The 72,089-nt window shown below is 29.4% G+C and overlaps 6 protein-coding genes and 1 long non-coding RNA gene across 9 annotated transcripts; 4 read left to right on the top strand and 3 right to left on the bottom strand.

The window, feature by feature from the left end:
• Positions 1-19,288: 19,288 nt before the first annotated feature.
• Positions 19,289-21,660, top strand: LOC114183876 (RING-box protein 1a). Of its 2 annotated transcripts, XM_028071038.2 has the most exons (5): positions 19,291-19,480; positions 19,568-19,618; positions 19,706-19,765; positions 21,328-21,399; positions 21,498-21,660. In XM_028071038.2, the coding sequence occupies exons 1-5, from the start codon at positions 19,348-19,350 to the stop codon at positions 21,533-21,535; spliced, it is 354 nt and encodes a 117-aa protein (XP_027926839.1). In that variant the 5' UTR covers positions 19,291-19,347; the 3' UTR covers positions 21,536-21,660. The 2 variants fall into 2 exon arrangements, with proteins under 2 accessions (XP_027926838.1, XP_027926839.1); XM_028071037.2 differs by having other exon boundaries at positions 19,289-19,618.
• A 2,374-nt stretch (positions 21,661-24,034) lies between these two features.
• Positions 24,035-25,201, top strand: LOC114182937 (vascular-related unknown protein 1-like). The gene is made up of 3 exons (XM_028069748.2): positions 24,035-24,481; positions 24,706-24,768; positions 24,871-25,201. Exons 1-3 carry the CDS (start codon positions 24,140-24,142, stop codon positions 25,024-25,026), a joined length of 561 nt encoding a protein of 186 aa, XP_027925549.1. The 5' UTR covers positions 24,035-24,139; the 3' UTR covers positions 25,027-25,201.
• Positions 25,202-41,511: 16,310 nt separating this feature from the next.
• Positions 41,512-42,072, bottom strand: LOC114186246 (late embryogenesis abundant protein At1g64065-like). Its single transcript, XM_028074289.2, has one exon. It carries the CDS (start codon positions 42,070-42,072, stop codon positions 41,512-41,514), a length of 561 nt encoding a protein of 186 aa, XP_027930090.1.
• A 6,601-nt stretch (positions 42,073-48,673) lies between these two features.
• Positions 48,674-52,872, top strand: LOC114184447 (syntaxin-132-like). Its single transcript, XM_028071757.1, has 14 exons — positions 48,674-48,890; positions 49,055-49,263; positions 49,830-49,943; positions 50,190-50,246; positions 50,322-50,370; positions 50,903-50,991; positions 51,092-51,165; positions 51,251-51,293; positions 51,377-51,437; positions 51,570-51,595; positions 51,684-51,761; positions 52,106-52,186; positions 52,278-52,343; positions 52,454-52,872. Exons 2-14 carry the CDS (start codon positions 49,246-49,248, stop codon positions 52,616-52,618), a joined length of 921 nt encoding a protein of 306 aa, XP_027927558.1. The 5' UTR covers positions 48,674-48,890; positions 49,055-49,245; the 3' UTR covers positions 52,619-52,872.
• A 3,000-nt stretch (positions 52,873-55,872) lies between these two features.
• On the bottom strand, positions 55,873-59,450 carry LOC114184448 (uncharacterized). The gene is made up of 2 exons (XR_003604592.2): positions 58,845-59,450; positions 55,873-58,434 (listed from the first exon to the last, which is right to left on the bottom strand). It is a non-coding gene; the product is annotated as an uncharacterized LOC114184448 (long non-coding RNA).
• A 709-nt stretch (positions 59,451-60,159) lies between these two features.
• LOC114184091 (transcription factor CPC-like) lies at positions 60,160-61,518 on the bottom strand. 2 transcript variants are annotated; one of them, XM_028071330.2, is made up of 3 exons: positions 61,306-61,518; positions 60,583-60,679; positions 60,160-60,492 (listed from the first exon to the last, which is right to left on the bottom strand). In XM_028071330.2, the coding sequence occupies exons 1-3, from the start codon at positions 61,352-61,354 to the stop codon at positions 60,402-60,404; spliced, it is 237 nt and encodes a 78-aa protein (XP_027927131.1). In that variant the 5' UTR covers positions 61,355-61,518; the 3' UTR covers positions 60,160-60,401. The 2 variants fall into 2 exon arrangements, with proteins under 2 accessions (XP_027927131.1, XP_085529115.1); XM_085672989.1 differs by having other exon boundaries at positions 60,583-60,655.
• A 7,693-nt stretch (positions 61,519-69,211) lies between these two features.
• APO4 (APO RNA-binding protein (DUF794)) lies at positions 69,212-72,035 on the top strand. The gene is made up of 3 exons (XM_028071122.2): positions 69,212-69,412; positions 69,504-69,753; positions 70,754-72,035. The coding sequence occupies exons 2-3, from the start codon at positions 69,509-69,511 to the stop codon at positions 71,514-71,516; spliced, it is 1,008 nt and encodes a 335-aa protein (XP_027926923.1). The 5' UTR covers positions 69,212-69,412; positions 69,504-69,508; the 3' UTR covers positions 71,517-72,035.
• Positions 72,036-72,089: the final 54 nt, after the last annotated feature.

Below are 72,089 nucleotides of genomic sequence, written 5' to 3'. Positions count from 1 at the left end.
CAAAATATATAAACTTTTAAAATCTTTATATGGACTAAAACTGACACCAAACAATGACATGAAAAACTTGATAATATTTTACTTTATGATGGTTTAATACTAACAATGTTGATAAATGTGTGTAGCCTAAATCTTAAAAAAGTGATTGTGTCATTATATGTTTATATGTTGGTGACATGTTAATTTTTGGAATATAGAATGCTATAATTTCTAAACCAAAACTTATATATTTATAGGGTCTAAATTTGAAATGAAAGACATGAGTGAAATAAATGTGATTTTAGGAGTTAGAGTCATTAGAAATTGAGACATTATATTGCTATCCCAAGAACAATATGTATTTAAACTAATAACAGTCCTTATGATGCCAACTTGAAATTAAAAAAAACATAGAGGAAAATCTTTTTAACCTCAGTATGCCCAAATAATTAAAATTTTGTTGTATTTAATGAGACTTTCTAGACCAAATATTGCTTATACATAAGTAAACTAAGTAGGTACAATAGAATGCACAGAGTCTTGAAATACTTAAGATGTGCAATGAATTATGCCATCGAATGTTATGACTTTCTTGTTATACTAGAAGGTCACAACGATGTTAATTGGATCTTTGATTCAAATGAGATAAAATTCACAAGTGGTTATGTATTCACACATGACATTGATGTGGTTACATATAGATCAACCAAACAAACAATTATTACAAAAGCAAATGAAATTAAAGTTTATTGCTTTTAAAATGGCTAGAAAAGGAGTTTGGGTGATTGAAAAACTACAAAGCAAACACTCATTTAGAAATGAATCCAACTCCACTTGTATTAATACATTATGATTGTTAGTCAATGATAACAACTAAAAATAAAATTAACAATATGATTTTATTGATTACGTTAAGTCAAAACGAAATCTAGTAGATCATTTGACATAACTCCTAGGGAGAAATATGATTTTAGAAACATTAAGGAGAATACGACTCAAGCCACTAAGCAAGTAAGTTAAGAAAACCCAACTTTTGTGATTGGAGATGACATGGATAAGGTTCATCTGGGTAAAAGATAAGTCACTATTAGTTCTACTAGCACTAAAATTGATTTAAAATAAAATTTATCCATTTGTATGGTGTGTGAAGGTTCTAGATACCACATCATTGAGAAGATAAACTTATAGTTAAATTCTATGTGGTATAAGGAATTTTAACTTCTAACAAGTTTTTAATGATTTTCAAATATCTTACCAATGATATATGATTTGCAACATATACTTTATGAAATCACCTATATGAGTGTTGAGTAGACCACTTGCATGAAATTTTGATAAGATTACTAAACCACATATGAATACCAAACACACACATGACTTAGTTAGAACAACATAACGGTAATAATACGTATTGTGATTAATTAACCGTAACACACATTATGAGTTTTTGGTTTAAATAGCTTGCTATACCAACTATACTATATGTTAATTTTCTCAATTTAAGAGTAATTCATATAACTTGTTATATAACTCCAATGCATTACATCTAATACTTAAGATTTTATTCTTTCTTTCTTTCTCTTATTTTTTTGCAATATGTGAGATTATTGTGAATTTTAAGTATTACAAAATACATATTGTCCCATATTGTCCCATGTTGCCTAGATTACACACTCTCTAAGAGATTAATATACCAAGACACTCCCATACTCTTAAAAGTGGGTAGAAAAGGAATATGGCCTCTTGTGTATAGTTGTGGACCTCACTTGGATTTTCGTGCATGATTAGGTTCAAATCTACCAATTTTCCTGCCTAATGAATGTAATAAGAAGATCTAAGTTCTTTTTACCACTTAGTTTATTTATTTATTTTATTTTTGCTTGGCTAACATAAATATCAAAATATATATGAATTTACCAATTTTCTAACCATATGAAGTTGAAACCTTTGTTTATGGGATCCTTAACATCTATTATCATAAATTATTATAATAATGAATTTGAAATCTGATCGAAAATATGTTATTATAATAATAACGTAATAAATTATTTTCATTTTATGTTATCTTTTCTTAAACTTTTTTTTCATAAGTGTGTTTAGATATGTAAAAGGGAAGACCTTCTTCAACACTCGATTTGTTAAATCCACAATCATATATATTGATTTGACTTTTACTTAGTATGTATATGAAATTTTAGAGTAATTGACCAAAAGTGTATAATGAAACTTTTGCGAGAAAACTTTCTATAATGATTATATTAAGAACCTACATAATGTTTGTGAGAACAATTTCTAAAATAATTATACAACATATAACTCAATAGTTTAGTTATTCAATAACCAATCGAAACTTTTTGTCTTATATGAATCTACATAAGATAATATATTCTCCAAAATAGTATAAAAATTATTAATATGAACTATGTCTCGAAAAAATAATTTTAATTTAATTTAATCCTATAAAACTGTTTTAAAAACATAGTTTATAACTTATACACACACTTTTTTTATTCATAATTTAAATCATATTTATACATATTCCACCGTATCAATTTCTGTTTGCTTTACAAAAATTGATTTAAAAAATTAAAATAATGGGTATACAGTCATAATTAATTTGAGTCTCTCTTTATTGCGTATCTTTTCCTTTGAACATAAAGAAAAGGTTTCAACACTCCAAGACAATAATACAAGGAAAAGATACTCCTGTGTTATTATTATCTTGTAACACACGGAGCAATACAAAGATGTGGGTGACAATATTAAAAATTTCGCCAAACAGTTTTAATATCCCTTTCTTTTTTCACGTCTTAATATTTTGTAGAAATATATATATAAATATATTAGTTTGCAGCAGTGACTGTCAGCATATCCTAAACAATTTGAAGAGAGTGAAAATGATCAGAACTCAGCTATAATGAAGTTGTAGCAAATTTTATATGTAAAACCTCGAGTTTTATCAACACTCCACCACATCAATCTGCACACATTCAATGTAAATGACCAACCAACATTCACCTTTTATAAACACTATTTTCTCTTTGCCTTATAAACACTACATTAACATACCTTTATTTTATTTTATATATATACACACTAATGTAGACTTTTTAAAGACTGAAAAATGAGATTTTTAAAGACAGTTTCAAAATCGTTGTTGGACTAGTTGTCATTAAAAGTGCATAGAAATGACGACAGGTTCCAAAACCATCGTCATATTGGTAACATGACCACAACAGTTTGAAACATCGTCATTGAAATGCGTCCTAGAACAGAAAGTGTCACACAAAAGACGACGATCCATGCCCAAACCGTCGTTATAAAGCGATGAGATACTCATCAACCAAAACCACAATGGTTTATACACGGACTATTGTGAAAAAAGAGTATATAACGACGATTTTGACCATAACCTTCGTTATATGTAGGTGTTTTTTTTTTAAAAAAATCAGGTTGGTTATATGGGTTTATCCAAACCTATAATCAAAATACATTCAAACAAAATTCAAAACACTTCAGAAATATCCAGAGACAGTTCCAAATATTAAATGATTCCTAAAATTAGTATAAACTAATTCTAACTCTCACTAACTCTAGCTTTCACTAACTCTAACTCTCACTAACTCTAGATAGAAAGTATTTTGCTTACGCTTGTTGAACATAAGCTAGTGTTCTTGATTCTATTTGATTTGGGTAATTGAATTTCTGCAAAAGTATAGGAGAACTTAATATAGTAGTACATATGTAAATTATTTGAAGTTAAAATTAGTACATGAAAATTAACATATTGCTTTATCCTAACCACTTTTCATAATTGTCTTGCACAATTATTGTCATTAATTGCATGACATAATAGTCACACTCAAAGCTTCCAATGTGTTTATTACACTGAACTCATAATAAAACTATTTAAATATATAAATCAAATGATAATACTAAAAGTAAATAAATAAATATATAACATATAATAATACATACGAATAATAAGTGTCATGGTCAAATATTCTTTATTTTATTATTTTTACTAAACTTAATTATTATTTTTTAATTTATTTATTAACTATATATATAATATAATATATAGTTATAATTGTAACTTTAATATTTATATATGAAAAATAATGTACAATTTAAGGTATTACCATACTGAAATCATTGTAGTATAAATTTAGAATGTTACACTGTTTGAGAATGTGACATGTCAATACATAACAAATATTTTGATATTTCCTCTTCGATATATATATATATATATATATATATATATATATATATATAACCATAAAAGGAAATCTTAATAACTAACTAAATATAAGAACGAATCCAACACATAAGATGTGATATAAAATATATTTTTCAAATTAGTTTTTTTTCACAAACTTGCATAAATAGACTTTATAGTGCTATCTTCTTTTTCACTCGTGACTTGTTTTCTTTTCTTATAACAGGAATTCACAATTTTTTGTCTTTTTGTCTTCTTAATCTTTCCCTCCCAAGACAATAATGCAAAGAATTATGTTCATACTGTAGTGGATTATGTTCATACTATAGTGGATCATGTTGTCTTTCAACTCCTCCAAATATATATATTCCAATCCATACACAATGTAAAGGTTGTGTTTGAACTCAAAGATCAAGTCAAAATCTTAAGCAACCTGAGTTCATACTCTAGTGGATTATGTTGTAAAAAGGTGATGTCATGATCATTTATCTATATTGTATTAGTATGCGTTTTCATGTTTTTTTTTTTATCAGCAAAGAATAAAATTAAATTAGCAGAACACTTGAGGAGTGCTCTAACCCTTATACAAAAAACCTGTATGATTTGATGCATTAACTTAGCATCATAACATCACCAGCCACAACCCAATCAAAACACTTGGTTACAGTCTATATAAGCATTATGATCCACAACCAAAAGGACCATAAGCGAGCATCTATATCAGATCACCTAACATAATATATACCAAACGCTAACAAAAACCAAATCTTCTTTTTGATGCAGAATAATATTGCAGATTGTATATAACGCTGAAAGCATGAGCTTTGGATTCCCTGGCCAAAAAATATATGCGGAAGTTTAGCCTTGATGGAAGTCTTGCTAGTGTCCTAGTCTGCCTGTTTTCATCCTCTCACACAGCATCCACCGGCTTTCCTTCAAGTTGTTCTATGGCTTCCTCCATCTTGTTTACTTATTTGCCTTTTTACTTTAGTTTATGTAGTCTTCCTTCTATCCTTCACTTAAGAATCCTGGCTCTCTTAAACACATAACCTTCATCTGTTTACCTGAAGCACTTAAACACACAACAATTATCATATCAAAGAGATTTTAAGCAAGTATAAGGGGATAGACACCAATCACTATATGAGAATTTTACAGATGAAAATTTGTGTTTCATCCATACCCATGCATTTACCTGTGCGAGACCAAATATCTCAATAGGGTCTACTTTATATTGCTTGAAAATAACCCCATTCCTTTGTTTCCAGATTTCTCCTATGATTGCTAACCACATTCCTTTCCAAACAAGATTTTGCTGCCTATTAAGGTTAACAATGTTGAAATGTTGAAAGTTGTTCCTTACCATAATATGAGATACAGTGCTTAAGCCTAGCCACTTATAACACATATTCCACACTTTTTGGGATTCTTTACATGAGATAAATAGGTGCTCTATAGTCTCTTCACATTCTAAACAAAACTCACAAAGACTATGTTGTAAGTAAGTCCCCCTCGCTAATAATTTAGTCTTTGTTGGAAGCTTGTCCAAAAACAGTCTCCAACCAAGTACTTGTACCTTCGGCGGAACTCTCATTTTCCACAAAATTTCAAACACTCTATTCTCTCCCCCATCATGGGTTCCTTGCAGTCTATTATAAGCAGACCTAACTGTGTATATACCTTCCCCTTCTTCCTTCCATTTCCACATATCTGGATTCCCTTTAGTAGGGCTTCGGTTGATGAGTATTTGAAGGAATTGTTCCTCCAACACTGTCTCCCATAATAGTCTCTGTCTCCTCCAAGTTAGATCCCAAATCCATTCGTTCTCTTCCCAATGTCCTACCTCTTGTAGTGATTTTCCTTTACATTCTGATATAGAGTACAGTCTAGGGAACTTATGACAAAGTGATTCTTCCCCTATCCATTTATCTTCCCAAAGTTTGACCTTTTTTCCTTCACCAATCACCCACTCTATGCAGTTGTCAAACCAACGCCCACTCTCAGTATTTCCACACACTTTGTGGATGTCTTTCCACCACTTTGAAGCTGCCCTAGAGGTATTAGCTTCATTGAGTACCCTCCATGAACCATACTTTGAATCCAAGATCTGTTTCCATACTCCATGATCTTCCACTCCCAATCTCCACTTCCATTTGGCTAAGAGCGCTGTGTTAAAGTTCCCAATATCTCTAATGCCTAAACCCCCCATCTCCTTTGGCTTACAAATATTTTCCCAACTTACCCATGCTATTTTCCTAGCTTCAGATCCCCAACCCCAGAGAAAATTTCTTTGTATTTTGATGAGTTCCTTTTCAACACTCTTCGGCATTTTAAAGAAAGACATATAGTATAACAGGAGAGCAGAAATTACCGATTTTATGAGGCACACCCGTCCAGCTACGGAGATTAGTTTTCCTTTCCAACTAGAAAGCCTATCTCTAACTTTATTTATCACTGGTTGCCAAAATTGACTCCTCCTTGGGTTTCCACCAATTGGCATTCCAAGATACATGAATGGGATTTTCATATGTTTACAATTTAAAATATTGGAGAATTGTTTAAGTAATGTTACCTCCAAGCCCACTCCTCCAATTTTAGTTTTGAAGAAATTAACTCTAAGTCCTGAGGCCAATTCAAAACTTCTCAATATAGATTTTATGACCCAAGCATTTTGAATCTTTGCTTCACACATAAAAAGGGTGTCATCTGCAAATTGTAGTAGTCCCACGTTAATAGCCTTAGATCCCACATGTACTCCATAATACAATTTTTTCTTTACAGCTTGTCTGACCATCCCTGCTAGACCCTCTGCTACTATAAGGAAAAGGAAAGGTGCCATAGGATCTCCCTGTCTAAGCCCCTTTTTAGGACAGAACTCCTTAGTAGGGCTCCCATTAACCAAAATGGACACTGTCGATGATTCCAAACATTCTTTTATCCATCCAATCCACCTAGCACAAAACCCCAGTCTAACCATCATATAGTATAGAAACTCCCAACTCACTGAGTCGTAGGCTTTTTCATAATCCACTTTGATTATTGCCAGCCTCTTGTTCTTAGCTCTATATTCTTCCACCACCTCATTGGCTACCAAAATGCTATCTAGTAGTCCTCTTCCTTTAATAAAAGCTGATTGAGAGTAATCTATTATCTTGGGTAATACACTCTTTAGCCTATTTGCAAGGATCTTAGATATAATCTTATACACACAACCAACTAAAGATATAGGTCTATAATCCTCCATACCTAGCGGGTTTCGTTTTTTTGGAACAAGTGCTATGAAAGAAGCGTTACACCCTTTTGGAATTTTCCCTTCAATCTGGAACCATCTTATCGCTTGACAAACATCCGTCTTTATTGTGGCCCAATTATGTTTTATGAATGAGAAATTGAAACCATCCGGGCCTGGGCTTTTATTTCCTTCACATTCATTTATGGCTTCCTCTATTTCATTGTCGCTTACATCCTTTGTTAAATGCCTATTGTCATTCTCTGAAAGGTTTGGGAATTCAAAATTGTGTAAATTAAGGCTCAAGCTCTTGGGTTCAGAAAAACGTTTTTCAAAGATTTTTCTTACCTCCTCTCTTACCTTAGCTGGATCCTCACACCACACTCCATCCATATCCACTCCTTTTAACTCATTCATGCTTCTTTGCCATCTAATCTTAGAGTGGAAATATTTAGAGTTTATATCCCCTTGTTCAAGCCATTTAACCTTTGCCTTTTGATTTAACAGAGAGCTTTCCTTCTGTAGGAGTAATTTTAACTCACTTAGAAGGTGCATTCGTCTTGATCTATCACCTTCATCTAAATTACTTTCATCATCCTTCTGATCTAGCTTCCCTATTTCCGAACTGAGGCTTTGTATCTTTTGTCCTATTATTCCAAATACCTCTTTGTTCCAGGCCTTTAAATCATGTTTAAGCTTTTTTAGCTTTTCTTTTAGAGTTGTCATTGGATTTCCTATCCCAAAATAAGACTCCCACGACTGTTTGACCGTGTTCTTAAAGGATGGATCCGAAAGCCATATATTTAAAGATTTGAATGGCTTAGGTCCCCAATCCATTGTAACCGATTTAAGCAAAAGTGCACAGTGATCAGATACTTGTCTACCTTTGATATATTGTTTACTGTCAGGCCAATACTCTAACCACTCTGGGGAAATCAGTATTTTATCTATTCTACTCTTCGCCATACCGTTATCCCTATACCATGTATATTTTCCTCCAATTAGCGGGACGTCTAGCAAGTCTGCCGTTTCTATAAAATTATTAAACCCTTCCACTTCTCTCATTGCAGTACTACCTCTATAATTTTGTCCTCTTCTTTCACTGGTTTGTCTTACCGCATTAAAGTCACCCAACACACACCATTGTTTACATTCTTCCCCCATCTTTATATTTACTAATTCCTCCCACAAGCTTACTTTTTCATTGAATTCACAAGAGGAATATACATTAAATATGGCTACGGGAATTGGATTGACATTATTACTGCTGTAGAAATGTCCTATCACCCCTATGTACCTATCCCGTACTATTTGCTTTACGCATTTGAATTTTTCCTTATGCCACATTGTTAGAATGCCCCCTGAATTTCCCATTGCTTGTTTGCTCACCCATTCTACGTTGTTATGTCCCCACATATTATAACAGTTGGATTGTTTCAGAGCTTGTATCTTTGTTTCTTGAATACATATCATATCTACTTCCTCATTTCTTAAAAGTCCTTTTAAGTACTTCCACTTGTAACCCCCTCCTAAACCTCTAATATTAATACTAATTATTTTCATGTGACACCTTACATACCCCAACACTCATCTTCCCCTGTTTTCTATCTCTACGTTCTAAAATTTCTAGTTCCTTTATTATTCCTTCCTCATCACCTGAAAATGTAACACCTAGTGCTTTTGCTATATCCCACACTCTAGCACCGTCCGAGCCTCCCGAAACATTATTATTTTGCCAAAATAGTCTATTACAATTAATAATGTTATCATCAGATAAAGAACTGCATATAGAGTGAATTACTGACCTAAGAAGCTTCCTTTTCTCTATCTTCCCACCTCCTTTCATTTTGTTTTTCAATGAACTTTGCTTCTTCTTGCTGGACTCGCCGATACAAAATTGGCGTCAGGCCAGGAATTCCTCTGGGTCCATATTAGTTTCATTAACCAAAATCATGTGATTGTTGGACTTTCTTACCTCACATTCTTGCTGCTGTGACGCAATTACGGGATCCGTGCAAGGAATAGCTTCGTTTGTGTAGTCCAGACCTTCTCTAATTTGGTCGCCACTGTTGTCCACCTTACTCGAGAGTTTCATGTGGTCTTCAGCCCCTTTGCTACCTTGCTCCCGTTGTGATGAGCGTGTCCTGCACAATAAAGAATTTCGCTCCAGCCCTAATTGTTTTTGGTTGCATTCCTTGGTCGCATAAGGAAACATTCTTTTTGTGAGCACCGCATTAGAGAAGTCTAGTATTGTATTTACTGGGCCCGCTGCCATTTGATTATCAACTTGGTTATCTGTTGACAAATTCTGCGCGCACCCCCCTTGTTGGGCTCTTTTTTCGTTAGGCCCACCTTTCAAGCTGCATTCATCATTCATTAATTGCTTGCAGAGTGGGCTGTCTTTGGTATTACTGTCATCGTGAGTTGTTTCTGACTTCCCATTCTTTGCACTATTTTGGCATTCTACACCTGTTACTGATTGTGCACCTACTAGGTTAGATTCAGGCACTGCATTAATTGTTTGCAATCCCCAACGGTCAAAAAATGAGTCGTTGCCATCACCATCAAGCTTCTCCGATGATTCATGGATTTTCCGATCACCATAGACTACCGGCGTTTGCACTGTGCGCTCCTCATTCTCCAATTCATTTCCATTTCTCAACAGGATTTCATTTTCACTCCATTCAGATACTGAACTGGATATGTTCATCCCTTCACATAAAGAATTGCTTTCTGAGGAGGAATTACACTCATTTACACAACAACAAGATGGTCGTGATTCTACAGTAGATTCTACTTCCAGAGCCAAATTGTAAACTTTCCCATTTATCTTCATTCTTTTCTCTGCCCAGACATTGCAGCCAATCGAAACTTTAACAAGTAGTCTTGCATATTCTAAACATTCCCAAGATATAGTTTTCTCATCCACGGTTATCAAGGTCCCTAGTGTAGCCACTACTTTGCCAAAGCATTGTTGTGACCATAGATTAAGTGGTAGACCCCTGCATTTTACCCAGACAATCTTATGTTGTAATATTTGTGCAGAGTTCCATTGAGAGATTGATTCAAAATTTAATTCCCACCATTCCTTGTTTTCTTCGATAAGCTGCTCTAAATGTGTTCCATCCTTGCCCTGAATTTCATGTTTATTTTATTGATTATAGTTTCTTTTTGACTGTAATCTTATTTCTGCAATCGATTTTTCAAATGTGTAAATTATAATGAAATAACCATTTAAAGAAATAATAATAATAAGTAACTAATAATATGAATAAAATAATAATAAATAATAATAATAATAATAATAATAATAATAATAATCTTTTTCTTAATTCAAAACCCCATTTTCCACTTTCTTCTCTTTTTTTTTTCATTTTTGTCCTTTTCAATTCCTCCAAATATATTCCAATCCAAACACAATGTAAAGGTTGTGTTTGAACTTCAAAGATCAAGTCAAAACCTTAAGCAAATTGAGTTCATACTCTTTAAATTTTAAAATGAACAATAAATGAGATATGCAGATTAACCATAATAATGTTATTTTAACACATTTAAAGTTGAAACAATAATACCTTGTGAGAACAAAAAAAATTGTTGAAGATCTCACATTAATTAGATATAAAATGAATCTATAATATATAAGTGTGTACAAATCTTAAATTACAATTTAATTTTGTAAAGTTAGATTAGATTTAAAGTTCACTTTTTAAGATGAAATATAAGAATCATAAAAAATATATCGGTATGAAATTTGTTATTTGTTGAATCAATAATATCGTTCGTTACTTATTAATATTTAGACTCATTCTTGATGTTGGATATCTCACCTTATAAACTGATTTTATTAAATTGAATCAATAATTCATAAAGTGAACATTTTTCCATCCTTTAACCCTTACCCTTAACTTTGGAACTTGTTTAAATATATTAAAAGTCTCTTTATTATGTTTTTCACTTAATTCATTAAGATACATTTTAAAAATAAAAACACGATAGAACGAACTACAAGCTCTTAAACGAATGATCTATCATGTAATGCTATTTATATATGATGTTATATGATGTTGTCTTAATTGACTTAAAATGAAAATATTACACACATAATTTTTAAATGGTCAAACAAACAAGCTCTAAAATAGTAGTCCAAGTTTTGTAAAAGAAAAATATATTATCAAAGTAACATCGTTATGACTATAACCTAAAAGAAAATCAATTATGCCAATGGCAGTCTTAGTAGAAGTCACTCTAGGTCCTACATATTAGACAAAGTCTATTTTGTGTCATTTTACACAAATCTGTATGTCAAACAGAGGTGAATGTATTATTATTTTGTTGGGGAGACAAGAATATGTTCTTATCAACCTATTTTTTAGGTCTTCTTGATATACATGATTTGTATATAGTTTGAAAAATTCTAGGTCTTCTTGATATCAACATGTTATGTAAACAGGAAAAGAAAATACTCATTAGTCAGACTTAATTAACTAAGTGAATTAAACTTCCACCAATAATCAAGATGAACTAAGTTTTTTTTTTTTTTTCCTTTTTCATCTACCTAATCCCCAAACAGTAGAAACTAATTTATTATCATAGTTGTTTGAAATATTGGACACAAAAAAAAAAAATAAATCATCAGAGCAGAATCAATTGAGTCATTTATTTGAACAACACGATTGTTCGGCCTTTAAATTGTGCATTTGATTTTACGCTATTGAAAGAACTAAATTATATTGGGTAAATTTTATTATGAACTTATTTTTAAAACGTAGAATCAAGAACAACTCAATTTTAACTAAAACTAATTTTGTAATTAAAACCAAAATGTAAATTCCATTTTACTAATATGTCCACTTTGAATCACTATTGATGATTTGTTGAAAACACCGCAAAAAAAAGAAACGATATTCCGCAATAGAGATGTTAAAAAAATTTGTATCCGCAGGTATCTGCGAATAAAATCCACAACGGATAGAAAATAGATATTGTAAATAGATATCTGTAGGTAACGGGTACGAGTATTTTTAATACTCGCATTTTAACGGGACGGGTACGAGTATCATATTATCCTGCATATCTGTACCTGCTATACTCTAATTTAAATTATAAAAAAAACATGATCAAAATATTAACATATTGATTTTGAACGAATTATTTTTTTATCAATTAATTTAAAAAAAAAAATCATTTCTTTATAAACTGTCATTTAACAATATTTACTATTTAAATAGCTTATTTGGACTTTGTTTAAAATTTATGAATGATGAATGTTATGTATTATATTTTATTTAAATTTACGATTAAAATATATTGTTAAATATTGTATCAGACATATGTCTAATTTAAATAGAATTTATGTGGATATTTCCACAAGAACATCTATATATCAAATATTATATCAAACATCTGTCTAATTTAAATGGAATTAAATAAAATTATTACAGTCAATAAAGTGTTTTCTTAAATTTTTGAACTACTCGGTATTACCGGAGAGAAACAATATCAATGAGACCTGAACCTAATCACATAAGACACTGACACCACTCTCAACCCAAAACCTTAAGGCAATGAGTTTATGGGCATTGATCCTTATATAGTGTTCTACTTTCTCATTTATGGTCAATGTGGGACTTAGACTCACATTTGGATTCCTAACAACTTTGTCATTCTAATTGTTGGATTATAAAATTATGCACGAAAAACTTGATTAAATATCCATTTAAGCAGTTGGATTAGTCAAAAAATTATATAAATTAATTGAAGTATGGAAGTTATTAAATTTTCCTATTTCATAAAGTTGCTTGATATCATATATGTTCCAATATTCAGTAATGTGAAGATTGTTGTTTTGGCAGAATAAGAAAGTAATGTTCACACCTACACATTAATAAAGTTTGAGAAAATGAAAAGGAGAAGAATACCCTAAGAAAAAGACTTTTTGTTATTACCTTTGCACAAGGTATACGTATAGAAAGCGAAGGTAGGGATATCTATAGCTACACATTTAAAGAACATATAAATACATATGTGGTAATATTTAAAACCACAAGTCTCTGTCTCGTCATCATCAACCAATTCTTATTATTTATTGCACTTCCAATTAATTATTCACTTTATTATGGGTCCCTGTGATCAATAATTCCCCATATAGCTTTGTTTATTACTTTATTTAATTAGAGAATGATTTTATGATCCCCAAGAACTTAATTAAATATTCTTCTGCTCCATCAACATGTATTTACTATCCTCGTGATATCTCCTTCAGCTCTCTTCAATTAATGTACAATGGTCTCTTTCTTTCCAGCTCCATTAACAAAATCCAAAATTTGGTGTGTCAAAGCTTAATTCTTTATACTTTCTCTGATTTGTTCGATCTTACACGAACATTTTCGAGGGTTATGTTATGAACTAAATTTAGTAGAAATTGTGAAGGTTGGTCCAAATCTTGATATAGTCATGTAGAAAGGTACACTTATATTATAATTGGTGAGACGAATTCTTGGTCGGATCCATCTTCTGTTGGCGTATTCCTTAGGGTTTCATTTTCAAACTTTCGACCTGTCTCATTCTTTTTCGGGACAGTTGGGCGTTTCAATTATTATTTTTTTTTCTAGGGCTTTGTTTTTTAGTATATTGACATAATTAAGGTATATATTTATTATGTTATTTGAGATTTTAGTTTTTGTTTATGATTTTTTTTGTGTGAAAGTTTTGTAAAAGGTGTAGAAATGTTGTAGGGCATATCCATGTATGTTAGGGATGGATGTGCATGTAGGTGTTGTAGCTGTCATGGTCCTGGTTGCAAGGGCAAGTGGCTCCCAAACCCATATTTGTCATCATTGACTTCAAAAAGAGAACAAGTAAAAGTGTGGAAGAAAGGGTCGTCCCCACCGATTAGGTCAAACCAAGAACCCTAAAAAACACTTTTTTGATTTGAATCTAAATGAAGGATTTGGCTTGTACCAGTTACAAATTTTGAATTTCTATTGAAAAATGATGAACCTTTATTAGTATCAATTATTATTCTAATAAGATGATTACTTTTTACAGAAAATACATGTAAAGATGGTTTTGATATGTCAAAAAACTAATAGTTTATACTAAATATGATGTAACATACTAAAAATGAAAAAATAAATAAATAAAGGAAAACAAGTGAACTCTTTCTACTATTTCAGGAGGAAGGTCATTCTTAAAATGAAAAATAAATAATTATCATATTTTATTTTTAATATAATAAAAATACTACAGTCTGTTATAAAAGCTTTAATTTTGTTTAAATTTTTTAAATTTAATGTAATTAAATATATATTTGATTTTTAATTTTATTAAAAAAATAATGTTAATAAATAATTAATCTTGAAAGAACCATTAAGTATTTTAATTTTTTTTTTAAAATAGTTATAATTGCATATTAATATTAATTTTGAAGAGTCTTTAGTTATATTAATTATTAAGGACATTTAAACGAAACTAAAACAATTCAAATTTTTATAATAAGATTGTCATTTTTTTATTGAATAAAAAATGAAATATACCAGAACTAAATATTTATAAAAAAAAAATAATCACTCCTCTTGACATTTTTAAACTATATTCATTTTTTTTTATCTTTACAATGATATCTTATAAGTGTGATATTTTTAACACTAAAACTATAAAAAAAATTAGTAAATAGAAACAAATTTTAGATATAAAACATAATTAGTTATTATATTTATTAAGCTAGATATTATCTTATGAATTAAAAATTATTAATATCTAAACTAGTTTATAAAATATTGGTGTCTAACATTATAAATTAATTTAGAATTCAATTATAAACTTTTTATATATAATAAAAAATATTTTAGATAATAATCATTTTAATTTATAAAATAGTTTATAATTTAATTAATATAATATTTTTTGTCTCTAAAATTATTGAAAATTAACGAAATAACCTTATTAAAAAGAGAAAAAGAAAATGTGTGTAATTTAAAAAAGAAAATTGAGATCTGACCCTATTTTGAGAAAATCCAATAAAGTGTAAGTGTAGTTTACTTTCTAAATAAGGTTGAGTCTCTGAGAATGACTTAGTCAGCCAAAGACTTAAAATACGTCGCCATGGTAGTTCACCGGCGTAATTGAAGGCTTCTGGTTGCCATTAAATATAACTACCCATCTCAACATATGCAAACAGACCTCAATCTTCATTTCTTCTTCTACACTCTCACTCTCTCACCTTATAATTACTTTTTCAATTCTTTCTTTTCTATCCGCTAAATATCCACCCGATTTGATTAAGACGATTCCAGATTATTTATTGGTATTTTGATGTTGTATTTTGCTGAGCATTTAAAATATACTGTATTAGTATTTTAAATATTTTTTTAATAAATTTTAAAACATTAAAATTAGTGATAATCAGTGTATTATAAAGACACAGCAGAAGAATAACACAAAAAGATTCGATTTAGATACAATGAAACTTATTGCTTATAAATAGTTATTAATTATAACCACTTCAGGAGGAACAATTTCAACATGTTCTGTTCCATATCAACAAGAAAAAAAAAAAACTTAGAGATCTAGGGAACTCATAGCAACGTGACATAACTCCTCCTACATATGTTCATGTTTCCTTAAATTCGTTGTACACTGTTACGGCTTGTTTTTAATTAAATAATGGTTTATAGGAAATTATTATTTAATACTCTAATTTTAATTTCAAATTAGAAAAATGTCTTTAATTTTTTTTTTTTTGGCTTTTAACACGACTTTATACGTAAGGAATGACAGTACTAAAGAATGGAATTAAGGAAAGCTACTTTAATGTAACTAGGAAACTTTGCATTCTTCAACAAAAAAAAATCGTAATAAATATATATGTATATTAATTGTTAACGATATTTAATGTTGTATACATGTACACACTTCTTTTAATACTATTATTATTGAAATAGGTATCGTTGGTAGAAGGTAGATTATGAATTTAATTTTTCTTTCTTGTGTTTTCAAATTTGCAGGATGTTGCTTATCTGATCTTTAAAGAGATTCAATTTAGGAATGGATTTTGTTTCCCTACAATAAATGAACTTGGTATGTATAAAAAAAGTGCAATATATATGTATATATATATATATATATATATATATATATATATATATATATATATATATATATATATATATATATATATATATATATATATATATATATATATATATATATATATATATATATATATATACACTTGGGGTTCTGCATGTAAGCTTGGTGTTTTATATAAAATGTGATGAATTAAAATTATTCACACCTTTCTTTTTAATTGTCAGCCAGTAAATACACTCTAAATAAAAGAAAACGTAACGAGTAAGAATTTTATTTTTATTGTTTAAATGATGGTTTTAGACAAATAAATATATATTAAAACTTTAAGTTAATTAAATACAATAATTTAAATTATTTCATGATATTCTTAAAAAAAAGTCATGATATCTCTTAATTTATTTTTTATATTCCTTTTATCTTTCTTTTTTATTTCTTAAAATCATTTTTTTCCTTTTTTTTTAAGTAGATATTCCTAATTAGGAGATGGTTGAATCTAGAAAATTTCTATCTAGTCTTAGATTTGACAGATATCGTTTTTTTTAATAGTCCTGCGAAAACATCAATGAGTTTCACATATTTCTAATTCTATTTTGTAAGTATCATAGAATTTCTCAATAGGAATTGACTATTCAAATTGGTTCTTGACTGATATTTTGCTTTATTGATTTTCTGAGATTATTTTCTTTTATGATTTGAAAGTCCAGTTTGCTAAATTTGGTGAAAACAAAAATTCTTAAATCTCTATTTTTTGTCTAGTTTGTTTAATTTGATTTTTATTATGTTTAAGTATTCAATCATGTCAAAATTTTGTTAATTTTATTCAATTTAGTCATTTTTACTGACATCGCCTAAATAGTTAATCATAGAGTGTATAACATGATCCATAAGGGGATGACAACGGGTTGGATTGGACATGAATAGTGTCGACTCGCAACTTGACCTGCAAGAAAAAAAATTCACTCCCTACCCGTCTGTTCACTTGCTAGATACCCGTTTAAAAAATATCCATAGATTTTTTTGAAACCCATGGATATCCGTGGATACCCGCATATCCTTAAATATTTAAAAAATATATATTTTATAAGTTTTTTAAATAAAAATATAAAATATAATATAAATTCAATTAAGTTTTAAATTTAAGCTAATAAAAATAGTTTTAATTTTAATTAAATTTAACTTAATAAAATATAAATTAAATTTTAATTTTAAATTTTTGTATGTAATGGGTATCCGCGAGTATGGGTAATATGATATTTACACTTAATCCATTTATAAGCGGGTATTAAAATATTCACTACTTGCTACCCACGGGTACAATCTATCCGCCACGAATTTTATTCATGGATACTCGCTGACGTGGGTATTTTTGTCACCTACATCATAAAAAACCCCATTCACCTCCACAATTTCAATTTTTGTTTTACTCCTTAGTTTTAACAGTTTTGAGATTCTGCATTTAGGGTAGAGGAAAAGAAATTGGGAAAAAATGTAGAAATATCCAAAAGAACAAGAAATGTACAGATTTTGCTTAAGTGGAAGCAGCATTAACACCAAATGAAGGAGGTGAAGTGTCATATAATAGTAATGGGTCACACGGAATATTCTATCATTAACTATTTAGATCGTGTGAGAAAAATGAGTAAATTAAACAAATTTAATAAAAATTGGGACATGATTGATATTTAAAAAAAATAGGACAAAATTAAATAAATTAGACAAAATAGAATTCAAATTAATATTTAAGCAAAAAATAATAATAGTTTATTCACTGAGACAAGTACTATCTTGTTTGTCCACTATTAAAGATACTGATAAATCAAATACTATAGGAGAAAATTCTTAAAAAATATGAAATGCCAATCAATAATGTTTTATTTAATTATTTACTTCAGAATATGAAAATTTAACTTTTTTTATCACTTTAGAAAATTCACATCAACTTTTTCATTAGAAGTTTAAAATTAATTTTAACAATTTCTACAAAAACAAATATTATTGTATGCTTTTGAGTAGTCCTTATAAATATTCCTAATACAAAATAATACATATATATACACCGTAAGAAATACTAGAATTATCAATGATATTTATAGACTAATTTAGCTCCATTTGTAATATTGTATTGCCGACGAATTATTTTAGTTGTGTTTCTAATGGAAACATCTATCAGTTATTTACTAAGAGATTTCAGATTCTATAGATAAATATTACCAATTGAAGAATATTTTTTTCAATTATAAGTAATTATTTAAATTTAAAGGATATTAATTAGGATACTAAAATTAAAAAAAATTATATAAATAAAAAAGTTAATAACCAAATCTATATTTTTGCTAATAATAATAAAAATTATTATTATTATTATTGAACACATATATGTTACTAATATATGTATTTAAACTTTTTTATGATAAAAAAATATAATAAAATTATATTTCTAAAAATAAATACAAATAATTTTATAATTTTGTTATATATAATTTTTATTGATTTATACGTAGTATTTTTATTATAAATAATTATTTTAATTTAAAAAATAATTAAATTTTTAAAAAAATGTCAGAACTAATACAAGAATTATTTTAATTTAAAAAACAAATACTTATTAAAGTATAAAATTAAAAAATAAATATGTACACAAAATAAAGTGAATTTATAATATAAATATATTATACATTATAATCTAAAAATAAATGGTTTAAGATAATTGCACAAGCACAAAGGCCCAAAAAAGTAAAGCCCAATCCAGTCTACAGATAAAAAATAGAAAATATCGGAAACATGGAGTCCGGGGCAAGTTTTGTTCCTAAGTTTGAAACGTTGAAGAATGGCGACTCTGGATTCCGACGTGACGATGGTTCCGGCCGGCGAACCCTCCAGCAGCGCCGGTCCTTCGTCTAGCAAGAAGCCCAAGCGATTCGAGATCAAGAAGTGGAATGCCGTTGCTCTATGGGCTTGGGGTGCGTCTCTCAACCCTCTTCTAAACCCTAGCTTTAATTTCCTTCATCTCATTTTCTTTTTCTTCTTTTTCCTTTCTGTTGTTGCAGATATCGTTGTGGACAATTGTGCTATCTGCAGGAACCATATCATGGATCTCTGTAAGCGTGTTAATTCAATTTATCATTGTGAATTAACCTTTTTATGAGAAATTGCCTAATTCGTTTTGGTTTTGGATGCTTGTTTAGGTATTGAGTGCCAGGCCAACCAGGCTAGCGCCACTAGCGAGGAATGCACTGTAGCTTGGGGTACGCTCTTCTGGCTGGTCTTTTTCCATCTAATTAATTGGTTGTTTTGTTTTGGAATCTGTTTTTTAAATCTTTTCTTGAATCTTTACTGTCTCGTTGTATTCCTATATTTGTTAAGGATGTTATCGTCTGAAATCAATAAACGTGATATGAGTTATCTGAAATCAATAACTGCTGGTTGTTCCTTCAGCTAGTTTAAGGTTGGAACTTACAGTTATTAGACCTGATTGTTAGCTTCTTACTCGGTAGCTCGTCATCACTTTTTATTTTTTTTGTTCCACCTTTAAACCAATGCACTGTCAGTTCCTTAAGCTTGTGAAATTGTTTGATTAGGCATCATTCTTCTTTATTATAAAAATGTTCCCCCACCCTGCTTTTCCGCATGTAAACTTGAGTTTTTCACTCAAGTGATCCATTCAAATTGTCTATTCAATAGTAAAGCTCGTTAGGAAATGAGTTGAACACTTTTCCAAGGGAAAATCATCCTCTGTGTTCATGATTTCATATATATATATATATATATATATATATGTAGGTGATCGTAGTGCAAGTAGTGTTGAAATTTTGATTCCTGTATCCCACATGAATGCAATCCAAAAGCTCAGTTGTAAATTTTTTTTTTTTGGAGAAAATCAAGCAATGAACAGCCTATAGAAACGGTTACTCTTTATCAACTGCAGTTGCAATGGAGATTTTAACAATGATTCGTATGTTTGTTTGTTTTTTATTTGTTTGGTCCTTATTATTAAGGTTTGCATACTTGATGACTATACTGACTTCTAGATTCTAGACCATATTGAGATTGTAGGCTTGTTTAGTTCATCTTAAAGTTTACAGTTTAATGAGATAAGATTTTATTTCAAATACTTTTAGACCTAAAAACTAATTTTACTTTCATCACGATTCACATATGACTATGGTTTGAAGTTTGATGACTTTCAACTTTCTTCGGGCCAATTTTCACTGAAGCAAATGCTAGATCGTTTTTGTTGAAGGACACTAGGTCATGATTTATTGAAGTCTAGCTCTGTAGTCTGTTAACTGTGGCTCTAGGTAGAACCAATTAGTGGTGTAAAATACTTTAGCATAATATCTATATCTGATACTGAAACCTGTGTTACAAGCTTGCATTTGTTTTGGCACATTGGTAGGTAACAGTGTAAGAACGAAAATGCAGAGGTTTTTTTTAGGAAGGGAGGTCTTCATTCCATTCAATATATATTAAATACTGTATTTATTTGAAGCAGAGGTTTCAAATACTGACTATACTTTTAGTTATTTATTTATATATAAATATATTCCATTCAATATATATTGTCAGACCATTAATCTTTAGAATATTATCACATTTGTATATTGTATTGGATACTTGTACCCGTTCCCCGGCACAGATCAGTGGCACAGATCAGCGTAGGGAAAAAAGTCCATATTAAAAGTCCATATTAGGCAGTAGTGCGTAGGTTATATCTCTAGTTGTGTAAGCCTATCTACTTGTTACGTTTTGGCTTGGCAAAAGCAGGATTACTGAAATTGTTACTTGCTCTGGGTGATATCTTGTACAGGAGTTTGTAACCATGCTTTTCACTTCCATTGCATAAGCCGATGGCTCAAGACCCGTCAAGTATGTCCGCTAGGTATGTGGGACAAGTTCCTTTTCCACCCTTTTCTCTGTTTGGATTGAATGAATTATTAGTGATCTTCTCATTTGCTTGGTGTTTCTTTGGTGCTATAGATAATAGCGAGTGGGAGTTTCAGAAATATGGTCACTAGAACTTGGATGCCGCTGAGATACCTTCAACTGGGGACGTTTGATTGTATCAGTTTCTATCAAATATTTATACGTTATTGTCATTGGAGTTTTACTATCTTTCAAAAGAGTCCCTTCTAAAGTTTAATCATGTCGTTACTCTCCAGTTCCACGGTTAATCACATCATTCAAACCTACTAATGTGGTAAATCCGGTAGCGTAAACCACAAAAAAAAAAAAAAAAAAAAAATCCGTCTGCGTTACTCAATTGTATATGCACTGTTATGTCACCTACTGTACTGCCTATTTTCACAAATATGATGTACAAAAAAATCTTTTTTAACGTTAAGTATCATGTATTCTACTGAAGTAGAACCTTCTATCGCAGTTTGTACTATTTTAAATAGATACGAAGAATTATGAAAATCTGATATTAATCGGAATTTCATTTAGAGGAGAAAGTGATCTATCTTGTTGTAGTGTAGCATAATTGGAAATGGCAAGTAGGAAGAGCAAGGCCTAGTTAAAATACCTAATATCAGCATTGTTTGATATATACATATATATATATATATATATATAGGTCAATGGGTTGGGTTAATGGTTGAACAGATACGTTTTCAAAGTCTATAATTCACTGATGACTGAATTGGTGTATTTGTTTCTAAAATAATTATAGTAAAGAAGGAAATTTAGTATGTAATACAATAAATTATGAAAGTAATTTTTTAACTACATTTTCCGTGATAAGGATAGAAATAAAAAAAAAAAAAAGTGTAAAGAAGTGTATGGGTTGAGATAAAAAAATTGGATGTAATGAGGAAAACAATGAAAGTTATTACATAAAATGTATTGTAAAAACAACATTATTGTTTCCTAACTGTCATAATCAGAATCCATTTCCTTTTGTCAAATGATTTGACAACTAGATAATAAAGTACGAAAACGGGGTATGACTAAACTGGGTTATTAAGAATTATCATTTTTCATTAATATAGCAAAAACTAAACCGCTTTTCATAGTTAGCCCTTACTACATAGCTCTGTAAACAAAGTTGCGAATTCAACCAGGGGAACCCATATGGTCCCGGTTTTCAATGTTTTCACATTGGACTTTTATTCTACACGGGTGTGGAAGAACTAAATGAGATTGGAGAAAATCAACCCCAACAATTGTTGGCAATGGCAAGCCTACGTAAAACTACCACTCACACATTGCAAATTTCAATAACAACCATAAATGTGACTGGAAAAAGGTTAAGTAGGGGCAAATTGTTCTGACCAAAATATTTCACCTTCGTTTGACCATGGCTAGCTGGATTCACTGTAGTTCGGAACTTCCTTTAAAACAAAAAATAAAATAAAAGCCTTGGCTATTTTGCAATTTATATTTCTTATTTTCACAATATACAGAATCAATTTGAATGAACGAATCACTCTATTTGTCATTGATCGATCAGAATAAGTCGAATTACTCTATTGTGTTATTAAGTGAAATTTGCAGGATAAATGACAACAACTTTTATCATAGATATCATTGAAGCAAAAACTCAAATTTTAGTTAAAAAATAGTAGAGAAGAAAAGTATCTGAGATGTTGCACCTAAAAGGTTTTGTGTAGTTCACACAATGTTTTCAAAGTTATGAGTAATATTAGAGGTGAGTGAGTTAGCAGGGCCAGCTGGGAAAAAAAACCTAAAAATTAAAAGTATAGTGCAGTTAAGGAGAGATTGAGGCCAATTTTGTCTCCCTCAATAAATGTTTTGGGTTGAAAGAAGAGTGTGATAACGAAAATAATGGCCTCCAATTCAGAAACCAAATCTCCTTCCAACCACAAAGGTCAACGCCATTCTCGGTCTTCAATTCGTTGCACGTTCTCTTCTTCTCTCCATTACCAACGCCTCATTCTAATCATTCTTTTCTCCCTTCCCTTTCTCTCTCTCTTTTCTAACACTATTTTTTCTTCTTCTTATACTCTCTCATAACACACAGTAAATATAATTTCAAACTCTCATAATTTTTTTAACTCATAAAAATCATAGATTTTCTAATAAAAAAAGTATGACCAACAAACATTTCAGATTGACTCGTCTGAGTAAAAAAACTAAGTAGCCGTTTATCTAATTGACAACGAACATGGACACCTTAACCAAATAAACAGTTTTCTGACATTTTTTTTTTGTCATCACTTCTTTTTTATATTTCCATGGTATCATATTTGAAAACTCTTTGATGTAGACATAGAGTGGTCCTCAGTGATATAACACGTCTATTAATTCTCCATATTACATAAGCAATTGTTATTTTATTCTAGATCTCACTCCAATTAAAAATAAGATATAAGTTAGTCATAAAATTATATCAGAATTATTAACATTTTATCTATGTTTTCTAAGTTAAAATAAATTTATAGCATAAAACTTAAAACACCTAGATAGTATTAGTAACGTTGAATGTTAAAAAATGATGACTTATATCATTGCCCCCTATATTTGTCTCACTCTGCTGGTTGTGTACACTGACATGTATCTAATCACAGAACATTATTCTAAGCTCAATGTTATAAATCCCTCCAGAGAAGAAGTCTCTCACAATCTGAAAACAACACTCTCTCTCTCTCTCTCTCTTGATGGAGAATTCTCTGAATCCTTCTACGGGAAAAGCAGTGTCTGGAAGTGGCAATGAAGAAAGCGGGTGGACTTCTTACTTTGAAGATTTTTCTAAGGGCATGGATGAACAAAGTTACTGTTCCAGCTTGGGTGGTTCCTCTTTGGTCTCAGATGCAGCTTCTTCTGCTGCATGGAAACTCTCACATCACAATCACCTTCTGTCATATCCTTCTGTTAGAGTTAGGGACTCATCTAACAATAATGTCTCTAAGAAACTTCGTTTCAAGAAGACAAGAACCCAACAGATATCAGATGATGATCCTTTGGAAGACACTGCTAGCTCCCCTGTCAATAGTCCCAAGGTACACCATGTGCAACATCATATCATCTCTTCTTTTTCTCATATACAAAAAACATAACATTTCATCTTTTTTTCTTTTCTTCTGAAAGTCCCCCTTAACTAAAGATAAAGTCATGCAATTTATATTTATATATCAGATGCAAACTTTATCTTACAGGTTAGTTTTACGGTTTTGAATTAAACTTAAAGATGAAATTTTTTGTAACTTTCCATCTTTTACGACAGGTAGGGGACTTGAAGATTTCGTGCAAGATTGATGATGATCAACTTGACGGTTCTACTTCTAGGGTAACCCTGCTAAATTTATGGTGTTTGTGATCAGAATGGAAGAAATAGTAACTCTTTAAGTACTTGTCTAACCAAGTTATGATGATGATGATGATTGTGTAGGGTAAGGGTTTTCATTCAGAGCATTATACAAACCTGCTGCAGACTGATGAGTGTGACATGAATTTTAACGAAAACAACGTTGAGTGCACCGCAGACTTGAAGAAAAGGGGTCTATGTCTTGTTCCTTGGTCGATGTTGGTTAATTATTATGGGTGAATGCTACTTCTGTCTACTTTGTGTTCTTCTATGTAGCTTGACTTCTCAGGTCACGTTGCTGTAAACATAACATGATCAGTGACAGAAAATCCCTGTATTATACCAATCATTGTTAACATGATCATAACCTGAGACCATAATTTATGTTTTGTTCGTTAATGTTTGGGACATTCTCCGTGGGAAGTAAATATATCTATGTTCTCAATAGTTACAAGTAACAGTAAGAGAAAGGTAATATAAGCTGTCTAAACAAGTGAAACCGTTTTGGTCAAAATTTATATATATAATGAACGAATAGTATTAAATATGGTTAAATTTCAACTACAATATATTTTTAAATTAAAACTAGATTAAATTTTAATTCAGTATTTTAATTATGTATTATTTTATTACCCATTGCAAAATCAAAGATTAAGAGTTACTGTTAATTAATTGAACGATGAGACTTAATATTGATGGGTGGACCAAATTTTCAAATGGTTTGAAAACTAAGTATGATAGGTGATAAATGAAAACTTGAATAGAGCCCTTGTGTAGAACATTGAAAAACGAAGATTCGTGGGTAGCAGTACTGCATTTAATATTAAACATAAAATAATAGTGATATATGCTTTTGATTTTAAATATAATATGTACTAGACATTATGTATTAGTGGACAATAGTTTACAAAGTAGTACTGCAAAACATGGAAGAAAAAACTGTCATCATGTCACAATGCATTGATCTAAATCTTTTCATATACTGATAATAAAGTTATGATATCTCATTATCTTAAATGAAGCGTGTAGAAGAAACCTAATCATTTAGGCAAAAACACCAATTCAATACACTTTTATTAAAATTATTTATCTGACTATTTTTTTTTTATAATTACTTTAATAACTAAGACATGTTTGGAACAATTTAATAAAGAAAAGGATTGTGATTTTAAATATTTCCTTTTTATGGCAAAGTCGTAGCAAAATTCTAATAATTTTGTTTTTTAATTTATTTAATAGTAGTGCTTAGAAATATAATTTTAATTTTTTTCTAATAATTAGAGTGAAAATTCATGCTTATAAATATAATTAGAGTGAAAGTAAGTGTTGTCTGTTAAAAAAAGATTAGTTTGTGCAATTATATACTTTCAAATATTTTTAAACTGAAAATGTGACTCTAAAAATAAATGGATCATTATTAAAAAGAGAAAAAGTGAAATAGTTAAAAGAATAGTTTCTACAGCCAAAACCCTTCACAAGTACTTTCTTTAATTAACAATTATAATTACACTCAGTTTTACATTCTTAATTCTAAATAATCATTGCCAGTTTTGTCCAAACGTGAAAGACAATTCTTGGCGATTGTAACCAACCACAGATTTCATTTAAAAGCTGCTAAATTCTATTATTCAATTGGATAACTTCAGATGGAAATTCAATAACCTAGCATAAATTTAAATCTTAAATAATTAATAGATTAATGAATTTTTTATAAGTACTTAACTTTTTTCATTTATATTATATTCAATTTAAATTTTAAACATATATACTTAAATTCCTATCCATACTCTTATTAAAATGGAGTTGAAAACACTATGATGATGTCGAGCATATGATCTAGCAGAGATCAGACAAAGACACTTTAACCAAAGAAAACTTTAGTCATAATTAAGATAAAATTACTTTGACTAGGGACAAGTTAAAAATATTAAATTTAAAGTCGAATTTTGTGAGAATAATGATTTCTGAATGTTGAAACACATATATTCTATGAATATATATGTTGTCTGCAGATTCCATGTGGAACATTAGTCCCCTTTTGAGACTGGTATATATGATTTATTATAATTGACAATTAATATATGAATATACTAATTATGACTATATATAGTACTTTATTGTTTAGTAATATATATGATACCTACTCTAGCAGAAAGAAAATCAGAACACTGAACCAACCACGAAAAAGAAACATTCGCAGGCTTCCTTGTACCCTGTCAAGTGTTTGATTTCTGATAGAATGCATAAAAAAAAATCGAAAGGGAAAAAAATTAGATTTATAGATTTAAAAAAAGTTAGTTTGGTTTCATGCCTCCAACTGGCCCTTCATTTAATAAGAATATTCTGAAAACGGCTGCAGCAAATGCTCCTCCATGTGCTACCTCTACCATTTAGAACAGGTCAGCACTGATGAAGAACACCAAACACTTCTTTAAAACTTTTGCATACAAATACTCCACATTCATAATGTTATCTTTCACCCTCTTTAGATTTAATTAGAGGTTCTTTTTATAATACATTTGATAGACTATAACGATTAGATCCACCGTATTTGATCACTTAGTGAATCAACTTAATTCGGCTCACTTATTAGCGAGTCAAAAAAAATTCAAATCTGAACCAACCCACCACGAATTGGTGGATTAAATGGGTTGGCTCATGGGCTCACTTAATTAAAAACATATATATTTTTTTAACATTTTTTTTCAATCAAAACTAAACTATAATGATAATTAAAATCTAAATAAATTTTAATACAATCCAAATACAAACTAAAATTACAAAAATGTCAAATTATCTATGTGTTGGCTAAAAGAACAACCTGACCTAAATGCAAAGTCGAACTTAACAAAAAAACACTTACGTAACCCTTTATTTGCGAGTTGGTGAGCCAACCCGACTCACCACGGGTTCAACCCGGGTGAGCTGGGTTCTAAGTGAGACGGGTCAAAAATCAATCCGTATTGAAATTTATAAAAAAATTTCAACCCAACCCGGCCGGAACCTGCGGTAGACGGAGTTGACTCGCGGATTCCAACCCATTTTGACAGTTCTAATAACAATGAAAATTATTTTTATGTAAAATTAAAATCCGTTTTTATCCTAAATTTTGATATATTTTGATTTCAAAATTTAAAAAAGTAATAGATTCAATCCTTTTAATTCAACTTAAACGTGTCAAATCCATTTTATAATAATATATGAGTTGTTCATATTATTTTGATATGTTATGATTCAAATAACTTAATTTAAACGGATTACATGTATTTATTTTTATTGATCGAAAATAAAAATGTATTAAAATTTATGATACGACGAATATTAATTTTACTTTCAAAAAATCGAAAACATATTTAACATGAATATTTATAAATGAGTATAAATAGGAATAAATCAAAGTTATCCTTAGATTAATTTGATTATTTCGTAAAAGTAATTAAGATTCTCTCCTGTCAAAAGTAGCTATAATGTGCCTCTAATGTACTGGTTCTCATTTTGTCAGCATCAAGTTATGGTTGAAATCTTCGAAATGAATCAATGTGCACAATGGTGAAGCTCCGATTAATGCATGCTTTGTATATAAGCTTTGGCTGTCGACATCACAAAGCAATAATAGAAATGGGAGAAACTGTTGACAACAATCTCTGTCTCCTTGCATGCCATGGCAATATCAAAGTTTGCACATCGGTTCGATTGGACCGATACATAAAGTAAAAGAGAAATGAAATGCAGTTTTATCAAATAGAGCATAAGAATTTTTGTGGATAAACATATAATAATGAAGTAAAATCTCCATTGAATTTTGCAGTTGTTTCTATCTTTGTTAAAATCATATTTTTATTATCAATTTTCGTATTTAATATTATTTGTTTTGAAGCATGATATACTTTTTATTGTTTTGATTTTAAAAGGTGGAGATTAAAAGAGAAATGTATATTTAAAACGCTTTTAACTTCTGTTAGGAGTAATCACAGCATCCAATTGATATTGTATGTTTCGTAACTTGAAACTTCTATTGTAGTTTTATTTTTAAAAAATATCTCAAAAAAAAATATTTAAACTCTTCTTAATCTTAATTCCTTAATGATATAAAGTTATTGAATATTCTGAATGTTCTGAACTCAAATTCATCAAGTAACATCGTTAGAATCAATTATCGCATTCAAAGTATTGTCCGTTTTGAAATTTGAAGTTTCATCATGGTTTTTTGCTTAAAATGTGTCTTAGAGTATGAAGAAGGAATGATTACTTAAATTGTCATTACTTGAAACTCCTATGTGATGTTAGACTATTGAGTATATTAGAACAAGACCCCAGTTGAGATCTAACGGAGTTTTTGTATCCACAAATGGTGTCAATGTTCTGATCCTAAATCCGTAAAGTGATATTGTTAGGATCAATTACCACATATGAGATATTATTTACTTTGTAGGCTGAAGTTTTGTCACAATTTTACCTTTAAAAATATCTCAAATGATTAAAGAAAAAATAAATATTTAAATCGTCTTTAATTTTGACTCTTAAAAAATATTAAACTATTGAGTATACTATAACCTTGAGAAAGCAAGCATTAATACATATTTTTTAAAGTTTAGTCGATATTATAATCAGAAAATAACTATTATTTAACAACATGATAATTCAAATAACATACAATCTTGACTCAATAATCTTTTATCACTGAACAATTGATACACCCTGCTATATTTTGTTCTTTTTCAAAATCATGTTTTAGCATCTAAAAATTCAAGTAAAATACATATAGATTCACTTTTACTTGTATTAGTTAACGCAGTGTGAGGGCTAGTTTGAAAAGTTAATTATTTAATCTCCACAAAAACCGGTTTACATCACTAATTTGGTAAGCAGTCAAATACTTAACTGCCACTAATGATGTGATTAATGTGATGGTGGTAGATCAAACGTCGAATCCAAAGCTCGAAAAGCTGACAAATTTGAACTTCACCTTTGATAAGAGGTGTACATTAATTCTACAAAAATCCATCAATCCCATCATTCTCCAACATTAATCTCTTCACTGCAGCGACATCACAATTCAGAATGCTTTTTTTGTTTCAATGTATCTATACAACCTGACACACTTTCATGATGTCAGGTTCAATGATTTTGACTGTGTTTCAATCACTGTACCTAATAAATTACCAAGTTAAATATAGAAACAGAATTCGAAGCATGAAAGATATCATATCATGTTCTTTTCATTTCTCAGATATCTAGTTATATTGTACATGCATTCCACAATTGAATATGGTATTAATATAGAAGTTGTTTCAATTTACTATGTCAGTTCGTACCCTATGACTCAATGAATGCATGCTTATTTTTAGGGTTCTTTAGGTCACTATGTATACGTAGGGTAACTAGGTCAAAATAATTCTGTTTGAATTGCACTTCCTGTCATATTATTAGTACTGCATGCTTTGTATGAGTTTCATTACATTTTTTTATAATTACAATCATGCTAGTATAATACAATTAGTTTTGGTTATAGCTAATCTTCTAATTATATCACTGTAGTATATTTTTGTTTTTAAAAAAGGTTTACACATAAGCTAATTTTAGTGATTTTGAACCTTTTTAGTTTTATGTTTAAGTCCAACAGACTTCATCTTTAGGCTATGCGGAACTTTCAAATTACTATTTTCTATGTAGTTTGTTAGATTGAATTTTTTAATATCATTTTAGAAAAAAAAAATTATGTCATACTATATTTTGGTTTCATCCCATAAACCTTATACTTGTATGTTTTTATTAACAAATAAAGAAAAAAGATAAAATGTATTTTAAAGGTTTTACGATTTTGCGGAAAATTGTTTGAAAAAATATATATATAATGTCTAACTAAAAAAAACTGTATATGTTAAAATGGTATTTTTAATTAAAAGTTCTTCTTCCTGTTCAAAGTAATGGATCACATTTACTCTCTTTTTTTTCTTCCCTTAAACAATGCCAAACAGTGAAATGGATCTGTGTGTGAATTCTTTTATTGTTGTCTTGAGTGTTAAGGAAGTTCGATAAGAAAAGGAAAGAACAATATTCTCAGGCATGAAATATATTAACAAAAAATAAAAATACTTAGCTCAGATATCAGATGATTCCGAATTGTTCTAAAATTCTTGGTACTGAAGTTTGACTTCTCTCTTAGAATTAACCAAATTAACACAAAACTATAAAATAGAACATATCACTGCTAACCTTTTGCAAAGTTTCGTTCTAAAAACATTATTCAAAAAGAAGATACATAACATAAATTTATATATTTTTTAAAATCATAAGTTTTATCCAGAAACTAGTCTTGTTGGCAGTACTCATGAACTGTTACTGATTTATCGAGTTTTTAAGAACATAGTAATTAATAGAGAACAGATTCTCCTCTTATAATCCTACAGCAACATCATCCCTAAAGTCATTGCCAAATGCAAGCAACCACCAACTCTTTTTTTTCATCAACAATAACTAATATATGTAAATAAAAGATTGAAACTTCAGAGATGTCTCAACTCATGTACGATACCAAAAAGAGATGAGAAAATTAACCTATAATACTAAATTTACTTTTAAACATACAAACCCTCAAACAACACCCAAACTTCACATAGGATAAAACACAAATGAGATGTATTTTATTATCTCTATAGACCCAAAATATTACAAAAAATATATGTATATAATTCTACCATAGGGTTATCTCCTACCAAGATAGATCTAACAATCTATATATAACATAAATTAAATTTGCAAAAAAACTGAGATTCAACACATTCACGTAAATCAATCTTTCCACAAGAATCAACAAGAAATAATTTCTTTTACAGATTAGCTTGTTTCTAATAATTCCAAAGCATAACTATCTCCTTTGTAATAAGTTTGCATAAAAATCTTAACAACAAAACAACACATAACATAAGTGATGACAATAAGGGATTAGAGTAAAAGATACTAATATTATAGCATAAAAAATTCTTATTTTTATCTTATTTTTGAACTAATGTACTACAAATTGAATACATAATTTTGGACAACCATCAACTTTAACTTTCCATTAAAGTTGAAATGTGATTTAAGCATTCCACTTACTCTTATGTTTTTTTTTTCTTATGTTCTTTTATTATAAATATATCAAAGGTTTTTAATGTGTAATGTTGTTGAAACTCCAATGTAGGTTAAAGACAGAATCAATTTATAATATATGTAAGTAAAAATCTTATTTTATAAATTGATTTTGTAGAATTAAGATAGGTTTAAAATTCAATTCCTAATACATATTCAGAAAGACATCGTATATATGTAAATTTTGGTGTATGGTTATCCATGCACATAGAAGGCCAAACCAATAAAAAGTGAATGAAGTGCAGATTTTGGATAGCCGAAAAAAGAAACATATATTGAGTTTTGAAATCATGGTCCCCCACCAAGTAACTGAACATTAATTAGCATGAATCATGTTCCAGCTTCTCACACTTAACCTAGTCACATTCTCTTGTGTGAATGAAATTTTGTATTGCTTGCTGATGTGTGCTGCATTGACTTTTGTAGGAACATGTTTCTCCTGTGCCCCCGCCACAAGAATTAAAGGTCCCAGTGAAACCAAGCAACTTGGTACAAAATCACAACTTTTTATGTTTCTTACGTTCAACTTTCTCCACCATGCAAATTTTTTAAGAATTAATATATGCCAAATGCTACTCTTGCCATAATTTTATGAGCACGGACTATATAGTAGATTTACACAAATCTTATCTAATTTCCATTGACATAAAAAACGGACATATTTTGTTATTTGACGGGGTTAAGAATTTTAGTGTGAATCTAAATCTCACATTTATTAGAAATAAGAAAGTGGAACGCATAAAGATTTATAAACCTATTGTCTTAAGATTTTAGGTTGAAAGTGATATCAATGTCTTATGTAGTTAGACTTGGATCTTACCGGTGTTGTATCTGTACTAAAACTCACTTTGTGTAAACCTAACATATGATAATGTAGTTTTACTAAATAGCATGTACTGATACCTGCATGTTACAAGCAACCATAAATTGGACTGTCTCTTTTAACACTATAGTTCGTAGAAGAAAAGTCTAGAAGGAAGAATAATGATTGTAAAATTATTAGGCAACAGAAAAAATAAAATAAAATAATAAACAAGATTCACCAATTTAACAATCTTTCTAAACTCGAAGAAAGATAAAGATAAGGCTTATAACTTAAGCAGACGTCATTAAAAAACTGTTTTAGTTTATCGGAGAATATAAAGTGTTCTCTAATTAATTAGTTTATCGAGAATATAAAATAATAACTAATTTAGATGTTAGTTTGTTTGATAACAAATTACATAATGTCATTGATTGATTTAGAGTTTAACTATCACACCAATTACAATGTTTTATTTGTAATAGAAATTATTTTAAAGATTAATAATTTTTAATTTATAAATTAGTATTTAAATAAGTTACTATAATTATTAATTATTTTTTGTCCTAAAATTAGTTGTTATTTAATTTTTTTTTACAGTGAATTAAAGAAAAAAGTGAAAAGATTATTTGATTTGAATGTAATATAAAATTATATTTTACATGCATCTTTCTGTGTAAAAGTTAATTAAGTATCTATCATATACTTGATTATATACAAATTTACGACGAATGAAGTCTAATCAATTAATTGTGAATGTCATTTAATTTATCACACTAACATTATCATTGATTATGTTTAAATAATAACAATTTCAATAATGAAATCAATTATAATGTTCAAAATCTAATATAGAATTACTTTACTAAAGTAAAAACAAAAAGGGTCAATAGAACTCACAAAAGGGCTCCTAGTGATGACATAAACTACTGTAACAGAGAATAGAACTCGGAAAAGTATGAGAGATCGAAGAAACATGAAAACTAGTGTGTTCTGTCTTCCCCACCTCTGAAGCAGAAAAATAAGCTTATCCTTTTGTCTGAAATGCGAAGAGAAGTCCAACTTTTTTATTGATTTTTTTAGTATTGTTCTCTATTAAGTATTAAAAGTACATTTGGTATTATTTTCTATTAAACATTAAAATACACGATAATATATTAGAAAGACACGTCAGATAAATAGTAAAAGAAAATCCAAATTCTGTGTACAATGGTTTGTTTAGAGGATAAAGAATGTTATTTGATGTATGTTTATTGGTGGTGACATTGTGTGTGATTGTATATGAAAATGGGCGGCAAGTAACAACCTCTGCACAAACTGAACAACTTTTTAGGAATAATATCCATTCTCACTTATAACGTATCTTTCTGGACGGCAAAAGGGGAGCTTAAGCTTCGGGATTTGGACCACATGTTCTCCTTTTTCTTCCTCTGTGTATGCCTCAACCTAACTCTAATATTTTAATTCATCTTACTTTCTAACTCTGGTTGGTACTTCAAGACAAAGTAGGGAAGGTTCCATGAATTAATATGTGACTGTGCCTTAGCCTACCCATGTGGAGCATAGTTAAATACTCCATGTTTCTGCACACACAATATTGTAGCTTATGATAAATTAGTGTCTCTGATGCATGACAAGTGTCAAAGGTCTCCTAATTAATATATAGCCTTCAAATTCTAATGAAACCAAGAAATCTATTGTCTTAAGGTTTTAGCTTAAAAGTGGTGTCAATGTCTTTGGGTTTAGGTTTCATTAAAGTTGTATCTTTTCAGTGAAACCTCTCTGTAAACCTAACAAGTGGCATCACCGGTGGTTAAAATCGGCTCAGACGAGTGCAATATAATCCTAATATCGAAAGTCTTCCTGGCAAGGATTCCAGGTAAGCGTGGTTGGGAATGCTTCCGCTGGAAGAGTGTACCAATATTGTTGAAGGGACTCACTCTTAAGGGGAAGATTGTTAGGAATCCAAGTGTGGTCTAAATCTCACCCTTAAGGTTTTGGGTTGAGAGTGGTATCAATATCTTATGTGTTTGAGCTCAGGTCTCATTAAAATTGTATTTCTCCATTAAAACTTCCTCCGTAAACCTAACAAAAAGTTGTTAAACTTGTTGCACTTGTTTTAAATTTGTTGCACTTGTTACCGTATATATAATATATATATATAAGTGGACGTAGAAAGTAAAAAAGAAAAATCGGACCAAATATACATCACAACTAATATATAACTTTTTGTTCATTTTTATCTTTGCAAATTCATTTAAAATCTCTTATAACGTTTTATTTTTCATTTAAAGTATTCCTTTTACTTAAATTATTATTCTCAATTTTCTCACTTTTGCTACGGCTCATACACTTTGATCCAATTTCATGAAATTGTCACTTCAAGGTTTAATATTTCATATCCTATTAATATTTTTTTTTTCACAATCTTCTATATAGATTTTTTTCTGATGAAAATGAGATGGGTCAAAGATATTTATACGGGAAAATTTCCTCCTTCAATTGAAAGAAGGGGCTTTCTTCCTCACCCCACGTTTTTCTACCAGCACTCCCAAAGTTTCCTGCAATGCCAAATATATCCCTACCAAATAAATATATAAAATGTTAAATTAATTATTCAGTAACGCTGAAGCTGTTATATATTTACAGATCGTGCACCTCCAAGTCATTCTCACAAACACCTTCAACCGCGTTTACTATTTATTTTTAGGTTTAATTATGCCTTTAGTTCCTATTTTGGAGTCAAAATCTCAACATGATACCCAAATTTTTAAAAGTCTCAAAATGGTCCCCTTTTTTGTTGAAACGTCTCACATTTGCCCTTCCCGTTAAGTTAAGGTTGACGCCGTCAGAGGGAGTGCCACGTGTCAGTTCCTCGATTTTTTGAATTTTTTTATTAATTTTTTTTTTGAATTTTTTTTTATTTTTAATTTTTTTATTAATTTTTAAAAAAAAATCAAAAAAATTGCCACGTGTCAGTATTACGCCACGTGTCATTTTGTTAGTCTCAATTTTATCCCTTTATTTTAATTTGTCTCAATTTAGTCCCAATTTTTGTAAAAATGAGCAATTTTGTCCCCCTTCAAATTGAAACAAAAATTAATTTTATATAAATGTTATACAAATATTTTTATTAAATTTGATATTTGTATTCAAATTGATATTTTTATTATATATTTTTAACATAGCTAAGTTTAGTTAAAATTATGTTTCACATTCAACTTTACTTAAAATTGTTTTAAAATTTTAAATTTATATGTGTTTTATTGTAACATGAACTAGGTAATTTATGAAATTTTTTTCTATTAACATTATTTTCTATTAACAACTTTTAAACCATTTTAAATAAAGTTCAATGTAAAATATTAATTAAATGAACTTAATTTGGTTAAAAATATTTACTTGAAATATCAATTTTGATGGAAATATTTGTGTACATTTATACAGAAATTAAAATTGATTTCAATTTGGAGAGGGACAAAATTGTTAATTTTTACAAAAATTGTGACTAAATTGAGACAAATTAAAATAAAGGGACCAAATTGAGACTAAGAAAATGACACGTGGTGTAATACTGACACGTGTCACTGTCACTGTCACGTGGCACGATGACAGTTTGACACGTGCAATTTTTTCAATATTTTTATAAAAATTCAAAAAATAAAAAAAAATAAAAAATAATTCAAAAAAAAAAATTAATAAAAAAATTTAAAAAATCGAGGAACTGACATGTGGCACTCCCTCTAACGGCGTCAACGTTGACTTAACGACAAGGACAAACGTAAGACGTTTCAATAAAAAAGGGGACCATTTTGAGACTTTTAAAAATTTAGGTATCATTTTGAGATTTTGACTCCAAAATAGGAACTAAAGGCATAATTAAACCTTATTTTTATTATATTTAGCATGTACCAAATTTCAAAACTCAGTTAGCAAAAGTATTGACCGCATTTTGAAAAAAAGAAGGAAAAAATGTTTTATTAAGCACCATATTTCGAAATTCAGTTTAGTAATTCAACAAATTTAGGAAAGCATTAACTTTTGAAATTTGATCTAGGAAATCATCGGATTTCGTAATCATATTCAGAAAAACACCAAATTTTGAAATCATGATAAGGATTCTATCGAATTTTGAAACCCAATCAACAACAAAAATCTATACCAAATTTTGAAATCCAATGAAAATAAAAAATGAAATTCGTAAGGTTTCTTCCAGCACCACACCAGATTTGTTAAAATTCTTAAGATTAAACGCTTAATATTAGACCAAAAGCTATCAAGGCACAATTCTTATTTAAGAATGTAAGAGTCTAAACACCATGATTCAATTATGACCCGACTCACTTGATCTCTGTTATCGTTGCATAAGGTTTGGAACAATTATGGTGTATGATATTCATTAGATTCCTCAATGTTAATGAAAGGAGAAAAACCGCCTTAAAAATAATAAAGTCGAGAGTAATAAAGTCGAGAGTGACGCTAGGTAATATAAAATATGATCTTATGTTCAAAGGTAAAAGTATCTATTATTGAAATTAGATAAATATTTTTTCGGGTTTTGAAATTAAGTTAAATATTCTTTTGAATTTTAAAATATGGTTAAATATTCTTTCAAATTTCGAAATCCGGTTAAATATTCTTCAAAATGCGATTAAATATTCTCTTAGCTTTCGAAATTTGTTGAAATGTTTTTTTGACTTTTAAAATTTGGTTAAATATTTTTTTGGATTTCAAAATCTAATATTGGTTTTTTTTTTCTTAACTGAATTTTGAAATTTGATAGCCCTGTGAACTGAATGTCAAAATCCTATGCTTTCCTAAATTAGGTTTTGAAATCTAGTTTAACCTTCCAAATCTTGTGCTTTTTTCCTGAGAGATCTCACCTCCTATTACGAATTTCCAAAATCCGTTTATGTTATCGACCAAAACTAATAATTTAAATCCTCGAACTTCAAAGTCTTCAAATTCGGTTCATCCGTAAATTATTCACAAATCAGTAAGCTATAACATAAAAGAGTGAGCAGAGGAAAATGATTGTGATATTGGGATGCGTGAAGGAGAAATTTGTAAGGTAAATAGAGAGTGAGTCTTTTGCGGCACCACCGGATAAATAAGACGGTGAGTTTTGCTCAAAGGGAAGAAATAAGGAAAGAGAGGCTACTAGAGTAAATGTGAAAGGGAGGGTAGGGAATAATAAAGAGAGAGATTGTAATTATGTTTGTACCTACTCGATCAAAATCAAAGAAAATGTTATTATTGGGATTTAGAAAAGTTTGGGGTATAGGAAGAAAACTTGGAGGTGCAAGAAGAAACCACCTTGAAAGAAATGTCTACTAAATGGATTTTCAAAGTGCCATTGTGTATTCGGCCTTGGATATGTTAAATTTAAAATTCTAATTTCAAACTAATATGAATTTATTATATTCAATTTTGATTAAATTTGGATATGTCTCATATTGTTTTATTTTAAATTTTTTATATCTAAATTTAAAAAAGATTAAATTAGTCTTTTGGTTCTTCTATTTGTCATGAAATTTCAGATTGGTCCTCAAATTTTTCGTTGTCTCAATTTGGTCCTCATTTTCTTAAAAATGACTCAAGTTGGTCTTCACCATTAACTTTGACCAGACGGTGTTAAGTCAACGCCACATGTCAATTTTTTGTTTTTTTGATTTTTTTTAATATTTTTTTTAATATATTTTTTTTTGACACTTGTCACTTCATAATTGTGTCACATGTACTCAATTTGGTCTCTATATTTGTTTTTAGTTTCAATTTAGTCCCATTTTTTTGTAAAAATGAAGCAATGTTGTTCTCCTTAGATTGAGACTCAATTTAATCTTTGTATACAGGTTATGATGATATTCTTAATAAAATTGACGTTTTTATTAAATATTTGTAGAAATATTTTTAAATAAATTTTTTATTATAGTTAAATAAAGTTAAACCTCAAACTTAATTTCAAAAATTAACAATTTTGTCATCATATATAAAGGCATCAAATGTATCATATTATACAAACTTAGTAAAAATTAAAAATTAAATAACTTGTCACACATAAGTTTAGGAACTAAATTTCAAGTTCAAAACAAAATCAAAGTCTAATGTTTTTTCTAGAATTTAAAGTTAATTTAAAATGTTTATAGAAATATTTAATAAAAACATTAATTTTAGTAAGAATATTACCATAAAATTTATAAAAAAGTAAATTTAGTGTCAATTTAAGGAAGGACAATATTGCTTCATTTTTACAAAAATTGGGACTAAATTGAAACTAAAAACAAATATGGGGACCAAATTGAGTCACTTTAACACGTGGCACAACTGTGAAGTGACACGTGTCAAAAATAAAAAATATTAAAAAAAATATTTAAAAAAAACAAAAATTGACACGTAGCGTTGACTTTAACATCGTCTGGTTAAAGTTAATGGTGAGGACCAAATTGAGTCATTTTAAGAAAATGAGGACCAAATTGAGACAACGAAAAATTTGAGGACCAAACTGAAATTTCATGATAAATAGAAGAACTAAAAATTAATTTAACCTTTAAAAAATGAATAGATATATAGTCCTTTTAGTTTTTTTTTTTTTAAATATTAGACGATGTTTCAGACATACATTCAAATTGTAATATATCAAATAGTATATACAGCCCCATCAACCTGAAATATCATTTGATATATAAAAAAATGGTTAAAATACCTTTTTAGTCATAATTTTCGTCAATTTTTTTCTAATAAGTCATAATTTTATTTTTGTGCTCAAATAATTTTCGTCAATTTTGTTGAATTTGGTTCTTTTTTAGTAATACTGTTTAAATCATTAACCGCAAGGAATAGTGACTGCCACGTGTAACTTTATGATTTTTTTATTTTTTTAAAATTTTTTTAAAATGTACACGTGTCAACCCGTCAAAGTCAATATTTATATTCGATTTGGTCCCTATATTTGTTATTTTTATTTAATTTAGTCATAGTTTTGGTTAACATTGACCAATTTTGTCCCTGTCAAAGATGAAAGATGAGACCAAATTTAATTTTTATATAAAAGTTTTAGTGATGTGAATTTTAATATATTATATAAAACATTTAATAAAAAATGTGAATTTTAATATAAAAATTAAATTTGGTTGGAGAGGGACAAAATTGGTTGATATTAAAAAACATTAGGACTAAATTAAACAAAACTAGAGAATATAGGAACAAAATTGAATATAAAACATTGACTCTGACACGTGACATGTTGTTGGGTTGACACATGGACATTTTAAAAAAAATAAAAAAAAATTATTTGTTGACACAGGGTCGGGCCGCCACTGTTCATGACCGTTAATGATTTAAACGGTATTAGAGAAAAAAAGGACCAAATTAAACAAAATTAACAAAAATTAGGACCTATTTAAGCACCAAAATAAGATTAGGATTGATGTGACAAAATTTGACATAAATCAAGACCAAAAAAGTATTTTAACCTAAGAAAATTTAACATATTTAACAAAAATGAATGTTGTTTCTTGAATTTTCACTATAAAAAAATTATTAAATAACAACCAATTTTGATGACAACAAACAATTGGTAACTATAATAATTAATTTAGATACCAACTTATAAACTTAAAACTTTTAATATCTAATATAATCTCTATTTCAAATAAAAAGTTATAATTTATTTGTAAATTAGATTCTAAATTAATTACTAATTAGATACCAGAATTTTAACTATTAAAAAAATTATTTTAACTATTAAAAGAATTAATGTCTAAAATGTTAATTAATACATGTGTAAAAACTAATATCTTCTACGCTACCAGATTCCCAACGGTAACATTGCTTTTGATTAGAATTTCATCATTTTCTTTCAAAACTTTAAAAAGCCTTAAAAAAAGCGGAAAAATAATAAATGAGTTCACTTAACGACAATTACAGTAACTCAGCTATTAATTCCACATATTTAATGACATTAAATATGATATAAACATTAATTATTAAATGCAAAACTGATCTGTAATATTAATTCAGTACATATTAACTTTAACTTTAAATATAGTTAATCATATCTCTTTAAATACAAAACGAAACTTAAAGCATTATTCTTTATATTTTTCCTATTAGATTTAGGGTGTGATCGGTAATACCAATAAGTTAGATAATAACTTATTTGGTTAGATTATAAATTAATTTGACAATACAAAAGTATTTATTGAAAACAGTTTATTTAAAAGTTTTTATAAGTTTTAAGTTCCTTTAGCTTATTTTTAATTTGTAATTTGTTTAATTTTCTTATCTAAGTACTAGAAAAAACATCACAGGCAAAACTCTAAAAAAACAATTGGTTTGTAGGAGAGTTTGAAAGATCGTGAATTCATTCACCTATTAATATTTGAGAATTACAAGATTGATTTAATAAATTTAAAAAGAAATATAAAAGAGACCGTAAATTTTAACTCTTACATTAAGATAATATTAATTATGTGTTTGGTTTCAGGTTTGGAAGCTAAATCCAAATTTATTTTGTAGTCACTTGACAATTTTTTTTTCAATTTTGTTAAGTCCCAAAGGTGGGTTGCTCTCAAAGCAAAACTATCAAAATTTTCAGTTGAAAATTTTCGGTTTAAAGAAATTTTCTGTTTCTTTCGACCAAACTTAATTTTTTTAATTATAATCCAAACACATACTAATAAGTTATATTTGCGGATTAAAAAAAAAGAAAAAGGCAAAACCTCAATTACAAATGAATTGAACAGAGAAAAAAAGGGTAATAGTTATGCAAAAAACCCCTTGACTACAAGCAATCAAAGCTTAATTTTGGCACTGCATTTGCTATCAACATTCCTAGAGGTTAAGTCAATGGAGAAATCACAAGTGCTATAAACAGTGGCTTTCAACTTCAAAATCTTGAGCATTTCAACTTTCCCAGGCAATGCAGCTGTTGATGTGAAATTCAACGATCCACTTAGAACATCTGCCCAAAATCTGGTATCAGTGACCACCTTCTGTAGCATCAAATTGGCCCAAGCGTCCACTACGATCTGTTCACGTGCTGGCACAAACTCTCCCTGTATCGGAACTTCACCCACAATGCCACCATGGAAATTCACATAACCCATGGCTTCGGGGTATTCAAAGCTTCCAAAGTTTGGATTCACCATAGTGATCACCATTGGCAGACTCACATTTGCAGTCAAATTGGTCAAAAGAGACAAGTTGAAGTGTTCAAGACCAACAGGTTGGACCATGATGTTTGGATCCTTGGGTTTGAAAACTGTTAAAAATAAGGTTACCATCCCAACTGAAACAATGACGAGTAAAAACAGAAACAAGACCAAGCAAATCTTGAGACCTTTGTTACTCATGCTTTCTGATTCAATTCTGAAAAGTTTGTGATTGTGTGTGGTGGGTGAGTGGGTCACTGTTTTATAGATATATGGTTTTGTTTTGATTCAGGGATTCTAAAATTGATTTTTTTTTTCTTGATTCAATTGATACTTATCGAAACAAATTTTGGGTCAAAACCGTTTGCACTTGATTCCTTATTTCAGAAACCCAACACATAAACAAATAAAATATTCTTTGTTACATGATCAGTTTTTTGTTCCTTACTACGTACGTTTTGCAGGACCAGTACAAAATGAAGCATAATACAAAAATGCATTTATTTGACTATTAATGCAATACACAAATGGTGGCGGAAACAATAAGAAAAATCCACAACTGAAAAAAAGAAAAGAGCGTTAACTTTAGCACAACAAGTGTAAAGACATTCATTTTTTTTTAAATTTTAAAGATAAATATAAATAATTTTGTAAATTTAATTATAAATATTTTATTTATTTACTTTGTAGATATTTTATTTTACTAAAAGTACTTTAAAAAAATTAAAAGAGTGAAATTGTTAAATTTAATAAAACAATTACTTAAAAAGTAAAACAGTTATTTTAGTTTAAAAAATATTATTTATTAAAAAGTAAAATTAAAAATAGAATTGTGAACACCAAGATTGAATATCTTTTCATGTATTGATTTATAGGTGTAGAATTGTAAATTTATATTTAATTATTTAATTTATTAATTTTTTTCGGATATGAATTATTTAAGTTATAGATTTATATTAAATCATTATAGAAAACTCGTATTTTAATTTTAAATAAATAAAATAAATATATTGATCTTAAAGAAAATGTTACGTGTTTTTAATAATAATTATTAGTATAAACGATAATTTTATATAATTAACTAATAAATTTAAACAAAAATATCAAACTAAAAATAAAATTTAAAACATGCTTAGAATCTATAAATAATAAAATATTACTTTCGACTTACATAAAATAATTATAAAATGTTAAATATATTTTTAATTCTTAAATTTTGACCTGTTGTTAAATATTATATTTATTGTAGTTTGATTTTTCAATTAAAGAAAAAAATTAAATAAATATATATTTTTCTTTAACATTTTTTTTTTAACATAACAAATGTATTTAATGCTAACATTTAATATAAAAGATTATATTCATAATGTGCGTATAATAAAAGGAATCAATCTTGACCAATTTTTTTCCCGTTTTTTTTTATTTGTAGGCAAATTTGTCTCCTTTATTATAAAAATATCAAAATTTTTAAAAATTATAAAATAAGCAAATCATGCGATCCCACACATTTTTAAATTAAGAAAACATGTTACACGTTTTTAAATCAAAGTCGGACTGGGGTTAGATAATTTCAAGCTGAAATCGTGGGAGTTAACGTTTTCTATTGTAATCAATTACGATTTTTTCGTAAATGATTACGACTTTGATTACAAAGAGTGTACAAATTCAAAAAGACAACATGTGGGGTTCCACATTTCCTCTATTAGAAAACGGATGGGGTCATGACGTTTTCTTAATCATAAAACATGTGGGGGTGTGACATTTTCTACTATTTCTACTTGCACCCCATTTTTCCTTCAAAAGTGAACCATCAACTTCTATTGGTCAAGCTATATAGGTCCTAATCTTATACAATACCCTCAACCAAGTGTAAGGCTGTCCGACAACCATCCACTTCAAGAATCCATAACGAAATGGATCAACCAAATCCGAATAAACCCAAAAAATGTTCTTACTGTCATATTGAAGGTCATTATAGGGGTCGATATTCATATCGACAATGAATTGGGTTGCTTTGTGATTTTGAGTAATATTTATTGTAATTCATTGTCGAAATGGACTTGACTCTATGATGACCTCCAGTACGACAATAAAAATATTTTTTGGGTTTATCCGGATTTGGTTGATCCATTTCGTTATGGATCCTTGTAGTGGATGGTTGTCCAAAAGCCTTACGCCTGGTTTGAGAGTCTGGTATAAGATTAAAACCTATATAGCTTGACCAATAGTGCACATGTGTCATTCACGTACCACAAATGAAGTTGGTGGATGACTTTTTGAAGGGAAAATGGAGGTGCAACTAGAAATAGTAAAAAATGTCGCACCCCCACACATTTTTTGATTAAGAAAACGTCATGACCCCACCTATTTTCAAATAGAGAAAATGTTACCCCACATATTATCCTTTTTGAATTTGTACACCCTTTAATCAAAGTCATAATCGATTACAAACATTTCGTAATAAATTACAATAAAAATCGTTAACCCCCGACTTCAACTTGAAATCGTCTACCCCCAATTTGCCTACAAGTGAAAAAGAAAAAAAAACAACATTTCCACATATCTCCATTCAAAGACCCACTCCTCATCCTCTCCAACCTCCATCTTCATCACACACAAGAGTGTTTCCACTTTTGGTTCTCTCACATTATTCAAATCCCCAAATTTGATTCCCAAACCCTAAACCCATGCCCCCAAGCACCATATTATTATTTATAAAATTATAATTTACAAGAAAATGTTCAATAAATATATTTTTAATACTTTTTGCTACAAAGTTATATTAGCAAGAAAAAAATTATATAATTAACATATACATAAATAAATTTGCAGATAATTATGAAATCTGTTTTTTCAAATAATTTTACACAAAAAATATTTCATGTAGAAAAAAAATACTATAAAATCTATAAATATTTCATGATAAATACATTTATATGTAAAAAGAAATGCATTTCATACTATTTTTTAAAGAAAAATGTGCATGAATTTATTGTTGAAACAATTTTATAAAAAATTTATAGGTAATGAACATTTTTCTAGTGATGAGTAAAACTTGGGTAAAAACTGTTTGAAAAAAAATAATGGTATTAGGGAGCAATTTAGGCAAATACAATTTGTTATAAGAGGGCAAATACATTGTGAAATAAATATGGCTATAAAGATGTAGCTGGCATCTGAATATAAATTTATAAATGTTATTACTGGAATTTAGTTGGTTTGGTTTGAGGTGGACTGATTTTTGAGTAAGAGGAGAAGTTCACGGACTTCGAAACTCAAGTCAGTAAAAAATATTTGAATATAAAATGAGTATTGAGTTAAAATACATTTTGTGATTAAGGATATGTATAGACTTTTGTGGGTTGATTAGTAACAAATAAGATAAATTCAGATATAACAACATATTTAATATATATATATAATAATAATAATAATAATAATAATAATAATAACTGTAATCAGTTTATTATATCTCAATTTTGTTTATATTATAATAAATAAGGTTAAATATGTTTTTGGTCTCTTAACTTTCAGTGAAAATTGGAATTAGTCCCTCTCCAAAACCTTGACCTAATTTAGTCCTCCAACTTTACCAATGTTTGACTTAGTCCTTTTAACAAAATTTTGTTAAGTTTAATTGATGTTTTAAACGTGTTTCAAGACAGTTTCTTAGCTAACATTGAAGCAGAAATATGTCAAGCGGAATAAACAGTCAAATGCTCTCATGAAACACGTTTAAACCGTTAAATAAATTTTAAAAAATTGGTTAAAATGACTAAATCCAAACATTTCTAAAGTTAGAGGACTAAATTAAGGTATTAATTCCAATTTTCACTGAAAGTGAAGGGACGAAAAACATATTTAATCATAATAAATATCATCTTTCTTTGATTATATGGGTGTTAATATTTCATATAGATCTCACACTTGGATATTGTACTTATTACGTCGTTTTAGGCCTCATAATAATAATATTTTTTGGGTCGCAGTTAGGTACAAAAGCCCATTGAGCTCGAAAGTTAATAACTGTTACAGGTGGACCAAGATATTAAATGAACAAGTTTAAATGTTGTTTTTAGCTCCTTATACTCAGTTTTATAAGATACTCTTAGCTCTTGGACAAATTGTGTGTTGCTTTTAGCTCATTGTTGGGTTGTACTCAGACACTTATAGCGTCATGCTTTTAGACGCTTAGTTTATACTCGATTTTTTTTGGTAAGTTCAAAATTGAACACTCGTAAGTCCATGGTTGAACACTCGTGTGGTACTTGTAGTGTTTTCCAAGTGGGTCCATGGTTGGACACTCATAAGATACTTGTAGTGTTTTTCCAAGTGGGTCCATGGTCAAACACTCATAAGATAATTGGAGTATTTTCCATGTAGGTCCATAGTTGTACACTCATGCTCAAATTTTCCAAGTAGTCACATATTTTGATGCCTATGTTTGGATTTATCGAGAAGTCACATATTTAGACACTAGGCTCGAGTTTACCGAGTAGTCGCATATTCGGACACTGGGATCGAATTTATTGAGTAGTCGCAAGTTCAGATGTCAGGCTCTGATTTACCAAGTAGTCACAAGTTCGAACGTTGGGCTCAAATTTACCGAGTAATCACATATTTAGATACTAGGCTAAGATATTCCAAGTAGTCATATTTTTGAACATTATTCATGTACTTATGAAACATAAAGTGTATATGGTGTCTCGTTAAAACCTTGCACAACAAAATAATGTTTCTATGGGGTAGTCAAAAGAACGAGCAACAACACGGTTGGAGGACAAAACAAGCAGCCCGAAACTACAAACAAAACCGCAACAAAGAACGAAGTTCAAAACCACGAATAAAACAACGAACACGAATATAAATTGCCTAACTTATTCTTAGGAAATCATATCAAAATAAGCGAGGAGACAAATTAATTTTTGATTAACACAAATCAATCAATGAATTGCCTAGCTTATTCTTAAGAAATCATATCAAAACATTTAAAGAGACAAATTAGTTCTTGATCAACAACTCATTTGTATTAAGGTGCTTCTTCATCCTCGTGTGATTCAAATGAGGGGTTCAGCCTTGTGAATTTTAAGGGATGTGTTTCTCATTTCTTACTTCAAGAGATGTGCTTTCTTTTTTATATTGTTCTTACTCATATTTATAATTTCAGTTTATTTTAGAGTTTAGTTAATAGACCAAACATATAATATTTTAATATAAAACAATATACAATTTTATTTTTCCTTACCCTCTTTGACTAAGTGTTGTTATCCTAAAGAAGAAGATTTTATTGTAATTTTGATTTTAAAATAGAATTTTTTAAAGTATAAATTTTGTTAAGAAACCGATTCATCCCTTGATTTTTGTCTGACGTAAATACCCGTTGTGTTATTCTAACCAAAATTAATCATCCATAAATATGATAAATATTTTACAAGAAAAAATGTATATTAAACATTATTATCAAACTTCTGATTTAGAGATGAATAATTAAATATTTAATTGCATCTTCTTTTGGGGGGAAAATGCACTTGACAAATGCTAAAATATATGTGTCTAAGAATGGTATCATGTGCCAAACCTTTGAATAAAGGTACTCACAAGTCAAAAGTCATGGAATCTCAAGCATACAATGGAGACAAGTTTTCATTTTTTGTTTTAAAAATTTTGTTGATTTCTAGCTGGATACAAACTCAACAAAGAGAAAAAAGTGATGTTCATTCCGCATTCATTGCAGAGGTTTCAGGTTGTCCAAAAGCCAAACCATAATCAATAAGTCAATTTTCACATATCATTGGTCACTCTCTTTCTTCCTCCTTTAACTTCATCATATGCCTAATATATAAAAGATTATTTTTCTTAAAGTTACCTTATCAATGAACAAAAACAAGAAAGCATTTTGCATAAAAGTTGTTCTTCAAAATTACAAGGACGAGATACTTTTAATGTCAACAATTTCATGAATGCTTGTTAATTTTTAATTTTTCACAAAAGTTATATTTTAGTTTCTAGTATGAAATGATAATATAAATAAAATGGTTAAATGTGTACAAATCGACATGACAAAACACGAATATCACGAGGTATTAATATTTTCTTTTTATATTTTCTATTAATTATGCATTATTTTAGTATAAATTTAGAATAATTATTACGGTCAATAAATTTCAAACATGACAATATAGTCAAATGATATTGTAAAAAGTATGTTTACTTTTTTGTAGTTAAAAGTTTGAGTAAATTGAGTCTTTAGATAAGTCTCGAAAATTAAAAGATATTTAGAGATATTTATTGACAGAATTCTTATACCAATGAACTTGGTTTGATACGGAATATTTTATATTTTATAATTAACTTTATTAATAACTGAAATTTGTGGAAGGAAAAATAACTTTCTATTTACAGATTTTGAAATAAAAATACTTGTTTAAAGATTGAGACCTTCCATCAACATCTACTTTCGTTTTAAAATGAATTTTGAAAGGGAATTATATCATTAGTAAGTTTTATTTATATTCTAAAAGATATTAAAATTGTAAAGATCATCAATTTTATAATTTAATAATAAATTAAAAAGTAAAAAATAGACTATACGAATACGGAAATGGAAGCATTTATTGTTTTTAAAGAAATTGTTTGAAACATATAAGAAAACAAACAACGAAACAATCTAGTATTTTAGTTGTGGGCCCAGTTCACAATGTCACTGAAGGGTAAATATGTAAGTTCAGCGACTATTTTTTTTTATTTGTAAAAGTACAGGGGTAGATCGATAATTCCCAAATTAGAAATTGTAACCCCTCAAACCGCAATTCTTCCACCACCAACCAGGGCGGCACCGACGACCTCAACAGTGGCAAAAAAAACCGCACCTCACTCAAATGCCTCCACCGGCGACGGGAAACCTCCACACCTCCACCAGCGACTCCAACAGTGGCAAAAGAAACCTTCACTTTTCTCTTGGATTTAGGAATTCTAGATTTCCTTATAGCGGCTTCTAAATCCGCTTCCTACACTTCACTGTAAGTTCCATCCCCATTGTCACTTTCAGTTTTGAAATTCCGATCTGATCTCACTTTTTTTTCTTTACCCTTTTTGTCCTGTTGTGATTTATGCCTTTACCGTTTTTGCCCTTTCGTGGTTTCTTCCTTTACCGTTTTTGCCCTTTCACATTTTGCCACCTCAGGGTTGTCAAGGGGAGAGTCAAAATAACATCTCCCAAAACAAAAAACAAAATGCATTGTGAGAGAGTTCGTGGGTTGCCCTGCCTTGCTTCGCTGTCGTTTCGCCGGCCAAAGACACAACAATTATTGCCGTTTCACTGTCTGCTTTGGACATCTCTTTCTTCTCTCTGACAGATTGATTTGACAATTCACGATGAACGACCTTCTCACTGTAAGTTGATATCTGTAATTCCCTCTTTCGATTTCAAATTTCGATTTTGATAACTGGGTCTTGTAGTTCTGTTGCTAAACTTATTGTTTTTCTGTTCTAATTTTCTGCCATCACAGTGTCAGATTCATACTCTGTTTCATTTCATTTTATTTTATCTTTTTTTCTTTTTTTAAAACGACATTAAGGGGTGCCCAAATTTTTGCCTGGATTCTAGTGGGATACGAATAGGAATCAACGTGTTCTGACATTGTAAGCCGTACAATTCAGTTCATCGCTGAACCACTACATGGCTAGTGGAAAATTTCCGAAAGGCGGTGTCTTAATTTAACTCAGATCATAGTTAATCCCCAATTAGATTGCAGGTGGCTATTTTTTTTGTGGCATAATTTTTGGTTTTGGATTTATTCTGATAGTGATTCTGGTGTTTTTGTTTTGTTACTGTTAATTCATTAATAGGAAATGGGTTATGTTTAGTACAATGTTGTTGTGTTATAAGATCAAAATCTAAGGATAGTTTTCTTTTTCTTTTTACTATTGTCATTATTATTTGACATTCTTTCTTGCAGGATTCATTTGTTGGTGAAGCTAGTAATGGCCAGCCTTCTAGAGAAAGTGACGTTGAAATGGGACAGGTTCCGAGAAGCAACTCTGATATGGGAATGGAAGCCTTTAATAAGCAGGTACACAATGTATACGCTTTTTAAAATTTTAGAGCATTTGACTATTTAAGATAGCAATTTATTACCTGAGATGTTGTAGGGTTTTTTGTTGTTCGGATATTATTTTAGAATAGGCTGGGAGTCGAACGATATTGTTGTCCAAGGGGATAATAGAACTTTTTCCATAATCAACTTTTTGTTTATGCAGTTTGTTCAACAGTGCAGTTAATATCCTACATGTACTGATATTCTTTGTTTCGATATTAGATCCATGAGGCTGATAAACAGATCGATAAGCTGGCGGTGCTACTTCAAAAGCTAAAGGTATCCATTATCTTCATCGTTTGTTACTTTCCAGCAGCAAGATCTCATTTATAAGCTAAGAGTACTTTTTTCCAGGAAGCTAATGAGGAATCGAAAGCTGTTACAAAAGCATCTGCCATGAAAGGTGTGTTACAATGCAATGTTATTTTTATGGTTACATCAAGTGCAATGTTTTTTGTTTTTAATTGAAATCATCCATCTTGAATTAAGTTGTAAGATTTTCTGGTATTGGTGCTGACAATTAACTTGGGTGTGTCAGGCACTTATAGCCAGACACATGACAGTTTTTTTTTTTTTTTTCTTAATACTGCATTTGTTGCTAATATTAAAATTTGATGCTCTTTAGAACAATGAATAAAATCTGTTACCAAAACATGTGTCATTAAGCGGGTGTTACGATGGAATGATATACTTTAGTTGAACCATCCATTTTGAATTTCGTTGTAAGGATTTTTTGTATTGGAGCTGAAATTATATTAATTTGGGTTTGTCAGGCTGCTATAGCCAGACAGACACATGGTAAATTGTCTTTTCCGCAACAATGGCAAGTTACATAAATATTTATGCTTCAAATTTAATTTTTTTGATATACTTTTGGAATTTACAATATATGCGAACAAAACTTAATAGTGTTAAACCTATAACATTACTTTCAGGTATCAAGAAAAGGATGGAGAAGGATATTGATGAAGTTGGAAAGATTGCTCATGGTGTCAAAACAAAGATTGAGGCTATAAACAGAGATGTATTGAGCTATTGGCTGAATATAGTTTTATTGGATGTTAATTTATTGTAAAATTTCAGACAAGTATGAAAATTATTTGATCATGAATTGTTTTGTGCAGAACCTATCTAATAGACAAAAGCCTGGCTGTGAGAAGGGAACAGGTATTGACAGAGCAAGAATGAATATGACAAAGTAAGTTGGTTGTACAAGTCTTTATCATTGTACTTGATAAAAGGACCCAGAAAACTGAATTATTTACTTTTCCTTGAAACCATAGTGCCTTGGCTAAAAAATTCAAGGATCTCATGACAGAGTTCCAGGTATGTTTAGTTTTGAACACCTAACAGCAGAAGCTGTTTTTCCATTTTCTTGTCTGTCTTCTCATCAATGTGTTGTGTTTTAGACTCTTAGACAAAGAATACAAGATGAATATCGTGAGGTTGTGGAGAGAAGAGTTATAACAGGTTTGAACTCTTCATCCCAGTGGTACACTATGGCAGTACCATTGTTTTTTATTATTATTTTAAACTTATATATTATAAAGTGTTTAATTGTGTTCACTTTGTGACACTGTGATTACTTGATTTGATTTACAGTTACTGGGACTAGGCCAGATGATGAGGTGAGCTTAACTCATGAGTTTGTGATTTGAGATGAGATATTCACTGCATATAAATTTTGTTGTAATTGGACATCATTGACTGTGATAGACAATAGATCACCTGATAGAAACTGGAAACAGTGAGCAAATCTTCCAGAGAGCAATCCTAGAAGCAGGCCGAGGACAGGTACTTGGTTTGTGATTTTAACTAGAGTTTATCTTTTCCTCTCGAAAAGTTCAACATATTATGTTATTTTTTCTGTCTTCCTCTTTTTGTTCAGTACATGGAAAAAAAGGCTTAGTGGAAAATTAATTCACGATTGAATTGATACATATTATTCTATTTACACTAACTTTATTTAGTAAAGTGAGGTTTCACATTTTTATCTCATGGCCAAAGATGATAATTTTTTTTTCAGGGGATTGGGGGAGAGCGTAGTCAAACAAATTGTTTCATTTTGGAAACTTGTAGTTATGATTTCACTTCACTTGTTTGGAGAATTAAAACATAAGAAAACTTGGATTTTGCAGGTAGTAAACACAGTAGAAGAAATTCAGGAGAGACATGATGCTGTGAAAGAGATTGAGAAAAAACTTCTTGATTTACACCAGGTTTGCTTACACGAAGATCTCAGTCTTAAATATTTAATCTAGCTGTAATAATATAGCATAGCATGTCTAACTCTATTTTACCATTTCGCAGATTTACCTTGACATGGCAGTCTTAGTTGATGCACAAGGAGAAATTCTAGATAACATTGAAAGTCAGGTTTGTTCACTCTGCGCCTATCACACCCTTAATGTTGTGTTTGTATGCATGTGTATGTGGAATACAGGGCATATTTAGTTTGATTTTGCGTTAATGAGAGGCTTGTTCAGGTCAACAACGCAGTCGATCATGTCCAGAGAGGGACAAGTGCACTTCAAAATGCTAAGAAACTCCAGAAGAACTCACGAAAATGGATGTGCATTGCCATCATTATACTGTTGATAATAGTAGCTATCATAGTTGTGGGTGTTCTCAAACCTTGGAAGAGTAGCTAGAGGGCTCGAGTGTGTGGCCCTGTGTACCTTTTGTCTATAACATATGCATTTGTGTCAAAGGGACATCTTAGAGCGGGATTTTTAAGCCTTCTTATTTTGTATGATCGAGATGCTTGTTTTGTGTGGTGTGACTGATTTCTGAATACATTCATTGTCGTGTCTCACGATATAAATTCATATTCTTTGTAGCCCTCAAAGGTTTATCAGGGTGTTGTGTTTCCTTGTATTATTCTATAAAGCTGTTTTTTCTGTCATTGTCTAGTTGCAATCTTGCATTGATATTCTTTATTGATAGAAAGCACATCCGTAGAGAACATTCTTTAGTTCTTCATAGTTCTCATTTTTGTCAGCTGGTTTAAGATAGTGCTCCTCGGTAGTTTACCAAAAATACAAGGTTGTCCTAACAATTTTATTAGCGTACGTAATAACCTTGTATAAACGTGAGAGAGTAATGAAGAGTTCCATTTTATCTTGGACCATGTGATTTCGTTGGCTAGGACTGAGTCAAGGTGCACATAAATTGGTGAATACCTGTGAAAATGTTTCTGCAGCTTCTATAGGTATTTCAAAGGCTCATTTTCTGATATATTTGCTTCTTCTATTCACTAACTTTTTTTTTTTTCTGTGACAAGTTTCATTTTCCACTTTTTAATTTCTTACCATCTTATTTCTTAACCCAATTCTTTGTAGGATATCATATTATGTATATTCATCATCTTCTTTTTCTTCATATAATAAATAATAATAATAATAATAATAATTTTATAGCATAATTTTTATTACTATTATTATTATTATTATAAATATTATTATTTTAGGCACTTACGTGGATATCAATATACATTATCCTCTATATGTATAAATTAGAAAGTTATCTGGCTACTTTGCGAACTTTTTCACATTCAATTTCAATGAGATTTTATTCTCTCAAAACAATTATGAAATACGTTCCTCCTCTGAACAGCTAGTTTTTGTCGTTCTTAGGAAAAATCTCCTAGGATCTTTCTTAGTATTTTTATCCTTATTTGAATTTTTTTACTTCTTCACGAATTCTTTTTATCTTTCCTTGATTCCTTCATTCTTTTATTCAATATATTTTTTCTTTCTTATATGAACCATTTTTTTAATTTTAATTTCCTAAAAATAAATCATCTTTGTTCCTTTTCATATTGATACTAATTTTAATTGATTTATCACTTGTTTTTTATGTTTATTTAATTTGTTACCTAACCTAATTTATTTCATGATCTTGACCACATTGATTATGCCTCGAAACTAATTAAGACGAATTCATTATTGAACTTTAATTATTTATTTATTAAAAATTAAGTTTTCATATATTTAATGTTTTCCTATAAACAAATTTATTATTTTTTATTGGTTTGATTTACTTTCATTAACTGATATTTTCATCTTTTATGTTATTGTAATTGTTGATTAAGTGAGTACTTCTAACGGTGGGATGCTGATTCTATTATTAATGATAATTAATTATTATAAAATATTATATGTATTAGATAAGCAATTATTATATCATAAGATATTATAAAATATAATAAAATCTAATTGTTGAAAATATTTTAGAGATACTTTATAGTATTTTAGAGGTATTTTATAATATTGTAGAAGGTAGTAGAATAAACATTATATATTGGATTCGACCTATTGCAATGAATGTCTTTATGAATTTTATTTGAATTTCAGAAGAAAATGCATCTGTTAGAATTCTGAATTAGCTCTTGAACTCTTGCTTGGTCATCCATCTATGACTTATTTTCAATTGCTAAGACTTACTAATTTGAGAAAGTGATAACATCATTATTTTACTAATTTTTCTCTTCTTATGCCTACGAATAATCTAAGTAGGAGGTATACCAAAAGTTGAGGGTGAAAGTGAAATAGGAATTTCCCAACATATTGCTTTTATGCCTTTTACTTTTACCTTCGGTTACGTTTGGCGAGGATTAGAGAAATGGAAAAGGTGAGTGAAAATAAATATGGTAAAAATAGAAATAGGAGTGAAGATAAAAGAAACACTTTAGTAATGTGTTTGGGATTGAATAGGATTAGGGATCAGTTTTTCGTTTCTTGATGTTTGAACTATACATTATGTGATATAAAATTTAAATTGCTTCAATTGTGACAAATATCATAATAAAAAATTTATTGTTTCATCAAATGTTTATTATTATAAAATCTCTTACACTTTCTACTTGTTTCTTTGCATTCTGTTTGTTTAGTACAAAACTTACATGATATTTTAGGTATTATTGTTCATAGTTTATCTTCTTGGTGCACAAAAAACAGCTTTAAATAAAATTGGAAACAGTATCTAAGCACATACAATGATTATTTTTCCCTTTCATTTCTACCTATCCAAATAAGCACCTGCAATATGTGAGTTTATTTTTCTTCTTTTTATTCTACCTATCTGAATAAGGAAAAACAAACTTCACCTTTTGGATCATTTTTACCTATTCAAACAACACTTTTTATCTCTTTATATTTGGGCTATTTTCACACTCGTTTTAGATATTTAGATTGTGAAAGTTAAAAACTATAGCATTGCTAAGAACAAAAAACTTGAATTATACAATTCTTTTACCATTGGTGCTTTTTAATCTCTGCTAAAACAACAAATATATTGCATTGTTGCCTCAGATTTCTACCATGGACGTACAAAACCTACTTATAATCTCGTAATTGATTTTTTGAGCTTATACCCTTACCCTTCACTGTTTCATCTTATAACCATGAAATTTTAAATATTTATATATGTACCTCTTTTTTCGGTTCCTATCTTTCTTATGTATGAGCATCTTAAAAATATTTCGTAAAAATCAAAAGACAACATATGCACTAAAATTGATGTGCGGATAAAATTAGTTGTATGATAGTGGCTACATCATATTATATGTTAAAGTATGAATGCTTTCAACAGTACAAAAAACTAAAGTTTATTCCATTGCTTAAAAGAGTGATGACTATTGTGTACATTTGGTGCGAGTTCCTCTTGTGTTGAGTCTTAATACGTTACCAACTTTGTTTTACTTGTGCAGAAAATTGTTCCTCCCATTACTTTATACCAGTTATGCAATTTAATAAAATTACTCCAAAAATAGATATTTCCTATCAAACCTATATATAATCATCATATTAACTGTTTATACTGGAGGAACTAATTTGCATCAGTAGCATTTTCCATGTTTATTGTTTGGAAAGAAAAATGTAACTACTGCATCAATTGCAAAAGATTTGAACTACTAGGAAAATATTTACTATTTCGGACATCTAATCATGTCTTTTTAAAATGCCATTCTGTAATGAACAGGTGACAAATGCAACTGATCATGTGAGACTGGGTAACGACGCTCTCCAAACTGCAAAAAGCTTGCAAAAGAAATCAAGAAAATGCATGATGATTTCCATTATATTGCTCCTGGCCATTGCCGCCATCATCGTACTCGCTGTTTTGAAACCATGGAAGAAGTAACCAGAGGAGAGGAAAGTAATTTTATTGCTTAGATATAAAGAACAGAACTATAGATATTCCACATTTAATTTGTAAGTGCAGGAAAAAACTCAATTGTTACAGTAGTTACTTTGATTGTAGTACCTTCTACATTGTCAAATTGGCTTTTAGTGTACACTTGCACGGCTAATGCATAATAGGTTGTCCACTATTTTTCTTTAACTCTGAATCAGGAGCAAGAGCTTTTATCCATTACTTTTTCGTTAATAAAGCAATTCAAACATTTCCCAATACGTCACTCTGATTAGCCAGCTACCAAACTTACTTAAATCTACCCATATTTAACTACCAATGCTAAAGTTAGCTGGTTGTGTAATTATTGGTTAAATAGGACTTTAGTTTATATATTATAAGTATTTGAGATGAAGTGTGAGAGGTGTAAATGACTAGTACTATTCTACTTCCTGTGTAAACAAATGATTGATTTGATTTCAGGAGAATTAGCATGGGTAATGCATTCAAAAGTTGAGTATGCAAATATGAGGTAAGCTTGAATAGTTGAATTCTGTTAAATTGGTCATTGATTGTATAAACAGCAATGGTTGAGAATTATTAATCTTGTGGTCGCAATTACTATTTAGACACTCTGGCTCAGTGTTGGAGCTTCTTTAGGGTAGAGGGGGCAGCTGTTATACCATCATTGCTCCTAACTTATCACCTCTTCCATGTTGATATTAACAAGTCATAGTATACACAATCTAATTGTCAATTGATGAATAACTGATGTCAGAGATAAAATAGTCTCATGGGCAACATAAGTTAGCTTAGAGACAAGGAAAACCAGGAATTTTCATACTTGCTGTTTCTTTTTTTTAGTTAATAAGACTAACTTAAGAACTTCCCTGTACTCCATCTTTCTGTCTTCGAAAGATAAAGGGTTTTCCATACAGTCCCTTAAATTCGAGTAGATAAAGTTCATGATGGGCTTTAAAAGTAGATGAAGAGTAAACAAAAGCAAGAATGTAAGTATATGTTGTTACGTTCTTATCATGACTTCTGAAGCCGAGAATTGTTGAATGTCTTGAAATTGAACATGTCTTCTTCTAACTGTTAGTTATTTTTCTTTTATATATATATATATATATATATATATATATATATATATATATATATATATATATCCATCTAGAGCTCATCATTTCCCCCAAACAAATATTCGGCACTAATTTAACTTTAATCATGTAAGGTACTTGTCCTCATAAATTCTTAGAATACTTTGAAATTTTGACAACTTTATCCCTTATTGTCCACACAGCCGGAATATCATGGGAACTTTTGTCAGTAGAGCATCTAGACCTCAAGGAAAATAATTGCCAAGAAAATTCTCACATCAGAAACAATAGGAGGTAGAGAATTTCAACAATCACAGTTATCTTAATCATCCTTGCAGTGATTAAAAAGACCATGTAGCTATTGCTTGTTTGTAGCCCAGAGGGTTAGAGAATAGAAACTTCAGTATCCATTCGGCTTGACACTAGATAGGCAATGTAGTTATGGACTACACTTGAGTTTGATATTTTCATATAGCTAAAGATTACACTAAAAAGATATACGGGAAAACCGGAAAACTCCAAGTTACTATTACCCACCACTCACCAAATGGTCCCAACTTCAAATGTCTATTCTTACCCATTGAATGTTGCCTCCAGCTATATGGCAATATATTTCACTTGCATTTTTCTCTTATCAAGTTTCATCATTAAATAAAAATTTCTTATATCAAGATAAAAGAACTAGATTTGTTTTCAATTAGGCATGTTGTCAAGAAGCATGTATATTCAAGTTTAAGGAACTTCTTATCTCTCATTGATAATATAGTGAGACATGTAACCAGAAAATCATGTTCTGTATAGTCATTTCAACAACTTTAATCACTCAAACCAATCTGAATTTCCAGATAAGGGAAATCCTAATTCTTTAAGTTTATATTATCTTGAGGTCACAATGATTTCCAAGGTTGGATTTTTCACATTATACAGTTTATTTGTTACCATGATATTTAGTAGGCGTTCAGCACACGAAGCGACATGAATAACGCTTATCTAAGACAGCAATGTGAGTAATATCTAACAATCAATACCATAAAACCATGTTAAGCAGATACTCCTTTTGATTGTTAAGGGACCGGAAGATAGCACGCAACAAACAACCATATGTCAAACATCAACCAGCCAATATCCAATATTTGAATTCACTCACTGAAATCATAAATCCACAATTTCTATAAATAACAGACAGGGGCAATAGAAACTCAATGTTCGTCAGCTGAAGAAGCAGAAAATACCTGCAATCCAGTACAGAGAGCAATCTAATATAGCATGAACAAACTCAGACATCTAACATGTTAGGATTTATGATTGCACAGTCCAGAAATTCCCGTTTGCAAAAGACAAATGTGATTTTGACAAAACAGACGTTGAACTTTAAGTTTAAGAAAGTAATATACGTGTAGCTGAATTCAAAACGTCATGTATAATTAGTCTATTAATTTTCATAATAATAAATTAAAAATAGTAACCAATAATGATTTCCAATTAGTTGACAATATAAAACTCATACTTTTAAAAAAAAAAAAACTCCTATTTATTGAACTAAGAAAAAAAAAAACTGTATAGGGTTGAAAATTTGATACTAAGTTTCATAACAAACTCGCATTAAAAAAAACAAATTTTCAAACAAACCTTCTGTACTTACCAATACCAATGGTAAACATTTTCCAACACCAATATGCAGAAAACCCATTTCTGCAAAGTGAAGATTATCCGACACCAAATTTGCAAAAGCTAACCCATATTCCAAGGTTTAGGGTTCTCAACCCACCTTCCTGTTCCAACATTCTCTCTCTCATGGATAAAAAGGAGCTCTCTTGAAGTTAACTCCGGTAAAAATTATCCCAAAGCCACATATAAACCTACAGAGTAATTGACCAGATCCAGAATTTCCTGAACAGCATATGAATTTGATCTAGTTCGATTTCAAGGTTAGTAAAACAGAGGTAAAGTGAATATTGCAGAATCCATAGAAAGACAAACATTGAATACAGAAACATTAAATATAGAAAAAGTAGGTTCGATGGAAGCCTTAGAAAGCGATACGAAAAAACAGAAGAGAAGAAAACAAAGCTGCGTATACCTTGAAAAACACGGATTTCACGTTTGGTCAGAAATTGTGTTGCGAGATGCTTGATGGCGAATCAGCTCCCAACTTCTCACCTCATCCACTCAGATCGCTTTCTCTTTGTGCTTGAAATTGAAATTGAGAGAGAAGAGAGAGAGAGAAAACGATAGTTCATTTTAAATTTTGTTGTTTATACTATTCTTTATTGTCTTAATATATTATATATTATTACTTCTTATCACTTTACTATTTTATATTGAAATAAAAATAAATAAATAAATAGTAGTATGGTGCTCATAATTATTTTTAGACGCATTATTTTAAACACTGTTAAGACAAATATTTCTTTTTATTCTTCGTCCACTGAATTTTTGCGTTTATAAATTTGTGATGTTATAATAATTTAAAGAAAAACTTATAACCTTAATTTTGACCATTCATGATATATTTATATATAGTAATTTTTTAGACATACTTATTATCATTAGCAAAAATTTATTAAAATTAAAATTTTTAATGAATCTCACCTATTATTTAATACTTTTTTGTGATTTTTGTACTTTTTGATAAGTTTTAACATATGTATATGGAAAAAAAAAAACAAATCTTTTAGGTGAAACTATTGTTTGTAGCTGTATGTAACATCATATTATATCCACAACACTAACACCTTTTCTTTTAGGTGTGTTCCACTCAACCCTACAACGAACGATGTGGGACCTAGCGCCACCACCCATTCTATATATATGAAATGAAAAGATCATTCAATCAAGTGGTGCTTCTTAGTTAGAGTTTGAAAGATGATATGCAAGAATAACACACCAGAATCCCTATGCAGTTCTGATATGAAGAATTGGACTGGTTCAATTAATACATGAGAAAGAGAAACGAAGAAAGTGAACACCACCAAGTAACATTTGAAGATGGAAAACTATTACACAAACCAGCTTTTATAGTTGCTGTTTCTTTCTTTTATAGCCAATACAAATACAAATACCTATAAATAAATAAGACCAACTTTAATTCAGTTTATGTCCCACAAAATCACTCCCACAACTTAACACTAATTGTTGCACCCAAAATCTTGTTGCTCATCCTACACTGAACACCACCAATAAGTAGTACTCTGCCACTTCATTCACGAGAACTCGAGAGTCTCGAAGTCCAATACTTCTCTATTTCATCTGCTGTTCTTCCAGGAATTCTTCCAGCAATCAAAGACCACCTAAAAACAAAAACAAACACATTGCTTTTATTCACTACACTTCTTCAAAAGGGTAAGTTTCAAAGCATGTTAACAACAATTTTTTCTCACCTTTTCCCAACCAGTTTATACATCCTGATGATAAGAGTTTCCTCGTCTTCAGAAAATTCAACCTTCCCTGAATCTAAACAGGTTCTGTCATCTTTCACTAAAAAACCATGCAGAAAAGTAGCTAGCTAACTACCAAATTTTTGGTTTGTTGTTGTGTCAACTCTAAGAGACTCAAATTGTTATGATACGTGTGAACACTATTCACTTAACATTTTCATATATATGATGATTGTAATAGTTTGATTGTAGTAATTTCCACTTTTCCACAACCATATGCATGTCAGTTAATAATTGGGTATCTGTCATAAACTCTAGAGTGTTTTTAACTACCTTTTTCTATCAAAAGTTGTCTTTTTTCACATTCTTTATTACTATTGTTGTCTGAAATTATTAAAAGTTATAAATTTTTCCAATTTTCAACTTCAGAAGTGTACACCAGACAGTGCTATTAAAGAAAACTTACAGCAAAAGCAAGTTAGCAATCAAAGAAGATTTTGAAATTAGGTTCCAAAAGTAGTTGGTGTTCCATGAGAAAACACTAAAAGAGTGACCCACAAGAAGAAAAAAACTGCAAAGATTAATGCGTGTGTGTGCACTCTCAAGTTTGCAGGTTTAAGAGCTACATGAATTTAATATGATAAAAAAAGCATTGAAATATTTGTTTTGCATGGTAAGTAAGATCTGAAAAAGAAGGAATAATAGAGTGAAAATGAATATACATACCAGAAGAATGTGAAGAAGTTTGAGTGGAAGAGGTATTGGAGTCAGCCATTGGAGGAAGGTGGTGGTTTGAGTGTGGTGGAGGATGAAGTGTGTGTTGAAGAGAAGGAGTTTTGTTGAGAGGTATTAATAGAAGGAGAAGAACAATGGTTGCTGTTGAAGATTTGGGAGGGAGTGGAAAGAAACAGAGAAGAACGGTAGTTGAAGTTGAGGTGGAGGTTGACCATTTATGTTTAACTTTGTTAGGTAGTTGGACAATTTATTGTTAGTTGAAAACTACTACTTCTGTACTTAGTATATCAGTTAAGTGTAATATTTTCACTGGGACAATTTTTTTTTTAAGATTTATCTTTATTTTTGTTTTTTTTAAATCCTTTAATTTTTTATCTTTTAACTTGTATCGATTTAGTTATTTAAAAATAATAATGTTTTCAATCTTGAAAAATTCTTCTGACTGATTTATAGCAGAAATTTATACCGTGAATTATATTCACTTTTAGATGTTTGAATAGATACACATAAGTAAGTAATCATGAACATAGTGAAAATTTTCTTACAAGACAATAAACAATGTAGAGATTTAACAGGGGTGAATTGAATCTCATGATAACAATTTATTATTGTCCCTTTTTGTTTTTTTCTGTGTATGAATAGTTCTTTGTTGTTGAAGATAAGTGGATTTTTTTTTTCTGATTAATTAAATCTCTCACCAGACGAATTTGATGGAACAAATTTTTATGTTTTGAACGAATAAAAAAAGTTCTAAAATGGACACTGGTCTGATTTTAGAAAAAATAAATATACTCACCTTTTGGTTACATTCCGAAATGAGTGTAGTTTTAAAGTGTTTTACATAGACTAAGAAAATTTTAAGCATAATCAAGTTAATTCTTTTTTATAGAATATTGAAACAGTGATATAAAGATATAAATTTAACAACTACTTTATACCCCGAAAGATTAATTTAATAATAAAAATTTAAAAACATAATAACCTTTTATACTATAATATTCGAATGGTTTAATTAAGTTTTAAATCATGATAATTATGAATATTTTTAATTAAGTCTTTTTTTTATTTATTGAGCATTCAAAAATTTTATATTTTTTAATCGGGTGTTTTCTGCTTGATCTACCCTTAGTTTAATGATATAACTATTATATTCTCTATCATTGTTTATTGTTTCAAGTATTAAAATACGTGAGATTTTATTGTTAATAAAAAATAATATTATAATTAAAAATTATGAGATTTTGTTGTGAATATAAATGATATCAAATGGAATAAAATGTGACTTTTGTTATTTTTATTGAAAACGTATTAGATAATAAGAATAATCTTACAGGTATAAAAATAATAAAAGTATAAGACATAACTATTATTTAACATGTTTTCAATTATAATAAAAATTATTTTTTGTTTTATAATATTATTTTATATTAATAATATAATTTTATATTCTTTTAATATATAAGTAAGTAAGATAACATAATTACACTCAAATCTCTTAAATAATGAAATTAAAATTACAAGAACTCAATTAATTTTTTTTGAATACTTAATAAATAACAAATATTTATTAAGAACTGAAAAAATATATAAATTTATTAAACATAATTAAACTTATTAAATTAATGTTTTACTTATTTTTAGTTTTTTAATGAATATTTTTAAACGAATTGCATAATATTTTGTATTTTCTTGATTGTTAAAATATAAATATTATCTTAAGTTCTTCTTTTCTTGCTTATATGCTGTAAAGAAAAATAAAACAAAAACTATTCAAACCCACTTTGTAGCTTATAAATACAATGTTATAAAACAAACAAAAAAATGTATAAAAAAAATACAAAATGATGTAATAATGCATGGTTACGTACTGTATAAATTAAAAATTATTATAATAGTATTTAGTATTTTTTAATATGATCAAGTCAAGCTTTATGATGTAATTAACAGTAATCATTTCGAAGTTTTTTATACATCGACAGTTATCTTTATGCATTAGCCCATTACATTTTACTCTTTTTTTTTCCTTTCTCTCTCTATCTCATTACTGTATTCTGTATTGTATAATTTTTGAGATAAATAAAATTATTTTGGACATGAAGTAAATGAACTTTGTTATTTAAGTAGGAAAACGTGTTTGCCACAACACAATCTATTCCTAAAAAAAACATCATTTAGGTACATATTTAATCATTAAAAAAATCAGAAATTACAGAAAGTCATTATCTGTTGATAATTACAAAAATGTGTCAGTAATCCTATTTTTTGGACAGGTTTTGGACGAGTAAAAATTTGTTCATAAAAACACAATCAATAATAGAGTATTAAGGAAGTATTCTAATATACTGACTGCTGCAATAACATCACCATTAGCGCCATTTGGACATTGATTTACGCTAGTGCAGGACGCGTTGGGCGTTACTAGTTTTCCACATTGTGTTTTTTCAGGAGAATGAAAATTATCGTTTAGTTAATTATTAGATCGAATTGAAAATTTAATATAGGGTACTAAACATAATTATTTACTTTGATAGTTTGAATATTCAATAATCATTTATATTTATACAGTAGAATAGGTTTTGTGCTGAGAATAACAAGAAGACATAATTTAGAGACTTTCGTTTGATTTAAGATGTGAAAGAGATTAATTTTTTGAGTGATAGGATAAAATCCATTAACAATAACTTTACAAAATAGTAAAATCACCGTAAGTTCATGTCTATAATGAATCCGATATATATATATATATATATATATATATATATATATATATATATATATATATATATATATATATATATATATATATATATATTTATTTATTTATTTCTAAATGCTTGATTGTTAGCGTAAGGTGAATTATAGTAATATGACTATTGAAATGCATTGCATTGTGATGCAACATGTATCATTTATATATGATATTTCTTTTTCAAATTAGCTTATCATTTTTATTGTTTCGTTGTTGTGTTATTTTAGCATAATCATTATTTATTGATGTGAACAGAAGACTATGCAATGCACATCTGAAAATTACACTCACAGGTCAAGTTGTACATGAATATAAGTGTAAGTAACATCTAATCTTTTAAATTAGATGAACAGAGACCAATATTTATTTTTGTCGCTGTTTGTTTGTGTTTTAAATTATCAAAACAACTTTAGGTTATTAAGATTATATTAACCATTTTGTTTCATAGTTGTATAATTTATTTTTAAGACACATTTAATTATTTTTATATTTTTTATAATTATTTAACTTTAATCTAATTGATATATTTTATTTGATAATTATACAATTATAATTTTTTTTCTTGATATTTAACATTCTTTTACTTTTGTAAAAAAATATTTAATTAATATTTATAAAAGTTAAGATGAAGGTGTATACAGGTTCTATAGATACCACGAGAATGTGACAAATTTTACACCCACCAAATATAAAAATAAAAATAAAATTATTTTGAAAATAAAAATAAAATAGTCAAGTATGTACCGGTCTCGCCTTTACCTTCTCTCTAAGAGTTAATAAAATGAATAATATATTAAAAATAAATAAGTTATATGATGTAAAACACTTACACATCATTTAAATAAATTATAATGAGCGTAAAAACACTTTATGGGAATGTCTCCTCCTCTACGACTCCGCATTTCAATTTCTTCTTTATATAAATCTTCGCATATAGAAATTACAACATTTTAAACTTTTGTAAAACAAATGTAGTGATTATATTTGACTTTAAGAGACATTAAATTTAACAAAATATAATAAACTATTGTTTATTTAATGTTGTATTCAATATATTATGATACATTATTTAAATTAAAGATATAAAAAGCTTTTTGAAATACGATATTCTTTGTTATCGTACATGGTTTACTATTTTCACAAATAATAAGTATTTTCAAATTTGGTATTCATTCTACACTAAAAAAGTATGATTTTAGAAGAAAGAGGTCAATACGAGAGAATGACTATCAGAAATAGAGAATTATTTTATTTGAATTTTAAAAGAAAAACTTGAATAAAAAAGTACGAGACTTATTATTCGAATATTTATATTTTCTCCATGATTAATGTTGTATTAAACCAGTGTTCAAATGACATTTTTTGTCAAACTTATACACAATCAACCTGGTGTGATTGCATAAACCATTACTTTAATCCATGTCTCTAAAAAGTATTATTGGAATTTCAACCTTACAAAAATGAGCTTGTGGTATTTATATCATTTAAAAATTGTTTTGATCCACTTCCCTTCAACTTCACTAATTCCCTTCATCTTATTAACATGAAAAACTTGAACTTAAAGTATTCTTTTTATTTTTATGGTATAATGGACGAGATGAAATTGTTGGTTCCATCAACTACTTCCAAAATTATGTTCAAATATTTCTTTAAAGAAGTGCAATTTGTCAAATTTGACAATGGTTTAGGGTAAAGAAAATTAACCAAATAAAAGATATAATTATCATCTATATCGATTAGGGGATCTTTTAGAAATTCAACAACATACTCACTATTTTAGTATGTCATTTGCATTGTCTTGATACATTTTTGTTTCAATCTCATGGTCTTTTATTAATTTTAACACTTTGCAAATCTAGAATAAGAGAAATTTACAACATCATTTATTATACATTGTTTGCAACTTTAGATATAGTGGTAAAATTTGTTTAAGATTCACTTCAATAATTAAAATCTTTCTTTAACATTATTTTTCTTATTCTTCAATGTCCCTTTATATTAATAATCTCTTGAACTCAAAATTTCTTTCATTATCCAAAAAACCCTTTATTAACTTTGTCTTAAGTGTCTCTCCTTCATTACGTGACTCTTCTCATATTCTCAAAGGTTACTATTATAATAACATTAAACCTTTGCTTATTACATCAGCTTTTTACCTAATGATTAAATCGATATTGGGCCTAAGACCACACAATCCCCTTTAGCTTTAGTCTAAAAAAATGTTATATATTTTCCAACCACTAATTCAATCGATCTTGGATCTACTACCACATAACTTCTTAGCCTTAGCCTAAAAGAGCGTAAGACTAAAATGTTGTATCTTTATCCTTTATCTATTATATGTTGACTTTTGTCTTTGTCTAATAGTGTATATTTTCTTATGTCACCTTTTTTTCTTTATAGGTGTCTTGATAGGTGGTTTTTCATCTTCTTTAGGTACATTGAAAAGTTGCCATTATTTCTTTTTAGGTGCCTTCAAAGGTCGTTAATATTTTTTCTAGTTCGCCAATATTTTGTAGTGTCTTGATAGGTCACTTTAGGTGTTTTGAAAAGTCACCCATATTTTTGTTTAGTGTCTTGAAAGATCACTAGATGCCTTGAAATGACATCTTAATTTTTGAGTTCCATGTCTTAAAATGTCACTAAGTGTCTTCAAAGATCATTTTAATTCTTGAGTTCAGTGCCTTGAAAGGTACTTTAATTTTTTTGGCTCGGTATCTTGAAAGGTTATCTTAATATATTAGTTTTTGAGGATCATTAATTCTTCTTAATGAACATATTGATAGAACATTCCGAAACAAGCTGGTTATCGATTTAAATTGATCTTTAAATTTGACTATAAAATCGAAATAAAAACCTCACATTTACATATATATATATATATATATATATATATATATATATATATATATATATATATATATATATATATATATATAAAAGTATTTTGCATTAGTTATTGAAATAATGTTACAATTTAAAATAAATAAATGAATATTTGTTAAGAAAGTAGTCTTAAAAGAAAACTTTAGTCTTGGATGTAATAACCCGATTGCTTAATCTTTTGTAATTTACCTCCAAATGGTTCTGAACCAAATTGGGTGAATCTCTGATATAATTTCATCCTTGTTGAGAATTGGTAATCAACAAATTCATGTTTTCCCACACATTCCAGTAACAATGAAGTTCAATGTAAGCCCTTGCAGCCCATTCAAAAAGTTAAAAACAAACAAATACAGTGGTTTGCACTTATTTTTGCTAAGACAAATCAATCACGCCATGCCAACACCGCAATTTCACTACCCAATTTGTGATATGCAGTCCACTCAGTGAATTTATACCCACCAGCAAATGAAAAGGTATTGTCAAACTTAAGAGACCAATCAAGAACCCAAAGTTAACATTAACTAGCTTTTTATATATATATATATATATATATATATATATATATATATATATATATATATATATAAACCTATATTCAAAATAGTTATTTTTGGGTGAAGATTTAAACGGGTTCTTGTCTGAAATTCTGCAAAGTGAAACTGTGCGCAAACGAAAACGAGAGTGCAAGAGATGGAACCTGCTACGGGAATTTCTACTGCGAACTCGGCGTAGTAGAAAACGGAGAACAAGGCAGAGACACCGGAAACGACGTAGGAGATGACAATGGCGGGTCCCATTTTTTTTTTGTTTTCCTCGTTCGCAATCATGGATATGCGAATTCCGTTTCGTTCTGCCATGAAGCTGGGAGCAGAAAAAATTTCTTCAAGATTCTCGTCGTCGATGACAAATCGGAGCTACACGAACACAGTCGCAGGTTGTGCAGACATCGCGCTTCCAAGGGCAACTGATCAATGCACTCTTTAAGATAAGACCATGATTGGCATCGCGGGGCTAGTTAGGTAATGGACGGTATATAGCATTTATTAATGAGTATTTGTCATTAATAAAGACTATGGACGATATAAAGAATGTGTTATTTGGTGAAACACTTAAGTATCTATTGTTCAAAACTGCCTCATTAAATCATGATTTTGAGTCACATTGATCTATCATGATCTTTGAGTGCCGATTTTGTTAGAATTTAAGTATACTTCTATAATTTTCTTTGACAAACATTTTATAAATAAATTTGTCATTTTTTCACAAATTTTTTGAATCTTTATATCATAATTTCTTTAAAAATCATGACTTAATTTTTTTTAGAAGAATATGTTTTGTTTTGTCACCTTTAATATTTTCTTTGTTCAATTGAGAAATACATGTACTATTGTTTTCATATATGACTGTTGATTTCATCTTTTTTCATGATAGATCACAATTTTATCGCATATATTAATTATAGACCTTAACCAAATATATTCATGACTTGTCTCATGTGATACTAAAATTTAAGCATGATTTGACAATGTAGCTGTTATGGTTTGTTTCACATATTGCTATGAAATTGTTGTGCCACTGCAAGTGAACAAATTTCTTATTTATGATCGACCGTGAGAATTTGATAAATAACTTGTATATGCAAGTAAAGTGTATTTTCATATTCTTCTCCTTAATTTTAAATGATTCCCGGTAGAGTTCAATAAAATTCAATAAGATGCTTTGACGTAGGACAAGTACGTCTTTACTATTATAACAATAAGATATATTTTCATCTAATTTGCCATAAATTTCACTTGTTTATTTTTCCTATTTTACCTTATTATTCCACTTTCATTGATAAAATTTTTCTTTGAATTTTTCTTCATGACCATATCCATGAACATGAACACAAAAATATGAATAAGACATTGTTGCATTCACTTATAGATATGGAACATAATCAATTGGAGAAATCTCATGACTTTTCGTCAATATATCATTATTTTATGCGGTCACAAAAAGTCTTGAAATTAATTTAGAATATTTGTAAAAAAAAAATACTTTACTTTTTCTTTAATAGTATCACCTAGACTCATTGTATCTAACTATATGTTAACATTTTGTACGGTTAAAAATATTTTGATCACCTCATAAAAAAATATTAATAATAATAATTTTTTATATATAAAATTATAAAATTAATAAAATAATATTAATTTATAATAAATAATGTAACCATGTGAAAAAATTCTATAATTCGGTCGATATGTATAAAAATAGAGATGTTCTGTAGTTTCATTATCAAATGTTGTGTTGCCTACAAAAACTTCCTACGTCCAAATCTTTCATCTCCAAAACAAAAGAAGCACTGATCTGCAACTCGGCTACTCCATCTTCTTCAATCCGCAAACAAAGAAGAAACGATCCAGAATACGTAATTGAACTGGGGCTTTGATTCCTCGTAACTCTTCTACGTCGTACGAGGTAGGTGCTTACTTCCACTTGATTTTATTGATGACGTCCAAGTGTTCGATGAAATGCCTATCTGAGAGGAATTTATGTTTTTCCATTGCAGGCTGGATGGAGGGTATGAGAAAGATGGCGCGGTACGGTTTCGTGTTCTCCGGTAACCCTCCGAGGTTTTACGGCACGAAAGTGGACCTGAGAAAGCTCCGGCCGATGATTCTGAAGAGAATCGATAATCGGGCACAGAGTTACCCGGTTCGCGCAATGGTTCCGGTTGCAAACGAGGTTCTCCAAGCCAGGAATGTTCTCATCCATGGCGTTTCTACACTCCTTAACTTCCTTCCTCTCATGGCTTGCAAGTGAGTTAATTATCCTTTTTCTTTTGGAGCGGGTTTTAAATGCATTTTTATTTACATTTGATGCACATTTTTTTTCAGTATAATTTTGATATGTAAAGATAGTAGTCGACTTGAGCATGTCACCTCTCCTAAAGCGTACCTATGATCTGCAACAAAACAAAATGATCTCAAATGACTTTTAAAGTGTTTTTGCGAGATACAGGATTTGATGTCAACATTTGATAACACTTTAAAAAGCCTTTACACTATTAGTGTATTTTAAATAAATTCCTTTTTTTATTTAGTGCTAATATTAGTAAATTGTTTCCACTTTGTTGGTCTATATTAGAGTTTAATTTGAATTTGAGTGTCACAAACAGGACCAAAAACATCAGAACATTAAGCAGTTTCTTTGGTTCTTTAATGCGATTATGGTTATTTTTTAATTTGGCACTTATGCGTTATTGTAACTCCATGACTTTACTTTCTTATAATGACAAAAGCGAGGTGAATGAATTTAAAAACTATTGAATACTTGTAGGGATAAAGTTGAAAGCTTTTGTCCTATAAATATGATATTGAAAATGGATGTTAACAACAGGAGCAATGCAACTCAATTTTATTTTAGTTCTAGTATTCGGGATTGTTGCTCTAAATTTGATGTGGGTGCTTTTGCATTAGGCAGCTTCTTCTGCACTGACATGTCATCCAATAAATTTGTAATCTTGTTCATACAATCATTGGTTAACACAGGACTTGTTTTGATCTTCCTCTTTTTTTGTTGGTTTAAATATCCATCAAAATAGTAAAAAATGACGGAACAAAAGGCCGAGGTTTTCTTGGTAAAAGAACTGAAGTTTCACAACATTAGCTCGCTAAAATATATGTGAGTAAACAAACAATTGTATTTTTTCTGGTCGTTATAAATGATAAATGCTGTTAGTAATGACGTGTTGGTTGTTTCTTGTTTTTCTAAATATTTTGTACATTTGTATCCTTATCTTAGATTATTCATTGACAGATTTTGTCCAGAGATATATATCGGTGAACAGGGACATTTAATTCAGACCTGCTGGGGTTACAAGCATCGTGCCAAAAACCGGGTTCATGAGTGGATCAAAGGGGGTTTGAATGATATACTTGTCCCTGTTGAATCATTTCACCTGAAATACATGTTCCAAAGTGTTATTAGGCACAATGAAAGGTTTGACTTTGATCGCATTCCTGCTGTTGTTGAGCTGTGCTGGCAAGCAGGGGCTGATCTCCAGGATGAGAATCTTAATTCAAGTAGCTCGAACTCGGAGGCTGCCAGTGAAAGTGTGTCTGTAAACGAGAATTTGTCCCCAGAGGATCTTGCCTCTATAGCTAATAACACATTAACTGCTTGGGAGGCTCTTAGGTCTGGGGTGGAGAAGTTGTTGTTGGTTTATCCAGTAAAAGTTTGTAAATATTGTTCTGAGGTTCATGTTGGGCCATCTGGTCATAAAGCTAGGCTCTGTGGGGTTTTCACGTATGAGAGCTGGAAAGGAGCCCACTTTTGGGTGAAAGCTAATGTGGATAACTTAGTACCCCCAAAGATTGTGTGGAGACGAAGGCCTCATGATCCTCCTGTACTTGTGAATGAAAGGAAAGAATTTTATGGGCGTGCTCCAGCTGTATTGGATCTGTGCTCAAAAGCTGGTGCCATTGTGCCTAAAAAGTATAATTGTATGATGAAGTTGCAAGGTTTGTCTGGTCCTGCCAATAATAGGTTTTTTGGGATCACTACAGAACCAAACTTTTGAAAGCAACAGTAAGTTGAATTGTAGGTCTAGTCGGAGGCAGGCCCTAGGTCAGGGACAGTTTAGAGCGAAATTTGACATGTCATTACTCCCAGCTGCAATTTTTTTGCACAATTTAGGTTGTCTAACATATCTGATTATGGATCCATCCATGTGCCTCTTATCTTGCTGTAATCTTCTGTTGCATGCAGCAAGCTAGAAATTTGGTTCCTATATCTCGTGTCTCCCAAAATATTTCTGCAGTGAAAATCAAAACCTCTACATATATGACTTATTGGACCCGCTCCTCAGGTTGGAAGCAAAAGGTATTTTCATGTCCTACTTATTCAAAGATCCCAGTTATTTTTCTCGTTTGACTGATTTTTTCCTTTTAGTAATCATAAGTCCATAATTATTCATCCGGGAAATATTACATTGTTGTAAATGTTTGTAATATGTACATTGCTGTAAAATTGGAAAGGGCTTCGTTACAGTAAAATTTCTGATTTCTCGAGATATCAAAAGGAAGAATTGCTTTCTTTACAGAATCGTTTATTTCCTGTTTACTATCAACTGTCTGCCAGTTTAGTTATAATT

The sequence above is a fragment of the Vigna unguiculata genome, chromosome 5, assembly GCF_037176805.1.
Source record: "Vigna unguiculata cultivar grain cowpea cultivar isolate G323 ecotype 2 chromosome 5, ASM3717680v1, whole genome shotgun sequence".
Classification (NCBI taxonomy): Eukaryota; Viridiplantae; Streptophyta; class Magnoliopsida; order Fabales; family Fabaceae; genus Vigna; species Vigna unguiculata.
Note: the sequence above shows the minus strand (reverse complement) of the source record. Positions and strands in the feature narration are given on the sequence as shown.

Bases quoted from the DNA above. Each gene is read 5' to 3' on its own strand.
- LOC114186246 (XM_028074289.2), bottom strand. From the start codon at position 42,072: ATGAGTAACAAAGGTCTCAAGATTTGCTTGGTCTTGTTTCTGTTTTTA.
- APO4 (XM_028071122.2), top strand. From the start codon at position 69,509: ATGGAGGGTATGAGAAAGATGGCGCGGTACGGTTTCGTGTTCTCCGGT. The intron at 69,754-70,753 runs GTGAGTTAATTA...ATTCATTGACAG, and splicing joins CTTCCTCTCATGGCTTGCAA to ATTTTGTCCAGAGATATATA.
- LOC114182937 (XM_028069748.2), top strand. From the start codon at position 24,140: ATGGAGAATTCTCTGAATCCTTCTACGGGAAAAGCAGTGTCTGGAAGT. The intron at 24,482-24,705 runs GTACACCATGTG...CTTTTACGACAG, and splicing joins CCCCTGTCAATAGTCCCAAG to GTAGGGGACTTGAAGATTTC. The intron at 24,769-24,870 runs GTAACCCTGCTA...ATGATTGTGTAG, and splicing joins TTGACGGTTCTACTTCTAGG to GGTAAGGGTTTTCATTCAGA.
- LOC114183876 (XM_028071037.2), top strand. From the start codon at position 19,348: ATGGCGACTCTGGATTCCGACGTGACGATGGTTCCGGCCGGCGAACCC. The intron at 19,766-21,327 runs GTACGCTCTTCT...TATCTTGTACAG, and splicing joins GGAATGCACTGTAGCTTGGG to GAGTTTGTAACCATGCTTTT. The intron at 21,400-21,497 runs GTATGTGGGACA...TTGGTGCTATAG, and splicing joins CCGTCAAGTATGTCCGCTAG to ATAATAGCGAGTGGGAGTTT.
- LOC114184091 (XM_028071330.2), bottom strand. From the start codon at position 61,354: ATGGCTGACTCCAATACCTCTTCCACTCAAACTTCTTCACATTCTTCT. The intron at 60,680-61,305 runs GTATGTATATTC...ATGGTTTTTTAG, and splicing joins AACTTCTTCACATTCTTCTG to TGAAAGATGACAGAACCTGT. The intron at 60,493-60,582 runs GTGAGAAAAAAT...TTTTGTTTTTAG, and splicing joins TATAAACTGGTTGGGAAAAG to GTGGTCTTTGATTGCTGGAA.
- LOC114184447 (XM_028071757.1), top strand. The intron at 50,992-51,091 runs GTATTGAGCTAT...TGTTTTGTGCAG, and splicing joins TTGAGGCTATAAACAGAGAT to AACCTATCTAATAGACAAAA. The intron at 52,344-52,453 runs GTTTGTTCACTC...AGGCTTGTTCAG, and splicing joins TAGATAACATTGAAAGTCAG to GTCAACAACGCAGTCGATCA.